Source organism: Homo sapiens, chromosome 18 (assembly GCF_000001405.40).
Source record: "Homo sapiens chromosome 18, GRCh38.p14 Primary Assembly".
Classification (NCBI taxonomy): Eukaryota; Metazoa; Chordata; class Mammalia; order Primates; family Hominidae; genus Homo; species Homo sapiens.
The window spans coordinates 75,913,758-75,985,846 of record NC_000018.10 but is presented as its reverse complement, the minus strand read 5'-3'; the positions used below and the strand labels follow the sequence as shown (position 1 = coordinate 75,985,846).

Here is a 72,089-nt window from a genome sequence, read left to right as displayed (position 1 = left end):
ATGTTACCACTAGTTATTCGAAACTTTTAAAATAAATATTACATTAGTCTAATACGTATTTTAAATGGTGAAAATTTTCTTTCTTTATTCAATATGAGAAATTTATTATGCTTTTTAGACTTTCTGCTGCATTTTCCGTTACTTTAAACTGTTTACAAGTCTTGTGTTTTTAAATAACATGTTTCTTATATGCAACATTTTTATCCTTGACATTTCCAAAATATGTGGCCATTTGCATATGTTTGTTTGATCATTTTCATGTTTGTTGCAAGTCCTAATCTACCATGAATTCCTTTGATTTTCTTATGGACCAGAGCAAGTCCCCGCAAGCTCTGCCCCATAGGCCATATCCAGGCACAACCTGACTGTGAGTGGTCTGTGAGCTAAGTATGTTTTTAACATTTTATAGTAACTGAAAAAAAAAAGATTAAAAAGTGAATGCTATTTCACAGCATGTGAAAGTTAAGTGAAATTCACATGTCAGTGTTGTAACAGTGTAGTGGGACACAGTCACGCTTACTCTCTTCCACATGGTCTGTGACTGCTTTCACACTACCATGGCAGAGTTCAGTAGTTGCAACATGAAGCTATATGGCCCACAAAGCATAAAATACTTACTATCTGTCCCTTTGCTGAAAATATTTGCCCACGCCTGATGTAGAGCAGTGAGGTGAGCCTTTCTTCTACAGACACACATTTTTGATGCCATGTGGAAGCCCAGTGCCCTCCTCCATGCCCTGAGTTTGCAGGAGAGGAAAGCACTGCAGTATTTATAACTGCCACAGATATCAGTGGTGTGGCAATTACTGTATTTATCACAGGCTGCATGTAGAGCAATGAGGCCACCCATGACAGCCAGTTCCTGAATTCTGACTATAACTCCAGCCTCTCCATTGTTCTCAGTGAAAGCAAGTCAGAATGCAGGAGAATGAAGTTGCTCTCACCCTGGAGAAAACCTGAAATCTTCCCTAGTTTATTATGCTTTTGAGGAGTCAATTGCAAACTCTGTTGCTTCACTGTGATGAAACATTTCTTGTGACACGTTTCTCACCTGGAATGTCATGGGTGATCATGGCTGAGAGGTTGATTCAGGTGCTGGCTTCCGGAGAGCTACTGGGTAGCATGTTTTCTGTAACAGGACGGATGTGAACCTGTCTTTCTGGCATTTGCCTGTTGCCTGGTACCCCTAAACCAGAGGTTCGTAGTCTTATTCTCCAATCTTATAAAGATGCATGATTGCCTCTTAGTCAATGCAATCATGAACAAAAATGTTTACACATCAACACGGTCCCTAAGAATATCTGGTTCATGGGATCCATCTCCATCCCTTTCTAATCCTACTAAAGAAAGCATAATGAGTTGGAACCCACAGCTTCCTGCCCTCATGGAGGTTACAGTGGGGTAGTAAGATAGTCATTAAACAAAATAATGGTTACATGATTTGGTGAGAGGGGAAGGGAACATGAGGCTCAAAGATGTGGGACTGAAGGTATAGGGCCAAGTTTTTGTTTTTTGTTTTGTTTTGTTTTTGGAAAATAATACGTCAGTGGAGCCTTAAAGGTTAATTTAGGGAGAATGGGAGAAGTATTTCCAACAGCAAAAAAATAGAATACATGAAGGCCCAGTGACAAAAGGGCATAGTAGATGAGAGGAACTCAACAGACTTCACTATTCAGGCTCACAGCCTGCCAGGAGGAGGATGACAGGCTTTGTAGACCCTGCTCAACCTGCCGGTCGAGATCTTCATGGCAGTGGGAAGTCACCACGGGCTATCAGAGCAGAGGATCAGATTAGGGTTCTTACAAGAAGGCTGACTGGGCTAAAGAGGGGTAAGCTGCAGGCTGGGATAGCAATTAGGAGTCCAATACGGTCATTCAGGTGAGCCCGAATGAGAGTTGTGCCAGAGAAGATAAAGGAAGCAGGCAGAGTGGAGAGGTCTGTGAGGGGGGTGAATGGACACAGTGGCCGATGGGGTGAGGGATGCCTCTTAGGCTTCCAGCTTTGGTGCCACATACCAAGACAGGGATCACTGAGAAGGGGGCCTAAGAGCTGGGGATGGTGGGTCCCAAATGCAGGAGGTGAGGTTGAGCGTCTTCACATCCATTGTGCAGCCAAGCGCAGCAGTCATCTGGGTATGGAAGCAGCCTTCCCTGACAACCGGAAACTGTTCCTCCTGCACTGTCCTCGTTACTCTCTCTCACCACACCTCGCTTGTCTGCTTCAAGGAATTGATCATTAATACTTGTAAAATTCTGTCTGTATTAGAGCTGCCGTAACAAATGACCTCACGCTTAGTGGCTTAAAAAAATAAAAGTTGGTTATCTTCCAGTTCTGGAAGCCAGAGGTTCTAAATCAGTGTCAATCCTCAAACTCAAGGGGGAGAATCTGTTCCTGTCTCTTCCAGCTTCTGGTGGACCCAGGTGTTCCTTGGCTCATGATCCCATCTCTCCAGTCTCTGCCTCTGGGGTCGCATTGCCTCCTCCTCCTCTTCTGTAGTTAAATATCCTCTGCCTCTTGTACAAGGGCACTTGTGACGACACTGAGCCCACCTGGATCATGTAGGATAAACCCCCATCTCAAGAGCCTTAACTTAATCACACCTGCAAAGTTCTTTTTTGCCATATAAGAAAAGATTCACAGGCTCCAGGAGTTAGGGCATGGATCTCATTTCCTGGGGGGCAGGGAACATCATTCGGTCTAACATGCTGCCTTTCTCTCAAGGATTTACCCTCCGCAAGGGCAGGTCCCCACCTGCCAGGTTCACCAGAGTTTCCTGTTACGAGCATGGTGCTGGACACATCGGCGGCATTAATGCAAATATATTCCTGGGGTGCAAAGGCATGATTTAAAAATGTTATTTTCTTTTGTTCTCTTCTTTAAAATACCTTAAACTAAGGCAACTAGTAACTCGCACAAGCAAAAATCTTGTGCTGAATTTCACTGTTGTTGACCACACCTTCTTCAGACTCCTGTATTTTTGACATCTCTTGAGGGCCACTGGCAGGTGGTCAGGTGCGGAGGACAGGAGTTTGTCATTTTGGTACACAGGGAGTTGCCTTGATTGGGAGTGAGTGGGCTGGAGTGCAGCCATGAGCCTCCCTGCCTCACGCTGCACCAGACAGGGAGCTGGTACTCTGAACCCACCCTGGCCACCTGTTCTCACTCCCCAGGGCTGACCACTGATGTTCGGCCCATCCCTTGGGGTGGTCAGGGGGAAGTGAGGAGCCAGGAGCCCCTCTCACTTCAATCTTTGTTGAAGCGTTGGTTTGCTTGTTGGCTGGTCACCTGGAGCTAGAACAAGGCTAATGTGAGCACAAGGCAGTATTTTCACTGATCTTCAAGCACAGTGGCAGAGAGTGGTTTTGAGATTCAAGTCAGGCATGAGGCTGATGCTACATCCTGGTCATCTGGAATCCCATGACTCCTGTAACACTGGTGTCAGGGAACAGAAGTGGCACGTGGATGTGCACTGGTGTGTATTCCATGTTCTCATGTGCCTGAGGAAGGCGGCTGGACCCGTGGTGTATTGAATCTGCATACTTGCATTTTGAAATCCTTCTGGTAAATGTCAAAATTGACAATGGCTACAAAATACGTGGATGCACAATCTGAGAAGCTTCCTTGCTGTAAATGGTGCAGCTATCCCAATCAAATTTTAAGACACAAATTAAGGATGATTTGAGCATATTTTGCGTTATTCTTTGTTATATTTTGAATTATAAGAGCACTTTGCTTGGCTTATTTTGGGCTTGGTAAGATATTTAGAATTTCATGTCTTCTTTATGAATTGAGAAGCAGACACTTAGCGTGGTTTCTTATTTTACAAGTGCAGTCTATACCAGAGTAATAGAGCTAAAATATTTACAAGGCAGAGACTTGCCTGTATGGAGTTTTCTGATTATAATTGCTAAACATTAAAGGACATGGAAATAAATATTTCTAGCTTTGCACTTCTTCAATGTTGTTTTCAATGCTGCGCAGGGCTGAGAAACCTCAGCTTTTGAAATACTAGAGTTGTGGTCTAGTCAAGTGTTTTAAGAGCAATGCTTCCATAATTTAAAAGAAAGATAATATGCTTGCCATTCTACCTCCAGAAAGTTTGCTTTGCAACATCATCATAACCATCATCATCAATATTAGAAGTAGCAGCATCAATATTACAACAGCTGCCAGTTATGGGCCACTTATCTGTGCCAAGCTCTGTGCTAAGCACTTTGCATGCTTTATCTTATTAAATCATGATAATAACCCAGTTGACACCCCGTTTTTATGTGAGTATGCTGAGACTCAGAAATTAAGTTATTTATCCAAAGAAACATAGCTAGGAAGCAAGGGAGTTGGGATTTGAATCTAAAATATTAGATTCTGAATTCTTGAACTGCACCTAGGGAGTCTGTGTGTTTAATTACAACAAACACGTTTCTTTCATGATATACCTCAAAACAAACTGGTACTGTTTATTTAAATAAACACAAAACAGAAACCCAAAAACTTGTTATAATTGTTTAAATTTGAAAAGAAATGCTTAAAGATGACGTCACCTTTAAGCAGCTTGTTCCTGAAGTGCAGGCTTCAGGTCTACCCTCCAACTATTTTCATTGTAAAATATCCACAGATGCTCAGCTGCTTTGTTAATAACTATCACATTTTCATCATTGTAAAGATAAGCTGAATCACACCGATCCAGTTATCTTTAATGACCACTAAGTGACTCCCTTGTAAGTGCCCAGCAAGTTATAAGCTCTGCATTCTTTGGTATCCAGAGAACCTGCCAGGAAGGCTTGAGGCTCCACTTTTGGCATAAAGAAAATGGCATGTCAGACAGGGAGGCATGGACCTCAGGTCACCGAGCTGCTAAGGAGCGTGGTCGGATTTGAACCCTGACATGTTTATTCCAATGTCGATGCTCTCCTCACTAGGAGGAGAAAATATTATCTTCAAATTGTAGGAAGTGGGAAAAAAAGGTAGATTATTCTTGATATGACACATGTATCCCTGTTGTTTGAAGGACTTTTTTCTAATTACATTCCTCTGAATTTTTAACTTGTCTTAATCCTTTTTGGTTAAACTTAAAATTTGAGCTAAATAATAAAATACAATTATGAACAATAAAAACTTTTTATTTCGGGAATGATGAAGTTTTTCCAACTGGGCCATATTTCCTTTATTAGAAATAGCAGATAAACTGAACTTAGTGTTGGCCAAATCCTGTGGCCCCTTGATTGTAGATACTGTGCTTTATTTTTCATTTTCAGAATTTTACATGGTCCTTGGCTTATCACATGTATTCAAATATTTTGTGAATTTGATAATAATGTCAATTTTAAGATATTTGGGATGAGACATTTGGTAATGATGTAAAATTACCTAAATACAAAATGATATTTTAACATGCTAATATGCAGGAGAAATTCAGGTCACCATGATCATTATATTAACAACACTGTTGGGTTTAGAGACTCTTTGCCATATTAAAAATGTGAACAGAAGCATTGAAGTCATTTTGTTTCCTAAATGGTGAGAGAAATAAAAACAGCAGTGAGAGCTTATTTAGTTTGAAAATTGTATTGATCTCTATCTGCTCTTATAATACATTAGTCTAGGTACCAAACTAACTTTCTCTTTGTCCAATTATAAAGAGAAAGAAAGAGAAAGTGTACATTTAGCCTTTCAGTATCGAAATTCTATTATGAGTTTCAAACCTACTACTTTACATTTACCATAAAAATTGCATTTCCATGGACAATTTGAAAGCATTTTACAAAAATTAATTACTTTAAAATGCATTGTGCTTAAAAATCTAATACCTTCTCTGACTACTTTAAAGTTCTTTGAAGACACTTTCTTTTGTCTTTACAGTTATCTTGTTTAAAACAATAGAGTCTTCTATTACACAGTTTTGAACCAGAAAACTTGCTGGAGAAATCACTGTTTATTTAACACTCACTCTATAATTTTCTTAATTTTTATCACAAAGATACACACTGGATCTTCAAATTTGTTTAATTTGAGTATTGAAGAAAACCCTCATTCACTACTATGAAAAATATATTCTATTTATCTTCTGATTTGCAAAAATAATTTTTGTTCCTGCCTCCACAGTGAGATATTTGCTCACCCAGTTTCTCTAGTTCTTTAGTTCTCTTCTTTTTTTATTAATATGTGTGCAAAAGTCTACATCAACTGTAATGTGAGAATTAATACACAATTCCTTGGAGGACCTGTGTCACGCACACAATTTTTACACACCATGGTAGGTTCAGTGGTCATCAATGAAGGCCAACTATAGCTTTACCGCTAAGGATACTGTACTCTTTTTCAAGAGATAGAACATAAACATATTCAGGATAAAAATCACAGTAGAGTCACATAACCATATGGGAGGAGACTCACAGAACACCAAGCCCTACTTCATCCACAATCGCTGAAAGAGGAGTTGATGTAAGAACCATGACCTCAGAAGAATGAGGATTGCCATGGGCTGGAGGGATATCTACTCCATTCCAGCCCTTTTGCTGTCTGGGGATAAACGATGAAGATAATTCGTATTTCTGTTCCGCTCTGGACCTCGCAAGAACCAGTGACCAAGATACTCTACCATTTTCTGAGTATTATCATATTAATGAATTTTAGAGGATATTGTGGGAAAAAGTGGTATCTGTAAGAAAAATATGTTTATCGTGATCTCAATTTGATTTGTGATTAAAACCAGGCTTATATAGAATGTCCTGTGTTTGATTGATTTGGTTGTGTTGGTGGTTGTTTTCTTTTGCAGCTTTTTGAAGTCTCTTCCGGATTTAGAGATCAGATATCAAGAGGATGGAAATGAATGATAACAATTCCTCCAAGAATGCAAAATCTCGCAATCATTGTTTCCAGGTTCATTAAGTATCTCTATTTCTTTTCCCACAGAACAACAAAAGAACATGTGCCCATTAAAAGAAAAAACTCACACACTTTTTCCAGCAATGTTTCTAATAAGGCAATCTCAACAGATCAGATGTCTGAAAGGAGTGAATGATATTACCTGGGGACCTTTTGCTGAAGTGGAGACATTCCTAGACTTCAACTTTTCTCCCAATGGTTAAACTTTTACTTAAAAGCATGAGCTGAGCCAAATGTGTAGATCTGGAATTCACTAAATTACTTCCTCTGACTTCCTTATTTCTCAGTTGGTAATAATTTGATTATAATTGAGCTTCATAATTGAGCAACATACAAACACATATTCTGCAGAGGCTTCCAACTACCAAAATATGCTTTCACCTGAAAAGCATGTCTAATTATACACACATATTTATTCTAACTTACTTGATTAAAAAAATAAAATAAATAAATCAAATAAGCCTTACTTGGTTCTAGTGGGAAACACATTTCCAGCTCTGGGGAGGGAGGAGAAAAGAACCCAATTGTGATTAATAATCCTCATTACTGAGTCACTCCTCTGACCAGCACACACTTCAGAAGGTCTTATTACTCCCCTTCTGTAAGAAATGAGACAAAATGAAGGGAGTGAAATATGGAAAAAGCAAATAGTTTGGTACATGTCTAAAGCTGGCTAAAACTTTATTATTTAGGTAACTTTCGGTGCTCTCTTTGGGGCTTACAGTACATACCTAGGAGCAGACATACAGTAACTGAATTGTTTCAACTTCTCTAAATAGCATTGAAATGGACTTAATTGTTGCACCAGAGGAAAAATCGTGTGTCTCCAGAGACTATTAGTGTCATTTAAAAGGCTAAATGTATCATAAAACCTGTCTTTAACAGAATAAAATTGTACAGACCAACACAATTTTCACTAATGTTTTCCACATTTCTTGAAAAGAAAGAAGAAAGAAAGAGAAAGAAAGAAAGAAAGAAAGGAAGAAAGAAAAGAGCTAGCCTACCTACTGGGCCACAGAATTATTAGGAATACTTTAATGCTATAAGCCACCGAATGCCTTTTTAAAAATTAAAAGGACTTTGTAGCAAGATACTTGCAAGGTAGATTTGAATAAAAATATTCCAATTCTAGAAGATAAATGTAGCTGATTATATTTCTTCCATAGTGTGGTTTTAAATACAAATGCAACGTAACTTACACAAGGAATAAGATTCAAGCCTCCTCCATTTTGTGTCTTCAAAGTGAAAGTGAACTTTGTAGCTGGTTTTATTGACTCTTTATTTTTCTTTTATTTTTTGTTCCAGGGAAATACTTCCCTATGGTATTTTTCTTATTGTTACATATGTTGTACCTGCTGAATTGTGTGCTCAGCTTCCTTTTGAGTAAAGTAAATAATGGTAGAGCTCTTCCAAAACAGAAAAAGGTAGAGAGAAGGGTTTAAGCATTGCTTTTATTCCGTCAAAGAGACAAAGGGATATTTCTTTCCTCTAAAGAAGTTCAGAGTATAATGGGGAAAAATCAAGAACAGAGAAATAGTGAATCAAACCTCAATTGAAAGAACAAATCTTTCTATTTATCTGTCTCATCTTTTTACTGGGGTTGTATATCAACTATCAGGAAAGCTATTTCAAATAACTTCTGCTAACATAATTGTTATTTTATATGTTTAGTTGCTATGGTGATGCATGACGTAATCACCTATTACCACCACAATCCGTTATTTTTTCATACCTAGCCAGCATGTTATTTCTCCCTTTCTTCCCTTAGTCCTCTATGATGCAGAAGGAGAAACAAAACAAAACACATATATTATTTCCTTTTTGGGCAAGCCTCTGCGTGGGGATGTAATTACTCATGTGTAGGAGCTTTTCCCGTAACGGAAAAGTTTCAGATTTTCACGCAACTGCCACCATTATCACCCGATCCTCATTAAACTGTGGGTGAATGGAAACAATTGTAATTTCTTCATTGTTTCAATGTGGATTGTGAACGTTTCCAGAAGATGGGGCAATGCAGCAGCACATTGTTGTGACTGAGGGATGCCCATGCTGATGGAGACTGGCTGTCTAGGGGCACAGTTTTGCCATCCTGTAGAGAGGAGCCTGGATTAATTAAAAGCAACAATGGCTTTGGCAGTGCTGCGGTCCTCAGTGACCAGCTGCCCAGAGCTGCAATTCTAGAAATATCATGAAATCGTGTGATACCAGCAGTGTGAGGAATGGATAGCACATGTTAAGGAGCTGACATGTTTTGATGAGATACTTATTATCTCAAGTGACTGGACCCATGGTAAAGTCAAACCCTTCACAATGTGAGTTTCCATATCACTCCCAGTGACCATGGCCTTTCAGGAACAGTCTCAGGATGTTGTGCACATGAAGCAAAAGCATGGTTCATCCCAGGTAGCACTAAGGATTCCTTAGTGCACTGGCATTTGCAGCTGGCTAGACCAGAGGACAACCATGCTCAGCCATCCACAGAGAGGGCTGATCGCAGCCAGCAAAATTAACCTTTGCTCCTCATCTAAATTACTCTGTACCTGTACTCAGCTGTCCTAACCCTAATAAATCTCTACTTCCAAATGGGACTCTCCTATCCCTCGAACTGTCTGGTGCTCCAGCCACACATATCTGAGCAGATCCTGGAGGCCCAGCACCTCTTGTCTTGACTTATGCTCTTTCTTTTTAATTTTTTTTTTTTTTTTTTACTTTAAGTTCTGGAATACATGTGCAGAACGTGCAGGTTTGTTACATAGGTATACATGTGCCATGGTGGTTTGCTGCACCCATCAACCCGTTATCTAGGTTTTAAGCCCCACATGCATTGGGTATTTGTCCTAATGCTCTCCCTCCCCTAGCCCCCAACCACCCTGCAGGCCCAGGTGTGTGATGTTCCCCTCCGTCTGTCCAAGTGTCCATGTGTTCTCATTGTTCAACTCCCACTTATGAAAAGCTGGCAAAAGTTTTGGCCTTTATTCCTCATCTAAGTTACTCTCTACCTGCACTCAGCTGTCCTAACCCTAATAAATCTCTGCTTCCAAATGGGACTCTCCTATCTCTCCAACGGTCTGGCACTCCAGCCACATATATCTGAGCAGATCTTGGAGGCCCAGCACCTCTTGTCTTGACTTATGCTGTTTCTTAAAACCAGAGTTTTCTTGTTTTTCTTTCCAACTCTTTTAAAATCCCAATTTAACTTCCCACATTCATCCTAGAGGCCACCTTTGCTATTAAGTGATTTTGATCATTTGTCAGGATTAATATTTCTGTCTTCTGAGGCTCCCCCTTTGCTCATTCTGCTCCATATTTCTTGTCCATCTATCCTTATTTAGCATGATCTCTCTCTCTCTCTCCCCCTCTGTCTCTTTTTCTCTCTGTCTCTTGACTATAAGCCTCTAGGACGTGGTCTCCACCTTCATCTCACTACTCATCCTTGTAGCCTTCAGAGCGTCTGGCACAGTGTTTGGGATGCCCTGCTAGACAGCTTTTCACTTATGAAAAATGGAACCCAATTCAAACTCCAATTCTACAATGTGCGTGCAAATTTAAACAGTCAGTGCCCTAAAAGTTATAGATAGTATGGGATATTATGTTCTTTTCAGCATATCTACTCCCATATCCCATACACCAACCGCTGAACCAATTTCTTGATTTTATTTCCTATTATCTAGGGAACAGATGTTTTTCAAATTGTGGGATTTAAATATGTACTGACCCTGAATTAAGTCACTTTCTTTGCCAGTTTAGGAAAAGCCCCAGATTCCACTATTCCCTGCACTCTTGTATATTTTCCTTGATATATATCATAGAAAGGATTTCTGAAAGCTTCTGAAAAACACGTAATAAATTTGGTGCTTCTCTTTTCTTATGGTTTTGTGTTATATTTAGAAATATGATAGTTCTGTTTCATTTCTATATTCCCATAAGCATGGCGTGTAAGGAGTGGATAAATATTTATTGAATGCAAGAAGAGAGAAAGAAAGAAAGAAAGAAAGAAAAGAAAGAAAGAAAAGAAAGAAAGAAAAGGAAGGAAGAAAAATGGAAGTTGGGGGAGGAAGGAGGGAAGGAAGGAGAGAGGGATGAAGGGAGAGAGTGAGGGAGGGAGGAGGAAATAATGCATAATTTCTTTTTATTTTAAATTGCAAATCCGCCACATTGCCCCTTCTCTTGGTTTCAAGACCTAGTGGATGGCTTTTGTATTCCAAGTTTCAGTGCAACTGTAAGGGTCGCAATGAAGTAAGAAGTCACTAAAAAGAAAACTCAAAGGACTCATTTTTTAAAATGAAACAATTATAATTATGGTCACACACTACTGCAGGCAAACATAATAACTTTCCTGTTCAACTCACTGATTTGCAGACATTTTAGTTCTAGTTATGCTCAGACATACATTTGCAACTCACAGATGCCGAACCTATGCTTCTTTAGTCATTCTCGTTGTGATACTTTCTTCACAAATGGTGTTTGGTGATGCCCTTCTTTCTAATTGCTTTAAATTAAAAAGCAATTAGATGCCTACTAATTTCAGATTGGATTCTCTGGGTCAGGACTGAGATGGCTGCAGCATCATTAGGAAGTGTGCATTATACAGTTCCTTCCAATATCAACTGGCCCTTCACAGAGCAGAAGGTCAGGGCCTGATCCTGCAGGTGGCAGCTGTCTTTATAGACGGCAAGATGGAGCAGAAAAAACTCATTGATATCGTACAGCTCCAGATGATGCAACTGGTCTTCTGACTCTATTCTGAAATAAATTGAGGCATGGCTGGTATTTTGAAGCTGCTTTATCATTTTGCATACCCAGTGCATGAGACGCCTGGTAGGTAACAAGCTCGGTGTTAAAGAATTCGTACAATATGGTTTTCTTTTGTTAAACAGCTTACTAAGGGCCGTTTTAGATTACTGAGTTTAAGTTTCAAAGTCTACATTTTGAGATGTTTATTGCTTTACCCATTTTACAGATGAGGAAAGGAAAGAGACTTGGTGACTTGTTCAGTCTTTTGGTTGATCACAGAGTTGGGACTACAAATTGGGTCATCAGACTCCAGGATTGTCTCTACCCCCCACCCCCACTATATCTCATAATTCAACACAAATGAAACTATCCGTCTTTAAGGATTTAGGTGATATACTTTCAAATGACTCAATCTCCTCACTAACCTTCATGAATATGTAATAATTTTGTCCCCGATGCCAGAACCATGACCTGAAAAAAGATGTCGTCAATATTTTAGTTGAGTAAGAAAATCACTGGGGCTGTGTTTTCTTTCTCCATCACTGAGATCTTAAAGAACATATGGATAATTTCAGCAGTAGCTGGATTTTGGGAGCCTGTGGGTGTCAACTGTCTGTCCATTCAATCACAAGCTTACAGGCTTTCTCCTCAAAGAATTTTGTCTGCATCACTTATCTCTCCAAATCTTTCTTCAGTTGGACTGAAAAGTGTTACTTTTACTTCCTTCCTGCTGGTTTATTTATATTCAGGAGCGTGATTTAATGAGTTGGTATCATAAGCAGTTATTTCATTCAAATGACTTCTTAAAGGAACTACCCACAACAAACTAGCATATTGGCATAGGTGAGCCACCCAAAACCACTCCCTCATTCCAGGAAAATTCGTAAGCTTGTCAAGTCAAATTTTCCCTCTTGTGACAAAATACGTAGTGAAACAACTTATGTTGATTAGTTTTTAACTACTTACCTCTGAATTGGCATATTAGTATTATACCTATTAAGGAATAATGACACCAAAAATGTGTTTAAAAAATTTCTCTTGCAAAAGTAGACGTGAATGGTCAAAAAGGGTGCTGATATTTGGGGTCTCCAGTTGTGTTAGATAAGTTTCAATGTTAAAATTATGTAAAAAATCTTTTTCAATATCAACTAATTTTTTTGACTTTAAAAAATAAAGTATAAGTACTTAGTTATAAAAGTGTATTTTGAGAAGATACTGGAAATACACAAAAATATGAAAATATATAATAAACAACTTTCATAATATGAACCTTTTAAAAGGTTCCTATGCTTCTTGAGTTATTCCTCCATTTCTTTTTTTTTTTTTACTTAATTGAGATTTTTCTTCTCAACTTTGTATTAACATCATATAAGAATGTTTCACTGTATCAGTGGTCAAAGTGATATAACTAATGCCTATTTATGAACATTTAGGTGACTTTTGAATTTTTGTTAGGATAGGTTTAACTGTAAAAATATACCCATCATTTATACGTTATGCCTGTTCATATTAATATATTCAACATAACTATATGTTTATAAAATATAAATACTTGTGTAATTATGTTAATGTGTTTATAAAACATGTTATATGCCTATAAAATAATTTTCCACATACTATTTGCCTAAGCAACATTAAAATTTTATTTATAACATTTAGGAATATAAAGAAGTTTTATATTTTTGTGCAATCAAATTTAGTAATATTTTTCTTTGTGGTTTCCTTCATTATTTTTAGGTATAGAAATATATTTTGGAATAGATAATATTTTCATTATTTGTTGGCAAATAATTAAAAATAATAAAAATAATAAAAAATGAAATACTTTTTAGATAGCAGAAATATGATTTTAAAGGTTACAGCAATATATTGTTATCTTGAATGGTTTCACCAATTCATATGCCCCCACAAAGAGTTCGAGGTTTCAAGTCTCACTACTCCCACTTTCACATTAAGTGTTATAAGTTCAAGTTAGTCATTATATCCATTCTAATTCTAAAATTAATGCATCTTTATCACAGGAAGTTTGGAAAATACCAATGAGTACAAAGAAAAAATAGAAATCATTGTTATCATTCAACCCAAGGATAAATACTGTTAACTGTTTCCTATATCACCTTCCTGTCCTCTTCTCTTAAATCTTACTTTACATATAATGTTTTATCCTGCTTGTGTTTCCTTAATATTATATGTGAGCATTTCCCCACATCTTTATGTACTATGCACTCACATCATTTTTAATGGCTGCTGTCGCCTTGTTGAACATGTAATTAGTTATTCTGCTACGTTGAGCCTGGAAAACCCTTCCAATTATTCATGATTTTTAAAAAGGATGTTGTAATGAATATCCTTGGGAACACACATTTAATAGCATCTTTTTAATTTCCCAAGAAACAGTTCTAGTACTGAAATGTTGGGATCAAAGGATATGAATTATATCACTTTATTTCTATTGTCAAATTACTTATGTGGTAGGTTAGAAAGAGTGTATCATTAATTTTGCTTTTCAACTTTCAAATTTTGATTTTTTACTACAATTAAGCATATTTGGCAAAATTATTAAATATTTATATGTCATCTTTCATGCAACAATATTTTCTGTTATTGAATGTTTATCCTGTGGAAACTCTTTCTTAAACCTATCCTTTGAACTCTCTATATCTTTTATCCTTGAACTCTCTATATATTATGGTTCATCAGTTTTTTCCTACCTGTTATTTTCCTGAAAAGGGAAAATTAAGATTTTATGTATGGAATCTATGGCTGTAGAGAAGTTTTACAATTTTGTGTGATCAAATTTAAAGTGTAATAGTATTTGTTATTTCTTTCATTAATTTTATGCAGGGAAATTTATTTTCTAAGCAGGGATTATGTAGATATTTTTGTGTCTACAGTATTTTCTTCTCTTTTTATAATATGGTTTTCTTTTATTTAGAGACAGAGTTTCACTCTTTTTGCCCAGGCTGGAGTGCAATGGTGCAATCTTGGCTCACTGTAAACTCCGCCTCCCAGGTTAAAGCGGTTCTCCCGCCTCAGCCTCCCAAGTAGCTGGAATTACAGGCGTGCACCACCATGCCCAACTAAGTTTTTTGTATTTAGTAGAGATGGGGTTTCACCATGTTGGTCAGGCTAGTCTCGAACTTCTGACCTCAGGTGATCCACCCGCCTTGGCCTCCCAAAGAGCTGGGATTACAGGTGTGAGCCACTGTGCCCAGCAGGTTTTCTTTTTTGTATTTGACGATTTTATCTATTCAGAATTTATTCTGGTGTATTTGTGAAGAGAAGCTATTTCTGTACTTTTTTCTCAACTTGCTAATCATTTATCAAATCGTCCATCCTTTGCTCATTGCTTGGCATTGTCATTTTTGTGAAATATAAAAGTTTAATAACATTTTTATATTCTCCAAAGTCACGAATGTTCTCCAAAGTCACTAATATGTGGTTCTGTTTCTGGCCTATCTCTTCTATTTCTCTGATCTGGCTGTTTGTTGTTAGTTTGTTTTTAATTTTATTAAGGTCCATAATATGTAAGGAGTAAAATGTTTTGTTAGAATTTAAGACACAAAAAAAGTCAACTGCTTAATTGAAAATAGAAGTAAATGCCACTCAGTGGGAGAGCTCCGTCTTAGTGGGGGCCCGGTGGCAGGACACCATGATCCACGGGTGGATTTGGAGAGGGCTCTGCTGGTGCGCAGGAGGGAACCGTACAGAGGGAGGGTGTGAGAGGAAAATCCTTCAGAGCCCACGGAGGCAAGATGCAGTGAAACACAGAGGAGGGCCAGGAAGCACAGCGCAAGCTGAGAGGTCGGGGGCCCAGCCGCTGGGGGCTACCTGCCCTGCCGGGCCTGTATACTTGGTTGTATTGATAGATTACAGCGCATGTTTTCACTAGAATTCAATGTCAGCTTAGCTTTTAGATACTTAGAAAATGGACTGGCATCTAGGAGGAAACGTACATGCATGAAAACCCTTATATTTCCTTCCTGGCCATCGTGAGACATCCCCTACCCCACTGACGGTGAGGGAGACGTTTCCATTTGCATTGATGAATCGATGGGAGCTGATACCACACTCCTTCTTATTTATTATTCTGCTACTTTCTGCTTTCCGGGAATCTTCCAGCCCGCTAAAAAATATCTGTGAATATGTTACCATGTGAAAATATTTTTAAAATTACAGCTACAGTCTTTCTCTGGAGAGCAGCACTACACACTGACAGTATCTGCCGGGCGCATGGACGCATTGCTGAATTCATCTTCAGTATTTGAAAAGTTGTTAAATAAACTCACTGCCTGGTAGTACTGTGCTGCCCCACCGATCTCTGTGCTGTGGGACCCGCTGCTGTTTGAGGGAACCACACGTGTGCTCCTGGCCCCTTCCTTCCAGGCATGTGGTCGGATGGGATGACAATTTCTGTCCCCTTGCCTTCGGCCTACGCTGCTTATGGGCAGAGGACGTGGTGGGGTAGGGTCTCTCTCCCTCTGCCACAATGCCCAGCAATTGTCCCCGACAATGTTCCCAGTGTTCCCAAATATGCTCTATACTTTTGCAATTGAGTTTGCATCTCTAACTCCTGCGTATCTGAGGAGTAATTACAAATCTAGATGATAAAACAAATGAGTTTCTGTAAGTTGGTATTTCTTGTGACTTTTGATTCTTAATTCCTAAAGATATTACATATTTTCCTGTTTAGTGCTTTTCTTAACCAATTTCTCATTGAATATGAGTCTCAGATTCATGAGGCTCATAGAATAAAGTCCCATAATCGTATAAATTTTGGTTGCATGCCTTTTGTCAGTTTCTAGTCCAAAACACTTCTAGACCCGCTCCCTTACACAAACAAATCTGTGGTTTAGCTAATCTGATTCACTAAAAGGAATACACTATCTTATGAGAAATAAAAATTAAAAAATTTATTCCATGACTTCTTTTCCTCTTGGCTTTGAAAAACATTGATTTAATCTCTGAAGTATTGTTTCCCCTTTCTGATTTGGCTATTGTTTCAGCCTCAACAATACAAAATATCAAAAAGAATGCATTCTCCTTTTTTATTATTTTATTTTATTTTAGCATTTCTTCTATCATTCTGTGGGCTGGTCCACAATTTGCTTTCTGTTCTGCTGGCATTTCATGTGTCATCTGTACAATGCCTTTTCAGCCCCTATCCACCCTCACCCCCGCTCGTGTGCATCTGCCTAAATCACGTTTTACTTCTGTCCCAGAAGGCCTTATGGTAATTAAATAATGGTGTTTCTTCTAATATTTCTAGGAATGGTTTATTATTTTATACTGGACAGATAGGATGCTGTGAATTGCAATGGACTTCACGCAGTTGCTTACTTTCACTATTGGTTTGTCTTTAGGTTATGTCCAGAGGACAAAATCAAGCACGTTCTGTTTTCCAATGTAGTAAATGTGATTGAAGTTAAGACTATTTGCTTGTCTATGAAGGCAATGTGACAAGTCATAAAAGAATATTTTTTTCTTTCCTGTTAGCAAAAAGGAGCTAGTACCAATCATGTAAGGATACACCAGAAGCTGAACCATGACTTTTGTTTGAAAGGCTAAAATCATAGACTGAGATTCACATTTGAGACAGTATTGATCTTTGGAGATAATGCCCTTTTTTTTTTTTTTTTGAGATGGAGTTTCACTCTTGTCACCCAGGTTGGAGTGCAATGGTGTGATCTCGGCACTGCAACCTCCGCCTCCCAGGTTCAAGTGATTCTCCTGCCTCAGCCTCCCAAGTAGCTGAGACTACAGGCACGTAACAAAAACAAAAGGAGCTACAGTGTGTGGGAGGCAGCATGGTCTGTTATAGGCAGTGCCTAAACTTGGCTTCCTCATTCATAAAACTGGGCGAAAATCTCTTCATCAGACTAGTGCTGGGAAGATTAAGTGGGATAATTTCTACAAAACATGAATTTCCTTTCTCCTGAACTTCTCAGTGCACACAAGATGAATAAAAATTGCTGTCTTATTTTCCTGTGGTTTTTAAATGTTTGTAATAGCTGCAATGCACTTTGACGTTCAGTGCCTAAATTTTAATGTTTCTAATTATAAAGTTCCCTATTTAATTGATTGCGGCACATATACATTCTGTTTAGTTAACTCTTAACGTTAGCATTCAACACAGTAAGAATGGTTTGAGGTGTGCTCTGAACTTGGTTTTGCATCACATTAGTTTATGTCCTTGAAGACATGTCAGTCCTGGATTAAGATCTAGAGATTGAAACTCTGAACACATAGAGATATGACGCAGTAAAACTCCATGTGAACACAATTTCTGTATATTTTAGAAAATACTAATCAAAGATGAAAACTAGATGTTCTCCAAAGTCATTAATGTAAGGTCCAATAACATTATTTCAGGAAATATTCCAACAAAATTTGTAAGCTTCATGTTTTTTAGGTACATGTAAACTTTTGCATCCTTTAAGTGTTGAGTGTTTTTTTAAAAAAAAAGTTTTAAGAGGACAAGCTCTGCCAAATGTTTTTGAAGTACAGTATGATTTATCAGCAAATGGGATATAAAATTTTAGAGTATTCAAGAGGTAATGAGAGCAACAGTTAACATATAGCAAGTCTGTAGTAAAAGGTTATTTTTTTAACCTAGAATTTGACCAATCCAAAGGAAATTATATGGTTTAGAATTGAGCTGTCCCCAGGGACTTGAAAAAGCCCTTAAAACATATTATTTTCTTTCTTTCTAGGGGCTTATATCAGCTGTTCCTCCCTTAAATAAAATGACAAGTTACTATTGTATCTATTTCACAATAGCATCAAAATTTCTATTACATATTTCCCTTTGTGATTTAAATGATATTAAAATAAAAGATTTATTCTGGAGTATTCACTGTGTTCCTAAATCAAAAATTATCTTTGCTAGCCCTAATTTTAAGTGAAGCTTTAATAATAATGCTACTTAGCATTTGCATAGCACCTTATACTTTTAAAGTGCTCAAGATTATTAATTAGATACTCTCCCCACGAGCCCTGTGAGGTAGGTCAGCCTTATCCTCTCTTTTCACAGACCCAGAGGTTAAGTGGCCCGCCCAAGGGCCCAGGCATTCCAATTGCACTTGAACTTGGAGTTTGATTTCTAATGTTTGGTGCAGACCACAGAACTCAACTACTCAATATTAACAGATTAAAATACAGCAGACAAGAGCAAATCAAAATAGACTTTTAACTGCTTAATGATAAAACAGTAAATATTTGAAGTTAGCTTTCCATTTTAGCCTGTCTTAGAGCTTTTATAAGGAAATCATAGCTCATTTTATAAAATTATAGTAATTTTAAAACAATTAGAAAATTAAACAAGGTTTCGGGTAGAGAGGTCAGTTTGAGGAAGAGGGCAACCCACCTCCTCCTCAATGACTGAGATAACTGAAAAATGAGTGTCTTTGCCACGGCCAATTCTGGTCACTTTCATGAGGCCTCTTTACAGTGCTTGCTTCCACCAAGAAGTAAGTTTAAGCAGAAGAGAGGTACGGTCATGGGCTCCTTGTGTCCTGTGAGTTATTATTAACTGTTTGGCGTCAGCTGCTTCCCTCCTGGCACACACATTTTGGATGTGATCATTGAACTGGTTGGATAATGACCTTCTCGGAGCTGGTATGTGTGTGCCAGAGACTGACCTCTGACTTGTGGAGTCAACTCAGACTCTGTTGTCTCATACTAGTACCTTGCCTTGTGCCAGTAAAACTGAAGACTCCATTTTTTATTTTCCATTTGTTTCAGAAAGAATGTTGATCCTATTAGCATTGGCAAATCCGTATGGGTCTACAGCAACCTCAATTCTTGTCTCCTCAGAAGAAAGAATTTGACCAAGGGGCATAAGGCAGAGGGAGAGAGAGAGGCAAGTTTCAGAGCAGGAGTGAAAGTTTATTAAAAAGTTTTGGCCAGGAGTGGTGGCTCATGCCTGTAATCCCAGCACTTTGGGAGGCTGAGGTGGGCGAATCACAAGGTCAAGAGATCGAGACCATCCTGGCCAATATGGTGAAACCCCGACTCTGCTAAAAACACACACAAAAAATTAGCTGGGTGTGGTGGCACGAGCCTGTAGTCCCAGCTACTCGGGAGGCGGAGGCAGGAGAATTGCTTGAACCCGTGAGGCAGAGGTTGCAGCGAGCCGAGATCGCCCCACTGCACTCCAGCCTGGTGACAGAGCGAGACTCCCGTCTAAAAAAAAAAAAGGAGAAAAAAAGTTTTAGAGTGGGAATGAAAAGAAGTAAAATACATTTGGAAGAGGGCCAAGCCGGCAACTTGAGAGATCAAGTGTGCCATTTGACATTTGAGTTGGGGTCTTATACATTGACCTGCTTCTGGGGGGGTTACATCCCTTCTCTCCTGATTCTTCCCTTGGGGTGGGCTGTCCATACGTGCCGTGGCCTGCCAGCATCTGGGAGGGACCACATGCACAGTGAATTTACTGGAGTTGTGCACATGCTCACTTGAGGCATTTTTCCCTTCCCAGTCGAGTTCCTAGAGGAAGGTCCTCTACCAGCTAAGTTCCACGGTTTTGCCTCTAGTGCTCATGCTTGAGTCCAGTTGTCTGACTCCTGAGATTTTATTGGGAAGCTTCTCATCACCAGCTTCAAGCTTCAGGTATTTCTGTCTGTTGGGAGACTCACTTTCCCTGGCACTGGCTGTGCCCAATTATTATTTTAGCTTAACGAGGGCTTGACCGTCACCTGATGGTCCCTGACATTCCTGGTGACCTGGGGCCCTCTTTCCTGCCCTGCTCATATCTGACTAACCATCTACTGTAATAATCCAAGTCATTTCTCAGAAAACAGCTTCTATGTCACTTCTTGAGGCTTTTGGGGAACTTGATGGATTCTTTTACTCGGCTAAATGCCTTTCCCTTATCAGCTTTTGAAAAATGAAAATTATAGTTTTATCTTTATCTCCTACAAAACCTGGTTCTCAGTTTTTATACATGGGATTTTGGCTAAACAAGAGGTGAAATAGCATTTGTCTTGGCCTAGTCAGAGGGTTTGGCACATACTCTTGTGACTAAATACTACCGTTGTTTTTAAAATAGTTATTTCTTATAAAAATTGTGAATGAGAAAGGGGAAAATGCATTCTTAAAGTTTCTGTCATGTCCCTAAAGTGATGAATCTGAGATGCAAACAGGAGAGGGAAGAAATAGAAAATCTGCAAGATCTGCAGTGTTAGGAGGTGAGAAAAGCAACCGTCTTGTGGGAAGAAGTGGACCCCTGGACCTGCATGTGAGCCTCCACCTGGGTGGGCCTCAACGCCTGTGCCAGCATCCCCGTGACTGCCAGGAGGTCCCGGGCTGCACTCTGGGAAGGGCCATCCTAATGAGGTATGGGCAGCCTCCCCTGCTCACTCTGGTTCAGGATGCTTGCAAGGGAGCAGACATTCAACTGGGCTATTTATTGATACAGGTTTTGAAGCTCACATTGCCTTCCTCTCCCGGCAGGTCACACTGCTGTCCGGGTCCTGGTCGTCTTTCATCCCAAGGGGGCTGCATGTCTCAAAATGAGACCCCAAGTCTTGAAAGAGGAAGGACTAAGATCTGGATGTCTCCGTAGGAGGTAGCAAGCTTTTGACTTAGTTTATGAATATTTCTTCAGTGTCTACTCTACACCAGACATTGCTTCAGGGATTAGCACAGATCGAAGAACAAATAAGGCAACATTTTTGAATGTTAAAACCTAGTTTTAATTGTAAACTGTATTTACATATCTGAAGAACACTTGTTGATTTTCTTCTTTTTGGAAGATGAGTGAAAGAGATTGTTTGATTCGACATCTGGAAAGAATGTTTTGATTTTTAGTCTCCATTATTATGATTTATTAGAAACATTAGAATAATAACTTAATACAAACACAAACTAAAAGCCTTATCTACCTTTTGTATTATAATCTCATTTCTCCCTTGAGAAAAGGTTGAACAGTTTTTAAAAAACAATGTTAATAAGATGGTAGCTAAATAAATAAGTTAGAGAAAGAAAATATCAGGGATGATAAGCTAGGAGAGATGGAGGTTCTAAGAAATGCAGGCTTTTCTAGGCCATCGGTGGGAGGAAGGGGATGTCCTCAGGCAGTCAAGTCCAGGAATTATGAATCTCATTATTAAACAAAACGCAATAATTTCCAAAATTTGGACTGTGAACACTTCTAGCAAGAATTTTTGAGAATTTGCTCTCTCTGCATATATCAATTATAAATCATGTACTATCATAAAACATATACATAAAGGAAATTTAAAAAATAAATTAAAAATAATAGTTTAATGTTAAAGTATATATGTTAAGAGTATAAAATTATTAAAAATACAATAGTGTAGTGAGAGCAACGCTTCATTAATTTTGAAGATTTTGGCTTAAGGTTTAAAGTACAGCAATTCAAATGTCTGTTTTTAAGTTCAGTTTACTTTACTATTTGGTTTGAAAGGCTATCATAACTAAATTAAAAAAAACCTGCACACAGATATTTAACTCCAAATAGGAGAAATGCATCATGAACTATGCTTAATTAAGTTATAATATTTGTTTTTCAGATCTAGCCTATGTTTTTCAAACTTTTATGCCAAGATTTTGTAGAACTTGCTACCACACCTCCACCTTCATTTATGTCAATCAGTTGTATCAGCAAAGTAAAAGGAAAATGTGTCTTCTCCTTTTTAAAAAAAATCCCTAGACATTTTTCTGGGGAGAGGAGGGGGAATTTTGAGTGAATCAGAGGATTCTAAGCTTCTGAAGTATGCAGCTAGAAGATTTAGTTAGAGATAATTTATTTACATCGTTTTTAACTACAAAGTTCACATAAAGGAAACACAATCATTTCTTTCTTTCAAAATATTTGCAAACATCTTTTTCCAAAAAGCAGCACATTCTATCAGTTTGTTAATTTAAAACTATATCAGCTAACATGCATTTGTCAGCAAATAGCAGGCAACTTGATGAAAAATGGCTTAGGTCATGATGGTATTGAAAAAAGAATGTAATAAAAAAGCCTTAAAGATGGAATAGAAGATCTGTGATGTCATCGAGGATGTAGTTTCTTTTTTTCTCTCTGCCATTCTCGGCATGCTTATTTTTCTCCTCATGTTCATACCTCATGTTTGCAAAATGACTGCTGTGGATCCAGTTGTCCTGTACTCACTCCCATGAGCATCCTGAACAGATAGGAATAAGGTAAGGGGAGAAACGTGTCTATCTTCTCTGTTATTTGCCCTTTATTATGGAAATTAATGGCTCCCTTTTAATTGGCTGAAACAGCTGTTAATGGGAGAAGGAGGCAGGCTTCTTCCCTGTTTAATATGCCTGCTTATTTGTATTAGTACAAACCTGAAGCTCTTTTTCTTGAAGCTTTCAAGCCACTTGTCCACTTTGTGAAGGTTAGCTGGCAAATGCTAGATAATGTCATGTGGATTCCTTTTGACAAGATTTGCAGCCTCTGCATGCAGAAGTCCCAGTGTGCCCTCAGGCTGGCTCTTGTGCTACTTGTGTCTTGGGACCATCTGATGGGAGCTCACTGGTGTCACTCCGGGCATCAAATACCAGGGAGGTTGACGTCTTTTCTTATCTATGGGAAGAGATATCTACTTCTCTTCCAAAAATTGTTTTTTGCAGCCCAGGGGAATAGACATCCCATTTTGGGGGCCCTTAGGCTAAACAACTTATTTCATAGTTCACACACAAAAAAACCTCAAAAATGTCTTTTTACTATTGACCTTTAGTGGGTTAACTCTTGGAGCCCCATAAACCCTTCCCATAACACACAGCCCGCATCTCTACTTGCTTGCTAATGTCATCAGCTAAACTCTTCCGCAAAATAACTAAAACAGGAATGAACTCATTTCTTTCCTCCAAAGCTTTCTGAGAGCTACCAGAAGAAATGACTCTTACGCAATATAAAATAATGTTGTCATCCAAAAGCATAATCTTCAGACAAGTATATAGAGACAATATATGTAAAACCATGCTCCTTATCTTGGCTAAAGTAAACTAATCCAGTAAGATAGAAGATCAAGGATTTTAGCTTAACTTTCTTTTTGGTTGAAGTACTTGTATTTAAATGCTAACTGACGTCTTTCCTTGTTGGGTCTCAGTCTGTTACTAAAGTAAAACTTTAGGAAGTAAGTATAATATATTGGACGGGGGAAGGCTAACGTGAGGCAGTTCCGGGGTATTTTCTCAGCCTCAAAGGACTTCCATTTTGAGCTTACAGAAAACCAGAAATGAGACCTTAGGCCTCAAGGTGAAAGTTGAATTTCTATTTCCTAGAGGTAAATGATAGTTGGTTTGCTCTTTCTTTTAGACCTTGAGGATATTATATTCCTTCTCCATGTGAACATTCTGGACCTTTCTTTATTTTTCTTTTTAAGCATTAGACTTAACACGACTTAAATCTTAGAAAATATGTCAATGCATTTCGGTGCCTGGGCACACAATTAATCTTCATCTATCTCTGGTAATATAAACACACCTGTGGGATGTTTTCCATTGAATACATGAAAAGAAAACTCATAATAAATCTCAGACTGATAGCTTTATCATGACTGACAGTGCTGCTGGAGGCTCCTTCTTTATGAGTATAATTTGGGAGTATATAAAAGCAGGAGATTGATTTCTACAGAAACTTGCCTTTTCTTTAGTATTTATTCCAAGCTGTGTGACTCTTCCTCTTTTTTAATAAAAAAGCCCCACAACATGCAGTTCCTATATTTAATTTATATAACGGAATGTACACATGCACACACTCACACTCACACACATGCATTATTATTTAATGCCTGGAAGACACAAAATGCTGAATGAGAAGTGTGTATGTGATTTCCTCCTGCACTTCTCAGGCAAGAGTGTCCTCTTTAGAACTTGCTGCTTTAGTGAGGCAAGAGAGAATAATTTGATCCCTTTACTAGAATGGGTGCTTCTAGGATATCCAAGTAGTAGATTTACTGTCACTATTAGAGTTAAATTATACTTACTGTTAGTAAAGTGTTAATCAAATCTCTCAAATCAGATACTCATATTTTGTAGTAGAAACTTTTAAATCCTTCTAGCATGTTCTGGAGCCATGCCTTGGAGGTCTGGGATGTGGGTGGAAAATCCCATGTGGGAAGGCTAAGTGGAAGAGGCTCAAGCCCTACACCCTCTCTTTCATTCCTACACCTTTGCTTTTATCTGTTTCATACTTCGGTGCTCTGTGCATGATGTCTAAAACCATGCTAGTCAAATTAGTTTATACTGGTCTATGGTATATAAGAGTAAATAAAATTTCCAGAGAACCAGAGAATACTTCTTTTTCACTTTAAAGATCTTTAAATAAAGATCATACATTGTTTTCAGAATTGACTAATTCTGTGTTGCTGAATTCAGTGCTCATATCTTTGGACACATAAGGGTAGACATATTATACAGTAAGCAGTTCTCTCGTTCCCCATTTTGAATTTGGTGAAATTTCCTCAGTATTAGAGAGAACAATGTTTTATTTAGGAGGACCTGGGAAGATAAAAATTTGAATGATAAAGATTAACTTTTAAAAAACTTTTCAGGCTGGGCGCAGTGGTTCATGCCTGTAGTCCCAGCACTTTGGGAGGCCAAGGAGGGCAGATCGCCTGAGGTCAGGAGTTTGAGACCAGCCTGGCCAACATGACTAAACCTCATCTCTACTAAAAATAGAAAAATCAGCCCGGTGTGTTGGCGGGACCTGTAATCCCAGCTACTCAGTAGGCTGAGGCAGGAGAATCACTTGAACCTGGCAGGCAGAGGTTGCAGTCAGCTGAGATTGCACCATTGCACTCCAGTCTGAGCAACAGAATGAGATTCTGTCTCAAATAAATAAATAAATAAATAAATAAATAAATAAATAAATACATACATACATACATACATACTTTTCAGTGTGATATAATTTCAGACGTAGACTTAAAGAAAAGTTGCAGAAAATAATATGCATGTTTCCCACATACCTTTCAACTAACTGCTCCTAATGAGGACAGCTTCCCCCACCACAGTACATTTATTGAAACTGAAGCAATTAGCAGTAATAACTGATTTGAAACGAATCTATGTACCCAATTCAAATTTTGCCAGTTTTTCACTAGTATCTTTTCTTCTTGTCCAAGATCCAATCCGCTATTCCACATTGTGTTAAGTTGTGATGTCTCCTTGGTTTCTTCTACCCCATAATAGTTCCTCAATCTCTGTTTTTTATATAAAGAATAGTTTTAATAGTTAAAGGTTTTCAGTTCATCAACTGTATAGAAATTCTCTATGTTACATGTGGTTGTGTGCTGAAGGATCAAGACTGCCTTTAACCAACTGGTTTGAAAATGGGATTGAATATTTGTCAGATGCTATTCAACAAACATTCTGAAATATGACAAAGCAATAGACAATGGAAGTTATTACCTACATCGATAGAACAGTTGTTAAAATCCTATATTTGACAACTTACAGTCTGTGTAGGTTGGTCAAATTTTAGGCCAGATTCTAATATTCCACCAGCTGAACATAAATCTGCAGAAATATGTAGCTCTAATACTTTGAATTTAACTGGGATTGGTCTTATGTTCAGTGGACAAACAAAACAATAAAGGAACCATTTTAATTTTATGTTAGGATATGTGTCTGTTAGTTTGCAAAAGTGTAGGGAATTACGGGGGAGTAGTTCGCTATGTGTAAATAACTTCTAACTGTATTGTTTTGTAGCCAAATAATGGTATCTGTATAATGTTTAGATTGAAAATTTTCTTCTAACAGAGTATGTGCTCAGTTTTTTGAAGTGTGTAAATTTCAAGTGCACTTGACAATAATTTGTATTCTTTGTTTGGTGGGTGTAGGGCTCCACAACTTTTATTAGGTAAATTGTGTGCAAAATGATATTCAAATATTTGATGTATCAGCATTTAAAATGGTATGCTGCAATCTCCAATATTCATGAGTTTTTCAACTTTAATTTCTCCTTGCAGTACTCTCAATAATTTCTTTATAGGTTTTATAGTTTCTTTGCTAGAATACAAATTTGGGACTCTTCTGTCTTCCTAGTGAATTACTCTTTTTATTATTGTGATAGTTAATTTTTATGTTTCAACTTGGCTGGACTACGGTGCCCAGATATTTGGTCCAACATTATGTTTATATGAAGGTAATTTTGGATGAAACTAACATTAAAGTCAGTGGACTTCAAGTAAAGCAGATTCTCCTGCATAATGTGGTGGGTGGGCCTCATCCAAGCAGTCAAAGGCCTTAAAGAACAAGGACTGATCTTCCCTGCGTGAGAAGGAATTCTGCCAACAGACTGCCTTTGGATTCTGTGATGGTTTATTTTGTGTGTTAACTTGACTGAGCCACAAGGTGGCCAGATACTTGGTCAAACATTATTTGGGGAGTTTCCATGAGGGTGTTTTTGGATGATAGTAACACTTCAATTAGTAGATTGAGTAAAGCATACTTTTACCTTCCACAGCATGGATGGGCCTCCTCTTATCAGTTGAAGGTCCAAATAGAACAAGAAGGCTGAATCTTCCCCAAGTAAGAGCAAATGCTTCTGACTGATGGGATCTTAGAACCGGGACTGCAACTCTTTCTAGTTCTACAGCAGTTTTCAGGCTTCAGACTCAAGCTGGGACATTGGCTGTACAGATTTTGGGTTTGCCAGCCTCCAGAATCATTTGAGCCAATTTCTTACAATAAATCTCTTCAACACACACACACGCACACACACACACACACACACACATGCACACACCCTGTTTCTTTGGAGAACCCTAATATAGACTTGAGCTGCAACTCTTCTCTGAATAATTTGAACTTCCCAAGCCTCCACAATCACATGAGCCTATTTCTCCAAACAAATCTTTTTCTCTTTCTATATATACACATACTGCTGGATCTATTTCCCTTGAGAACCCTGATTTAATATAGTTATGATGTTGTGCCCTATTTATTCCTAATAATGATTTTTGCCCTAATGTCAGTTTTGCCTGACATTAATGGTGCTGCACCAGCTTTGCCTTTGGTACTTTGTTTTCTCCATCCTTTTAGTCAATCTTTTTGGTTATATTGAATGATGTTTCTGTAAAGCTGTTAGAGCTGGATTGTGCTAATTATCCAGGCTGAAAAATCTGAGTCTTTTAACATGTGAATTTAATCTACTTACATTTATATATGTTAAACTTATATACATATATGTATTTACACACAGACACAGAAACACACTCTTATAGTTTAATACCTTCACAGCAACATTTACAGATGAGAAAACAGTGGTAGAGAAGGATTAAATAACTTGACTGAGGTTGTATAACTAATAAAGACCTTTCCAGAAGCTGTATTCTTAACCTCATCATACTAATTCTCAAGTTAAATATTATATTTCTAATTCTTTAATGATTAGCATTATATTTATACAAAGTTTCTTGATGTAATGAAGTCCAATCAGTATCTATGCATTCTTTCTGAAGAGTAGAAGGGTCTTTAAAAGACCTTTTTCACTAGTCTTTTCTTCTTTTTTCTCCCCAGATTATTGTTGTTTACTAATTTTATACCATTTTAACCACCACCTTACAAAGTCACTATTATTTTTTACAGAAGTACTTATTTAGATATGCTCGTTATTTTACTTATCATTTCTTTTTGCATTCTATTTTTTTTTTTTTGAGTTCAGTTTACTTGAGGTATGTACTTCAATCCTGGTAGTAAGTTCTAATTAGTGTCCGTAAATGGCAAAATCTTTTGTCGGTTGTTTGTCTGCAAATGACCTTATTTTTGCTTCAATTCTCACAATTATTTGAAAGGATATAGATCTTTGTATTATCACTACCCATCAGTAATTTAAATGTTTTGGCAGCTAATAGGCTGATAAGAAACTTCCTCTCAGCAATTGTATTGTTGTATAAGTAATCTTTCCAGAAGGCCTGTTTGATGGCTATCTATGTTGCTTAATCTTTTTTTTCCAGCTTTATTGAGGTGTAATTGACAAATAACAATCTACATATACTTAAAACATACAGCATGAGATTTTGATATACATATGCCTTGTGTAATGATTCCCATAATCAAGCTAATTAACATACCTAAGACTACATATTCCACATGTTGTATGTGGTGACAACAATTAATATCTACTCTCTTAGAAAATGTTCAATATACCATATACCATACATTATTATGAACCATAGCCACTATGATGTACATTAAATCCTTATGACTTATTTTCTTTATAAGAGAAAGTTTGTACATTTTTGCCAACATCTCTTAATTTTCCCAACCCTTCATCCCCTAGAAAGCACTATTCTAGCCTCTGTTTCTCTAAGTTCAACCTTTTTGAGATTCTACATATAAGTGTTATCACTGAATATTTTGTCTTTCTGTTCTGGTTTATTTCATTTAGTATAACGTCCTCCAGGTCCATCCATGTTGCTGCAGATGTCAAGATTTCTTTCTTTTTTAAGGATGAATAATATTTCATTATGTGGATATGTTTGTGTGTATGTGTCTTGCGTTCCGTTGTATGGGTATGTGTCTATGTATGTTTATGTGTATTCAGCCTTTTTAAAGGCTAAGTAATATTCCATTGTATGTGTACGTGTGTGTATGTGTATGTGTATATAAATTTCTTTTTTCACTCATCTTTTCACAGATGCTTACATTATTTTCATATCTTGGCTACTGTGAATAATACTGTAATAAATATGGGAGTGCAGATAACTCTTAGAGATAATAACTTTATTTCCTTCAAATATATAGCAGTAGTGACTTGACCGCTATATACTCTAGGCATGTAACAAAATTGCACATGTACCCCATATATTTGTACAAATAAAAAATAAAAATTATGAATTTAAAAAAGTAAAATTACTGGATCACAAGGTAGTTCTATTTTTTATTTTTTTGAGAAACCTCCATATTGTTTTCCATAATGACTGTACCAATTTACATTTGCATCATTCCCTTTTATTCCACATTCTTATCAACACTTGTTGTGTCTTGTTATTTGATATAGGTTTCTAACAAATGTGATGAGATAGTGTATTGTGGTTTTGATTTGCATTTCTCTCATGATTAGGAGTATTTAGTGCCTTTTTATATACATGTTGGTAATTTATATAACTTCTTTGGAGAAATGTCTAGTGAGTTGCCTTGCCTATTTTGTAATTAGGTTACTTTATTGTTATTGAGTTGTATGACTTTCTTGTATATTTTGAATATTAACCCTTATCAATATATGGCTTGCAGATATTTTCTCTCATTCTGTAGTTTGCCATTTCATTTTTTTGATTGTTTCTTTGCTGTATAGAAACATTATAGTTTGATGTAGTCTCACTTGCTTATTTTTGTCTGATATTATACCAAAAATCATACCAAGGTGAATGTCTAGGAGCTTATATTCGTCTATATTTGCTTCTAAAGTTTTACAGCTTCAGGTCTTTCATTTTGAGTTTTTTTTAATATCATGTAAGCTAAGGATCCAGTTTTATTCTTTTACATGTGTATGCCCAATTGTCCCAATATCATTTATTTAAGAGATTATCCATTCCTCATGGTGTATTATTGGCCCTATTCTTGCCACTTTTGTCAAAGATTAGTTGACTGTATATATGTGGGTTTATTTCTGAACTGTCTTTATTCTGTTCCATCCATCTATGGGTACATTTTTACATCAAGAACCATAACCATACTGTTTTGATTGCTATACCTTCTTAATGTTTGAAATTAGGAACTGTAATGCCTCCAGCTTTGTTCTTTCTTAAGAGTGCTCTGATCTCCAGGTTCTTCTGCGGTTTGATGCAGAGTTTTAGATTGATTTTTCCATTTCAGTGAAAAATCCCATTGAAATTTTGGTAGGAATTTTGTTAAATCTACAGATTGTTTTAGGTATTATAGATATTTTAACAATATTAACCTTTCCAGTCCATGAATATGGTATATCTTTTCATTTTTTTGTGTCCTTTTCAATTTCCTTCCTCTGTGTCCTATAGTTTTCAGTGTCTGTACAATCAAAACTTTGAGTTTCACCTCGTTGGTTAAATTTATTCCCAAGTGTTTTATTATTCTTGATGCTATTGTAAGTGGGATTGTTTTCATAATTTCATTTTCATATAGTTTGTTGTAACTACATGGAAAATGCACCTGAGTTTTGTATGCTAATTTTGTATCTTGCAACTGTACTGAATTTGTTTATTAGTTCTAACAGTTTTTTTGATGATGTCTTTAGGATTTCCTTACCTATGTCTTCTGCAAACTGAAAAAATTTTAGTTTTTTCTGGTGGGGATTTCTTCTTCTTTTTTTAAATGCGTAATTGCTTTGGCTGACTTCCAGCACTATGTTGAACAGAAGTGGGAAGAAGCAACATCCTTGTCTTGTTCCTGATCTTAGAGGAAAAACTTTTAGCTTTTTCACTGTTGACTGTGATGTTAGCACTGAGTTTGTCATATGTGGCTTTTGTTATTTTGAGGGGTATTTCCTCTATACCTAATTTGTTGAGATTACTTATTATGACATGATGTTGGACTTTGTTAAATGCCTTCTCTGCATCTGTTGAGATGATCATCTAATTTTTATTCTTCATACTTTTAATGTGATGTATCAAGTTTATTGACTTGTATATGTTGAATGATCCTTACCTCCCTGAGATAAATACTATTTGATAACAGTAAACAATCTTTTTAATGTGCTGTTGAATTCAGTATTCTGATATTTTGTGGAAGATTTTGCATCTATGTTCATCAGGCATATCAACCTGTAATATTCTTTTCCTGTAGTGTCCTTGACTGACATTGATACCAGTGTAATGCTGGCTTCATCATATAAATTTGGAAGTGATTCTTCCACTTCAATTTTTGGGAAGAGTTTGAGGAGCATTAGTGTTACTTATTTATCAATTTTGGTAGAATTCACCACTGAAGCCATCTGGTTCTGGGCTTTTATTTGTTAAGAGGTTTTTGATAATTGATTCAATCTCCTTACTCACAGTTGGTTTGTTCACATTTTTTCTTTCTTCCTATTCGATTTGGTAAGTTGTATGTTTTTAGGAACATATCTATTTCTTCTACATTATCCAATTTGCTGGCATATAATTGTTTATAGTAGTCTCTTATGATCTTTTGTATTTCTGTGGTTTAAGTTGTAATGTCTCCTCTTTCATTTATACATTTATTTATTTGAATCAATTTTCTTAAATTTGTTAAGACTTCTTTTGTGATCCAACATATAATCTATCCTGGTGGTATGGTCTGAATGTTTGTGTCCTCTCCTCCAAGATTTATATGTTAAAGCTAAACTCCCAAAGTGATGTTGTTAAGAAGTAGAGCCTTTGGGAAGTTATAAGGTCATGAGAACTCTGCCCTTATGAAAAAGGATTAGTGCTCTAACAAAAGAGGCTTGAGGGAGCTTGTTTATCCCTCTTCATGTGAGGCCATATAGAAGGCCCCGTCTATGAGGAACAGCCCCTCACTGGAAAATAAATCTACTGGTGCCTTGATCTTGGACTTCTCAGCCTCTAGAACTGTGAGAAAAAAATTCAAAATAATGAGGGCTATTTATGACAAACGCTCAGCCAATATCATACTGAATGGGCAAAAGCTGGAAGCATTCCCTTTGAAAACTGGCACAAAACAAGGATGCCCTCTCTCACCACTCCCATTCAACATAGTATTGGAAGTTCTGGCCAGGACAATTAGGCAAGAGAAAGAAATACATGGTATTCAAATAGGAGCAGAGGAAGTCAAATTGTCTCTGTTTGTGGATGACATGATTTTATATTTAGAAAACCCCATCATCTCAGCCCCAAATCTCCTTAAGCTGATAAGCAACTTCAGCAAAGTCTCAGGATAAAAAAATCAATGTGCAAAAATCACAAGCATTCTTATACACCAATAATAGAAAAAAAAAAAAGAGCCAAATCATGAGCGAACTCCCATTCACAATTGCTACTAAGAGAATAAAATACCTACAAATACAACTTACAAGGGATGTGAAAGAGAACTACACACTACTGTTCAAGGAAATAAGAGAAGACACAAACAAATGGAAAAACATTCCATGCTTAAGGATAGGAATAATCAATATCATAAAAATTGCCATCCTACCCAAAGTAGTTTATAGATTCAATGCTATCCCTATCAAGCTACCATTGACTTTCTTCACAGAATTAGAAAAAACTACTTTAAATTTCATATGTAAACAAAAAAGAGCCTGTATAGGCAAGACAATCCTAAGCAAAAAGAACGAAGCTGGAGGCATCACACTACCTGGCTTCAAACTATACTACAAGGCCACAGTAACCAAAATAGCAAGGTACTGGTACCAAAACAGACATATAGACCAATGGAACAGAACAGAGGCCTCAGAAATAACATCACACATGTATAACCATCTAATCTTTGACAAACATGACAAAAACAAGCAATGGGGAAAGGATTCCCTATTTAATAAATGGTGTTGGGAAAACTGGCTATCCATATGCAGAAAACTGAAACTGGACCCCTTTCTTACACCTTATACAAAAATTAACTCAAGATGGATTAAAGACTTAAATATAAGACCTGAAACCATAAAAATTCTAGAAGAAAACCTAGGCAATACAATGCAAGACAAAGGCATGGGCAAGGATTTCATGACTAAAACACCAAAAGCAATGGCAACAAAAGCCAAAATTGACAAATGGGATCTAATTAAACTAAAGAGCTTCTGCACAGCAACAGAAACTATCATCAAAGTGAATAGGCAACCTACAGAATGGGAGAAAATTTTTGCAATCTATCTGTCTGACAAAGGGCTAATATCCAGACTCTACAAAGAACTTAAACAAATTTACAAGAAAAAACAAACAACCCCATCAAAAAGTGGGCAAAGGGTATGAACAGACACTTCTTAAAAGAAGACATTTATGTGGCCAACAAACATGAAAAAAGGCTCATCATCCCTGGTCATTAGAGAAATGCAAGTCAAAACCACAATGAGATACCAACTCATGCCAGTTAGAATGGTGATCATTAAAAAGTCAGGAGACAACAGATGCTGGAGAGAATGTGGAGAAATAGGAAAGCTTTTACACTGTTGGTGGGAGTGTAAATTAGTTCAACCATTGTGGAAGATAGTGTGGCAATTCCTCAAGGATCTAAAACCAGAAATACCATTTGATCCAGCAATCCCATTACTGGGTATATACCCAAAGGATTATAAATCATTCTACTTTAAAGACACATGCACATGTATGCTTATTGCAGCACTGTTCACAATAGCAAAGACTCGGAACCAACCCAAATGCCCATCAAAGATAGACTGGATAAAGAAAATATGGCACATATACACCATGGAATACTATGCAACCATAAAAAAGGATAAAGTTTGTGTCCTTTGCAGGGACAGGGATGAAGCTAGACACCATCATTCTCAGCAAACTAACACAGGAACAGAAAACCAAACACCACATGTTCTCACTCGTAAGTGGGAGTCGAACAATGAGAACACATGGACACAGGGAGGGGAACATCACACAATGGGGACTGTCAGGGGTTGGAAGGCTAAGGGAGGTACAGCATTAGGAAAAATACCTAATGTAGATGATGGGTTGATGGGTGCAGCAAACCACCTTGGCAAGCGTATATCTATGTAACAAACCTGCATGTTCTGCACGTGTATCCCAGAACTTAAATTATAAAAAATAAATAAAATAAAATAAAATAAAATAAAGGATCTCTTTTGGGTATCAAATATGATGGTTATCAACTAATCCTTAGTATATAGTTTGCACTTAACAAATATTTGTTGACTGAATGGAAAAAAATCTGTTATTTATAAAGTACTCAGGCTAAGATATTTTGTATAGCAGCCTGAATGAAGTAAGACATCTGCATAATTTTCTGTGTGCATTTGAGAATAATATGTATTCTGCTACTGTTGGATAGAAAGTTTCACACATGTATATAAGATCCATTTGACATAAAGAGTAGTTCATGTCCACTGTTTCTATATTGATTTTTTTGTCTGGATATTCCATTCATTTTGAAAGTGGGGTATTGAAGTCTCTTACTATTAATGTATTGCTATCTATTCATTCTCTTAATTCTGCTTATATTTGGTTTATATATTCATGTGTTCTGATATTGAGTACATATTTATTTACAATTGTTATGTCTTCTTAATGAATTGAGTCCTTTATAATAATTATATAATAACCTTCTTTGTCTTTTGTTACAGTTCTGGACGTAAAGTCTATTTCTTCTGATGTATGTATAGCAACTCCTTTTCTATTTTGGTTTACATTTGCATAAAATATATTTCTCATCCCTTCACTTTCCTATTAGTGTTCTTGAAGTTTAAGTTAGTCTCTTGTAGGCAGCATGGAGTCTTTGGGTTTTGTTTTTTGTTTATTTTTCAATTCATTCAGCCACTCTATGTCTTCTAACAGAAGACTTTAATCCATTTATATTTAATGTAATTGTTGCTATGTAGGACTTACTATTGGCATCTTGCTAATTGTTTTCTGATTGTTTTAGTTCTTTGTTCCTTTATTTCTCTTCTGCCGTCTTCCTTTGTTAATTGATTTTTTGTGGTAGTACACTTTGATTATTTTCTCTATGTTTTGTGTATCCACTATAGGTTTTTGGTTTTTCATTACCATGAAACTTACATAAAGCATATTATAAAGTGGATTTTAAGCAGAGAGCAACTTAACATTTTACATTTTGAAATATTGTGTCTACAGTTACAAATTATTGTAGTTATAGGTGTTTTTAATACTTGCAACCTTTGGAGTACAGTTAAAAGTAAATTACACAACACCATTGCAGCATTAGAATATACTGAATTTTACTAAATATTTACCTTTACTTACCTTTCACTATTACCTTTACAAGTGAAATTTACATATATATAATATCATGTATTATTCATGGAATACATATATGTATATTAATGCTATTAATTACCATCCTCTTATTTCAGCATGGAGAACTCCTTTTAGCATTTCTTCCAAGGCAGGTCTAGTAGTAATGAACAACCTCATCTTTCATTTTTCTGGGCAAGTCTTTCATCTCTTCTTTATTTCCAAAGGACTACTTTGCTGAATAAAGTATTCTTGACTGGCAGTTTTATTCTTGCAGCACTTTAAGTATATCATCTCACTTTCTCCTGGCCTGTAAGGTGTTTCCTGAGAAATTTGTTGATTGCCTTATAGATGTTCCTTCGTATGTGACAAGTTGCTTTTCTCTTGCTGCTTTAAAATTATCTCTTTGTCTTTGTTGCCAGTTTAATTACAATATATCCCAATAAAATCCTCTTTGGATTGAATCTGTTTTGGCACTTTTGAGATTTATGATTCTAGGTATCCATATTGCTCCTAAAACTTGTGAGGTTTTCAGCTCTTATTACTTTAAATACACTTTTTGATATTTTTTCTTTTATTTCTGGAACCCCCATATGTATATTTATTCACTTAATGGTGACCTGTAAGTCTGGTAGGCTTTCTTCACTATTTTTGATCCTTTTTATTATCCTCTGTCTTAATAATTTCAAAAGATCAGTCTTCAAGTTTGCAGATTCTTTCTTTTTCCTAATCAAGTATGCTGTTTTATTTTGTTCATTGCATTCTTCAGCTACAGAATTTCTGTTTGGATTTGTTTGAAGATTTCTTTCTCTTTGTTGAACTTTTTAATTTGTTTCATTTAATCCTTTCCTGTGTTATTGAGCTGTATATCTGTCTAGGGTAAAGTGCTATGATGCTCTGATCCTTGAGGGCAATGCTCAGCAGAGACATGGGAACCTGAGGGCAGGGCACAGTGCCGCAGTAGCTCCTGCCCCTGAGAAGGGGACACAGTGGTGACTCCTTATCTAGGGAGAGCACTGCATCATGGATTCCAGGCAACTCTGTCTGCTGAGATCAGCATGATGAAGACACTGGGGTGTCCTCGTTTTCTAGAGCTCCAGTTGTCCATGGCAGAGAGGAGAATTCCTGAGGTCCCTTTCCTCTCCTATTCCCTGCAGGGAGAAATCCCTCTGTGGGGGATCCCTCTTGGTTTTGAGCTGCTCTGGAATGGGTGATGGGGTGACAGAGGTAAAATGTTTCCCAACTTTTCTGTGTGTCCATCCTCATTTCCTGTGCTCCACAGGGTTTCTGTTGCTCCTCATTAAAGTCCAGAAATTCCCCAGATCTATTTTCATTGATATGTGGTTGTTTATTTATTGTTTTTGTGAGGGAACAAGCATTGGGGTCTTCTATTCCATCATCTTGCTGATTTCGCACCTCTATTTTTTGCTAATCAATTTTTAAGAGTAGATACAGAAAAGTTGCCAAGATAATACAGAGTTTCTCTTCCCTTGATTGTTAACATCTTAAATTAACTATGACACATTATTGAAACTAGAAACCAATGTTGGTACATTCATATTTAAAAAAAACCACGCTTCCACTAGTTTTTTTTTCCCCCAATTTCTTTTTTTTTTTTTTTTCCTGTTCAGGATTCCATCCAGAATACCATGTTACATTTAATCACTGTGTCTCTTTAGGCTCCTCTTAGCTGTGACAGTTTCTTGTACTTTCTTTGTTTTTGCAACCTTGATAGTTTTGAGTACTGGTGAGGTATTTTGTAGCCTGTCCCTCAATTGTAATTTGTTTTATGTTTTTCTCATGATAAGACTGGGATTATGGAAGGTGTAATGGCATTTCCACCCCATAATATCAAGAGAACATGCTATCAACATCAGTTGTTATTAACGATGTTAACCTTGATCCCTTAGCCAAGGCAGTGCTTGTCAAGATTTTCTCTACTGTAAAGTTGACTTTCTCCTTTGTCATACTATTCTTGGGCAGCAAATCACTAACTTCAGCCCACACTCAAAGGTCAGGTTGTGGAGGGCGGGGGTGGGAATAAAGCTCCTGCCGATTTTTAAAATATCATTGTATTTTTTATTATGTTGTCCATTTTTGTAAAATTTTCTGCAACCATCTTAAACCTAAACATTTTCTTATATTCATTCATAAGGCTGTATTATTTCTGTTTCTTGAGGGGTCCTAATGTTCCTGTGAATTAAATCTGCTGGCTCTCCCTCATGCTGCTTCATTTCCTCAAGTGGTTTGTCATTAGTTTATGTCCAAAGGAGTTGTTTGTTTTGTGATCATCCTGTATTCTTCCACGTTTTTGTTTTGGTTTAGTTTGGCTTTTTGCTCATGCCGGACCCCTAAGTGTTTCAGTCGTCCGGACCCAATATTTATATTAATTTCTTGGTTCTGATTTCCCTCTATGGATTCTCAAAGCCAAACACCACATCTGAGAGCTTTGATTTCTCCCAGACGGCTTTTCCTGTCCATTCTAGAATCTGGCTAGCTGGCAAGCTTCCTTGCTGCTTCCCAGTGCCAACAGGTGAACCCATCTTACTCATACCCATCTCACCCACCCGACGCCCTCTGAGGTCCTGTGCTCTGCACTGAAGAATGCAGCCCCAGTCCTGCCCAGCTGAGGCTGAGGCAGCATCTTCTATGTAACCAGAGGCCAGGTGTTGTGTGGAGTCTTCTCTGCTTTCCACAGAGCCTTTGGCTCTTCTCTTAGTTTCTGAAACCTGTGGATTTTCCTATCTTTCAAATGCAGCAGAGTTTTAAATGATGCTTTCTATTTTACCTAGTATTTTTATGTGTTTGGAGTTAACCACTCTATGCCATTTGTATCTACCATTTTACCAAAGTCTCCTTTAATTCTTCTAGTAACACAACATTTCTTATATTGATACCACATATTCATTAAAGGAAAGGGAAATTTTGATCAAGGAATGTTATTCACACTCAGAGTTGCTGTCAGTCTTCTGAATAGCAATGTTTATAATTAAAAAATATTTCTAGTAGTTCTTCAGGATAAACGCAACCTTAACTTTTGAAATTAATTGTCGAATATTTATTGAGGATCTACTATGCATAAGGAATTTTGTGATGAGTCAATGATTAAGACATAGTCCTTGCTTAAGGAGTTAAACTGTAAAAATGGAGAACTATTTTAAAAAGTGGAATGTTACAAGTGATATAAAATAGTTACAAACGTGCTGCAAGAGGCCATAGAAGGATGAGCCAATTTCCAGCCAGAAAGACCTCAAAAGTACCATGCGGGAAGACAATGAGCTGGGCTTAGCAAATAGGTGTCATTTGGAGATGCAACAATTGCTTGTTGGCAGGTGTCAGATTATACCTGGATTCAAATAGCAGGGAATGAGAACATTAAACTACCTGGATTTGTGGTGCACACACAGGGTACCAAATAAAAGCTACTCAAAGCATGGTGCAAGGATGGGTCGTCAGTTTGTTCAAAGAGCAAAGTGTTTAAAGTGATTTCTAGAAAATGGAATGAGAAGGTCTTGGAGAAAAGCAATTGTTAAGAACAAGGTAGATTTAATTAGAAAAAACTTTTTGACAAAACAATAAATCAAAAATAAATACACAAACCAAGTTGTCAGCAGTCTCACCCAGCCCAGGTCCTCACCCTTGGCAAAGAGTCCCCATAAATAGGGTGCGAGCACCCAGTGGAGGGGCTACTCCTGCTGAGAGGAAGCTGAGCTGCACACCAGAAGTTTCTGTCCACAGACAGTGGAAGAGAAAGAAGACCAGGAAGCAAGAGCCCGAGTGCTTGTCATTCCACTTCCCCTGCATAGTCGCTAGGGAGAAAGCACTGCAGTGCTCTAAACCAAACATTTAAAAACATATTAACTTATTAATAACAATAACTAATATTAATAAGCATGTATATAGCCCTCTTTGTCTTCAAAGCACTTTATGAACATTAGCTAATCAATTAACAATGGCCTCTTTCTGATACTAATCTTCAGTCTGAACACAGAGACCCCTGGGGACATCAGGGGGGATGCTGGCCTAGTCCTGAGGTGGCTGCGGTCATCAGAGGCAGGGCCTGGGCCTCCTGGCCTCCAGGTGGCACACTGTCCAATTGCAATAGTTCTGCTTCCTACAGCAAATCTCAGAAAAACGCCTGTGTATTTCTTTCCTCTCTTCTTTTTTTTTTTTTTTTTTTTAATGTTCCCTTATGACTTTTGGGTAGAGAAAACCAGACTCATTTTCCCTCTGGGGTTCTATTTGTTCTTTCTGTGTTATTGTTTCTGATATAAGCAAATAAACCAACAAGACTCCAACGTATTTCTTTGTTACTCCTTTTATTTACTGTTGACGGAGAGACTTAATTAGATTGCTGTCTTTCCTCTAGGACTCCGTGTCCATGGGGCGTGGACCAGAAGCTGTGCAGACTGCCGTGTCTAGGGAGGGACTCGATCCACTAGAGGGACGTCAAATTTACCAGGGGTAGCGAGAGCCCTTTGGATGTGTCTGCTTAAGGATGTAGAATTTACACGGATCCCCTGACCCCAAGTGCATCTGCAGTGCATGGGGACATGAGCCTCCCCTGCTGGGGTGTATGCCTGGTCCCTTTGGGATTCCCTGGGTTTCACAGTGCCTGGTGCAGAGTGCTGCTCAGGAACATTTGGATTTCCCTGGGTGCTTGAGAATGTTTGCATTTATTTTGCAATGATCTTAGAGCAGAGTGCTGAAATAAGATCCTCAAGAAATCTCACCACTCTGCTCAGTCCCTTCAAGGCTTTTGAAGCTGCCTTCCGGCGAGTCACAGTGGAGCTGCTGTGGGGGTTCCTGCCCTGCTTCACGATGGGCTTCTAGTTCTGGTGGGCATTGCTGGTCTGTCATGCAGGGAAGGGAATGGAGCCCTGGGCTGTGCAGCCACATCTGGCCTGATGCTTAAGGCTGATCACACACTGAACATTGCCATGACAAAGCTGTGTCCCCACCCTTTCCCTGTTGATCTCCCATCAGTCATTAGTAAGTGGTCATGTTAGACAAGGCCTTTGGGCATTTTTCCAATACAAAGTCGCTTAGCATTAGAATTGCAGGATATTTTTTGGCTTCTCTACAAGCCTTTATCCAACCCATTTGAAAACTTACCTTGAATCATGGCAGATTCTGTAGATAGCTATAGCTTTGACCTTTTATCTCCATCTCTACAAGGTATCAGGAACAATTGTGCCATTTAACATAAGCATTTTCTGTTTTAGTAGGTCTCATGGAAATTTACTAAATGAGTAAAATGAGGTAGTATTTTTTGTTGTTTGTTTTTTACAATTTAAGAGTAAAAATGCATTTTTTTTGAGATGGGGTCTCACTCTGTTGCCCAGGCTGAAGTGCAGTGGTGTGATCATGGCTCATGGCTCACTGTACCCCTGACCTCCTACCTCCTAGGCCTTGGGTAATCCTTCCACCTCAGCCTCCCGAGTAGCTGGGACTACAGGTGCATGCCACCACGCCCTGCTAATTGCTATATCTTTTGTAGAGATAGGGCTTCACTATGTTGCCCAGGCTAGTCTTGAACTCCTAAACTCAAGCAGTCTGCCCACCTTGGCCTCCCAAAGTGCTAGGATTACAGGCATGAGCCACCATGCCCAGCCTGCATTTTTATTATTGTTCCAACATTGATGTTTTTACAGTCTAATATAAACAATGTTATCTTCTAGTCTTAATTTACATTTCAGAGGAAAATGTGCCTGAAGAATTAAGTATATGCAATCCTCAAATTTAAGAGATAAGCATTTTGGAAATTTGAAACATGTGAATTGGTGATTTTAATCTAATTCCCAGTTTTTTTTTTCCCAAGAGGAATGAGGACATCCACTAACAACCCTCTGCCCATTAGAGGCAGCAGGCCAGAGAGGAGGAACTCGGGTAGGTGTTTCCTTCCCCAGCCCACCCAGACACTCTGTGCGTATGTGTTTTTAACTATCTTTTCTGATCTGTGTCTCATAAATACATTAGTTGCTGAGATAGTGATCATTTCTTTGGAAAAAAATGCACATCTCATAATGGAAACAGTCTAGTATAAAACCAAAGGTCAGAATCATTGTGACCGATTGTTTCAGAATAAAGTGCAAGTCCCTTAAAGAGAAATGGAAGTTGACAGGAAGAATAAGAGAACACAAGGCATCTTGGGGCTCATTTGCTTGTCTTCTGCACTGACACAGACTTGCAGTTATTCCTGCCACGTTGGAAGGTGCACTCACTGCTCATCACCAGAGAAAGCCACTACGGAAGACAAGCATTTGCAAGTCCATGTTCCATTTGGAATAAGCCCCACATAGAGGCAGATTGCAGGGTCTGGGTCTATTACACCTGGACCACCCAGGGAGACTGAAGGTGTGGAGTTGTATGCAAATGTTTCACTTCGTTCTGCTTTGACTTACATTGCCTTAAATATAGAAAGAAGAGTCTTGAAATCCAACTGAAACTTGCATGATGTTTCAAGAAGAAAAATTATCGTTTCTAGGAACACAGAATAAGTCCGCATTTGGCTTCTTATGTTTTTCTTAATAAAATGATGTAAAAATTTTCCAGAACAGAGTGAAAAAATATAGATTAAATATAAAAGCCTTCAACAGTTAAGGAACACAAAAATTTGTACCCTCTGAATGAATATTTTAATTACATTACATTTCCTTTTAATATCTTTCCATGGGAAACTCCACATGTATTCAGAAATATACTTTAGTTTAATCATGCAGAATATGAGCCAAAATTCTATTGTCTAGTTTTCCAATTGGTTTGCCATTTACCTCAACCCTATAACATTAGTAACTTACACACATACACACACGCACACACTAAATATGTAAATATATGTCTAGATGTCATATATATGCACCTACACACAAATATATGTAAACATTTATAATATGTATCTGCAGATTCATATATATGTATATGTTTGTAATATTTCCGTGACAATTTCAACTTTTATATAACATTATATGTTTGTCTTAGCTCCTAATTCTATTTTAGGTATTTTGAATATAGAGAAAGACACTTCAAATACTTGTAATTTTTCATGATGCCTAAAATAATGACCTACTAATTTTGCAGTTACCAATTTGAGACTCACTCCATAACTCTAAAACGGTAGTTGGCTAATAGGTTTATGAGACACTTAAAATGGCAGTTGGTTAATAGATTAATGAGATTTTTTAAAAAAAATACAAGGATGAAAATGAGTAAGACTGTATCAAAATGTTAGATGTACTAATTTGATTTTATCTGAAAAAGAATCTCTGAAGGATGGAAGAGAAGTGAAGCCCCACAGTGCTCTGAGCAAGTTATATCCCACAGACTAAGTAGTTTTTGGACATTAATGACACCCACCCTTATCCATTAGCCACAGAGTAGGAATAGTGAATCAGATAAAACTTTCTACTTCACCAAGACCAGTCAAATGTACAAAGGAATCAGACTCCCAGGAACATGTTTTGGAGATTTATGTACAAAAGAAAAAATATCCAATTTTCAATTAAGACCAATGAGACTCACACATTTTCTATTTTTTGAGAGCCATATAAAAATGAAAATGCCCAACTTAAATTTGGAAAGTGGACATTTTTGCCCAAGCAACGTTGGGTGTAATGAGAAAATTGTTCCATAATGAACATGTTCAATTCTTAATATGGATAAATGTTCACATTTATTTTAACATTAAGAAATTATATTAGTTTAGTTTAGGGACTTCAGGATTTAAAATCATGTTTTCTTGGCAGTCCCCTGGCACTCACATCCATGAAACACTTATGGAATTCCTGTCTTGGTGGAGTATAGCTCTAGAGAATGTGAGGTGAGAGAATAGAAGTGATGGCCACTGGGTAGAAGTCTTGAAGTGGAGAGTTCAGAAATGGCTCAATTATCAATGACGATGACTCCAGGGTATGACCATGGGGGTTTGCAGCAGAGAAAAGGGGAAGCAAGGGTAATTGGGGATGAGGAAGTTTAAAAAACTGAGAAAACCCGATATTAGGAAGACCATCTATCTACATGGATATTGAGATCACTCAGAATAGTGACAAAAGTAGGGGTGTAGGAGACAGACCCAAAATTATCAATGATGGCAGAAACAAAGCCATTGGTGACTGAGTGGTAGAGAGGTGTTTTGGGTGGTAAACAACCAAAATTTTCAATTTATCAAAGAATAAATATATATGGCCAATAAATGGCCAATAAACATAAATGGCCAAGAAATAAATATAAATATAAATGGCCCTTTTGGTAATGATACATAAGACATTTAAAAATTGATAATATATAGTGTTGGCAATTGCTATGATTTGAATGTGTCTCCCAAAAATCATGTGTTGGAACTTAATCTCGAATGTGATAGTTTCAGAAGGTGGGACCTAGTGGGAGGTGTTTAGATTATGAAGGCTCCACCTTCATAGATGGATTACTGCTGATTTTAAGTGGATTTGAGGCTGTGAGCTCTACTGCTCTCACAAGTGCATGCTGTCTTGCCCTGTCACCTTCTGCCATGGGATGACACAGCAAGAAGGCTCTCACCACATGCAGCCACTTGGTCTTGGACTTCCCAACCTCCAGAACCATGAGCCAAATAAGTTTATTTCCTTTATAAATTACTCAGTCTAAAATATTCAGTTACAGCAGCAGTAACTGGACTAAGTGTAAGAAAATTCAGCATCCCCAAACCCTTCTGGTGAGATTGTAAATTGACACAATTTTTACTAGAACACAGTTTGGAAAAATATTTTAAAAATTGAATTTTAGTTATGATTTGACATAACTATTCTACCTGTATGGATAATATTATTGAAAAAATCATATTTGTGATTATATAAGAAAAGAGTAAATATTCACAGTGTATTGTTAAGTGTGAGGGAAACATTATCACATAACATACATTTTGTGAGAAAATACGTTTTCGTGAAGAAAAAATGAAATATAATGTTAGATAAATGTGAAATCTTTGGTCATAAGATTTTGAGTGATTTTTATTTTCTTTCTTTAACTTGTATTTACTTAAAAATCTATTTGTGTTACGTATTATTATTCCCATTTTATAGACAACTTAGTCCAAGAGATAATAACTAATGTTCCAAGAAAAAACAGCTAATAACTTGTGAAGAGGTAGTTTAAACTCACAAAATTTAGTTTTTCCCAAAAAGAAACAAGGTTTATGTTCACATATCATATATTATGTCAAGTGACAAGAACCAATTATCATAAATATCCCTCCAAAAAAGACAAAAGATATGACAGTTGAAAGATTAGACCATCATTAATTATAGTCATTAGTTTCAAGAAAAGAGGTCTAGGTGCCTCTTTCAAGGAAGCACTGTAAATAAATAAGGTGTTTCTTAGTTTGGTGATATGGGAAGTTGTAGAAGAGCTGACAAATGGGATAATTGTTATGCAAATTTAGCAAACTGAGTAGAACATCTGTAAGCAGAGTGATGTTTAAAATTGTCCATAGCTTATTCTCAAGATAGTCATCATAAGTTATGATGCTGAAGTCATAGACCTGGGTTAGGAGAAGAAAGGTTCCACTTGGGTTGTTGTCTTTCCTGTGTGTTCACCACCACACTTTGTTAAGTTTCTTTCTGGCTCCCACATGTCTTTTGCAAATCACATTGTGTTGCTGACTTCTTATTACCTTAAAGTAAGGGAATCTCTAATTTAAACTGTTTATGAATGACTGCTATCAGCGCTTCCACCATATAAACTTAGATACCTAGAGCTAGCAACTCTCAAGGCTAGGCCAGGGCACCCCATACAGCAGGACTTGATCACCGGTTTTCATACGAAGTCTCTGTCTTCTCTTCTCATTTTGCCCTTTAGTTGCATTGCTATGTTGTTGTCTCTGAGAATTTGAAAACCATCTAGTTTATGTGATAAAACTAATGATTTCTAATGTATAACTGGGAAGGTTTGGAGGCAGAAATTAGCAAACCATGGTCAATAGGCCAAATATAGCCCACTTATTTTCAATTGCTTGTTTTGTATTTTAAATACGGCAAAATTGAATAGTTGGCCCACAAAGCTAAATATACATATTATCTGATGCTCTGCAGAAAACATTTGCCAATGCCAGTTCTAGAGGACTATTCTAAAGCACCATTAGAGAATTTTAAAAATATAATTTCTTTCTCTTTCCCAAACTCAGGTATACTCTGCATGATGATGATGATGATGATGATGATGATTATTATTATTATTATTTTTGAAAAGGAGTCTCACTCTGTCACCCAGGCTGGAGTACAGTGGTGCGATCTCTGCTCACTGCAACCTGTGCCTCCAGGTTTCAAGCGATTCTCCTGCCTCAGCCTCCCAAGTAGCTGGGACTACAGATGTGCACTGCCGCGCCCGGCTAATTTTTGTATTTTTACTAGAGATGGGGTTTCGCCATGTTGGCCAGGCTGGTCTTGAACTCCTGACCTCAGGTGATCCGCCTGCCTCTGCCTCCCAAAGTACTGCAATTACAGGAGTGAGCCACAACACCCAGCCTATTATTTTTATAATTATTATAAGAATGTCCAGTCATCTAATCCATTCCAAGTGAAATCATCTGATTACTTTTATTATATAATTATCTTAATTATATTATTTATCTGCTTAAAAATCTTCAGTGGAAATGTATTAACTTTCTTGTAAAATCATATTACACCTGGAATTCAAGGTTTACTCCATCTGCCTGTTACTTAAAATTTCAGCCGTGACTTCCACTATTCAAGCCAACTTCTGCTATACACAGTTGCCTTAAGATGACTTCTTTGCCTTGCTTATGTTTGGTCCCTGTTGTATTTTAAATCTGCAAACTTTTCAGCATTTCTCTTTTCAAAAGGTGCAGCTTAATTCGCCTCTGGACTTGGAAAATCACTTCTACTGAGTAGAATGTGGTATAAATGATGCTATGTGACTTTCCAGACTCTGCCATAAAAGGAACATTCCAGGCTATGCCATAAAAGGAACATTTCCAATCACTCACTCTGCAGAAGCCAGCTGCCATGTCAGGAGGACATTCAAGCAGCCCTGTGATGGATCTGACAGCTCCTGGTAGCACCACCCTGGCTGCTGTGTAGTGAGCAGGCTTGGAAGCTGATCCTCACCCTTAGTCAAAATTTCTGGTGCACATCCCCGGCTAAAATCTCGACTGGACCTCATGAAAGACCCTGGGCCGGAGAACCACCCAGATCCCAAATTCCTGACCTACAGAAATTGTGGGAAATAATTTTAGACTACTAAGTGTGGGGGTAATTTATTATGCACCAATAGATACACCCACTTCACACCACCACCACCTTCATCTCTTCTACCATTTCCACCCTAACTGGCCTTCCGTGGAGTTGAACAGTTTGAAAAAGTTACTTGATCTCTTTTATCTTAGATTTCTCAAATAAGCATAATAAACTTATCTCTAGGATTGATGAAAGTATTGCATAAAAAAAATACAGGGAGAATCACAGTCCCTGAAACGTGGTAATGAAACACAGGACTAGCTGGATTTCCTAGGCTGACTAAGAATCCCTAAGCCTGCTGGGAAGGTGACTGTATCCACCTTTAAACACAGGGCTTGCAACTTAGCTCACACCCAACCAATCAGTTAGTAAAGAGAGCTCACTAAAATGCTAATTAGGCAAAAACAGGAGGTAAAGAAATAGCCAATCATCTATCGCCTAAGAGCACAGTGGGAGGGACAATGATGGAGATATAAACCCAGGCATTGGAGCCAGCAATGGCAACCCCTTTTGGGTCCCGTCTCATTTTATGGGAGTTCTGTTTTCACTCTATTAAATCTTGCAAATGCACACTCTTCTGGTCTGTGTTTGTTACGGCTCGAGCTGAGCTTTCGCTTGCCGTCCACCATTGCTGTTTGCCGCCGTCGCAGACCTGCTGCTGTCTTCTGTCCCTCCAGATCCAACAGGGTGTCCACTGTGCTGATCCAGTGAGGCAACCATTGCCACTCCTGATCGGGCTAAAGGCTTGCCATTGTTCCTACACAGCTAAGTGCCCAGGTTCGTCCTAATCGAGCTGAACACTAGTCACTGGGTTCCACAGTTCTCTTTTGTGACCTACGGCTTCTAAAAGAGCTATAACACTCACCTCATGGCCCAAGATTCCATTCCTTGGAATCTGTGAGGCCAAGAACCCCAGGTCAGAGAACACAAGCCTTGCCACCATCTTGGAAGCAGCCCACCACCATCTTGGAAGCGGCCCACCACCATCTTGGGAGCTCTGGGAGCAAGGACCCCCCAGTAACAGTAATGCTTATTAAGTGTGGCTATCTTGAGATTTTAGGACTGACATGTCATTACAGCTGTGAGTGCTTTCTCCTCTGGGAAGATGCTAGTGGCTTTCTTGTGGTCCTTCTCATTCCGTGACTTATGTTTTGCTGACTGCTCACCTGTTTCTCCCTCTTGCTGGACTATAAACTTCTATCAGATGGGGACACTGTCTTATGCATCTTTCATCCCCAATAGGTCTTACTTCAGATTGGCACACTCCACTAACACTTGAAGTAAGCAATATGAAATGTTTAAGTAATTTTGTATTGATGTGAAGATCTTTGAGGACAAAGGAGATGCCCTGAATGACAACACATCCATAGCCCACTCCCCGTGTCCTAGGCAAGCCCAGCTGTTAAGATCCCCTAAAAGTCTGCTCCAGTGATTGACGCTTAGTGTGGATTATGGACACTGTCTCCCACTTGCAGATAGGTATGATAAAATATAAATTTCAAAATTCTTTTATTTCTGCATGTTTCTTACTGTTTCTCAATTTCTGGACAAAAAAATCAGCATGTCTTCATCATTCCTCAGAACTGGTTGGGAGCTGATAGAGGATATTGCTTCTCCTTGGGAATGTGGGTCTGTGTGCTTAGCTGCCTTACATTTACATTCTCAAACACAGATTTTACAAGGTGCTAATCTTAGGCAGGCAGAATCAACATTCGAATGGTAGTTATTTAGCAAGAAAATGGATCCATTTGTCCTATACTCCATGAAGATGAGCCAAGGTCAATTCACTTTGCCTATTAAGATTTTGAAGATACCCGGTTGGATTACTTTTCACAGTAAAAGGTTATTTTCCACTGGGGTTTAGAAAAGATTTAAAAAATAAAAATAAAAACAAAAACCGTGAAGACTAATGTTAAGCCTTAGGGAAAACAAACTTTTAATGAAACTGCAATTTGCCAAGACTCAGCAAATTGCCTTTGTGAATAACTCACATACTATTAGCATTTAGAAAAGTGGTCCCATTGATGAAGGAAAATTACTGTTAGCTAAACCCATAGTGGGTGATTCCACATGGCATTCCAACCTTTCCAAACAAGTCACACCAGAGTTTTTGAGGGGACCTCTCAGAAGCTTTTGAACCAGAGCAACTCCATTTTGAATAGGAGCTGGGTAAAATGAGGCTGAAACCTGCTGGGCTGCATTCCCAGATGTTAAGGCATTCTAAGTCACAGGATGAAATAGGAAGTTGGCACAAGATACAGGTCTTAAAGACCTTGCTGATAAAGCAAGTTGAAGAAGCCGCCTAAAACCCACCCAAAACCAAGATGGCGATGAGAGTATCCTCTGGTTGTCCTCACTGCTACACTCATACCAGCGCCATGGCAGTTTACAAATGCCATGGCAATGTCAGAAAGTTGTCTAAAAAGGGGAGGCATGAATAGTCCACCCCTTGTTTAGCATATCATCAAGAACCATAAAAATGGGCAACCAGTAACCCTTGGGGTGCTCTGTCTGTGGTGTAGCCATTCTTTTATTCCTTTACTTTCTTAATAAATTTGCTTTCACTTTTCTCTTTGGACTTGCCCTGAATTCTTTTTTGCCCGAGATCCAAGGACCCTCTCTTGGGGTCTTGGTCTGGACCTCTTTCCAGTAACAGACCCACTTGACATTTTTTATGAGAATCAGTGTGGTCCACCATAGATTAATCACAATGCTTTCATGAACCTGTGCTGAGATTTTCTAATAGAGACCTTCAATCTGTGTATTCCTCTATAAGGAGTTTGTAAAGAGGCTTACTGATGGGTACAATCCAACAAGGCAGGGGAGATCATAACTTTTTTTCCATCAAATAATCCCTGGCCCAAGGCTAAGAATATGGGGACACTAGGAATATACTGCTCACGCTAAACTATGGTATTGAGAAAGCACATTGCCATCCAAGCACACGTAGCAGTTCGGCTTGTGCTGTGTGTAGCCCGGATGTTCATCTCATTCCAGAATTATGCAGGATATTTAGTGGCAGATTTCATCACGCTATGGTCCTTTCATCATATTTTCAAGGTGCATTTACTTGGGTAGCAATTATGGGATAGAAGCGAAGGAAAAATAGATAGTCATCAAGTTTTCAGATAGGTTGGTTTCAATCAATGCACTGAAGCTGAGGGTTATGAACTTAATCATGTATGGATAAATTGGGAGTCATTTTAAGTGCAATAGCAGAGTAGACATAAGGCTTTCATAGCTGACACCCAGAGCTGGCCTTGCTGCTCTAGTCTGAGTTGAGTGCTACCCTCTGTGTTCCATAAAAGTAAAGAATCTAAAAGGGAGAATGTTATAATACAGTGAGAAACTGTTTGAATATGAGAAGACATGATTCATTGAAGGTAAAATAACAGGATTTGGCAACATCCTGGAGAAAACAAAAACAATCATTGGGATATTTTTGGAAATTTAGTCACTCCAAACTATGTGGAAGATATTACATGAGAGAAATTAGTAAAAATAGCAACATGCTTAACAAGATTTGCTCCTTTGAAAGGTGGGCTGTCCTCACGTTGTTGGAAATGGACATGGAGGAAAGGTCCAGGGAGCGGGGTTTCATGTGGTTGCATGTTATGGAAATCCTGACCACAGTGACTCCTGGGTAACTATCTTCCATCTCACCTATCAGGAAGTCTGGGATAGACACGTCAGGGCTAGGGCAGCAGTGCCATCCTGGAGAAGGCGCTCCTGTGACTTCCCATTCAGGACCTGGTACAAGTTGGCATTTGTCATCCCTATCACTGTGACAAGGTCATACAGTGACTGCTTCCCCTCCTGATCTCACTTCTCCATTCGAGGGACAATAGAGAAAAAGGAGAAAGGCATCTTTATCAAGAAAGCCAAAGCCTTTCAGAAAACGGTGGGGTTTGGCTGATCTATCGCCTCTGGCTGGGCTGTGTCACATGGCAGTTGCTGTCTACAAAAGAGAAAAATCTGGAAAATGTGAATGCTTTTTGTACACACATTACCATTTAAAACGCACTTGCAGCTCTGGTAATCAGAAGAAGGTAGAATGTGTGTAAAGAAACTGCGGTATCTGCCACACTCATGTGTAGGAATTTCTCATCAGAAGCCCATAAGGTCTCAGTTTGGACCACAGAGAGGTGAACTGAAGACCTCTGCAGGCCTTCTGACCCTGAGCCCCTGTGGTTCCTCAAGTCCCTGCGCCAATATCACCATGGATTGGTACCACCTTTGGACTCGAGGTAAGCGGTGCACCCGACTTCTGTGTTCATACAACACAATATCACGAGTGGGCATTGTAAAGATTGTGTTACGTGCATCAACAACTAAATACACCCTAATTTTAACATTTTATTTTGCCTTTTATTTTGAAAAGTTATGTATTAAATATTATAAATAAAAATATCAATCTCTACTCCTCCCTCAGGAAGGTGGAGTATAACTTCCCACTGTTATGGGCCATACATAGTGAGTTCCTTCCAAAATACGGAAGGAAGTATGGAAAAGGGGAATTCTCCAGTACAGAAACCTGACAGGCACCATCTTAGTCGGGTGACAAGGACAATATCATCCGTGGTAAGTCATGTGGACCATAGGTACCCCTCCTGGGATGTGATAAAAATGGCACTTTATCTCTGTGGCCTTCTCAAAAATCCATCACCCTTGTCTGACCAAGAGAAAAAAATCATACAAACCAAAACTGAGGGACATTCTCTAAAATACCTGACTAATGCTCCTCAGATACGTCAAACTCATCCAAAACAATGGAAATTTGAGAGCTGTCATAGCCAGGAAGGGTCTAAGGAGACTTGGCAGTGACATGTAACGTGGTGTCCTGAATGGGATCCTGGACTAGAAAGCAGACATTAGGGGAACACTAAAGGCAACTGAACAAACTCCCGAGTTTGTGATAATGTGATAACGACAGGTCAGCATTGGCTCATGGACCGTGACAAATATCTGGTGCTAACATGAGATGTTACCAATGGAGGAGGCTGGGTTTGGTGCATATGGGAACTCTCTGTACTAGCTTCACTGTCTTACTGTAAATCTAAAACTGTTGTAAAATGAAAAGTTGATTTAAAAAAAATCAACCTTTGTGCACATCTCTACTGAAATACATGAATTCAACTTTTTCATTAAGCCTGAAGTTGGCTGAGGAAGGCCACTGCTTCCTATCCTAATACCTTCTCCGCTGGGCTAGAGGAGCCGGCCTCCTTGCAGAGACCTGGCTTTGTTCCAGTAGAGGCTGGCGTGTGGGCAAAGTGTCCAGAGCCTCTCCCCTCAATGGTTGGTCGCTGGGGAATATGTATGTGGATGCTGGTACTCTTCATTTCTGATTAAAACACACACACACACACACACACACACACACACTTGATGAAAAAGAAGATTAAAAGAAAAAACACCCCAGGGCACCCATAGTTATCTCAATTATTTATGGTATTTTGGAGTTCACCGAAGATCTAGCATTAACAAAAGCAGACTTATGGGTCTGTGTTTCATTTTCCTGGTGCTAATGGGGTAAGCACCACAAGCTACATAAGCATACGATATAAGGAAGTTTTTCTTTCAAATTGTAATCAATACCCATGTGGAAAACAACTGAGGTCCCAGGATTTATATCCAGTTACTTGTTTTTTTTTTTGTTTGTTTTGTTTGTTTGTTTTTAATTCAGTGCTTTCCTTTCTTTTATTCAAAAACTAAGATTACCTATGGGAAGGGCATGGCTGCAGCCTCCTGTAAATACCTGAGACCCTCTGTGGCCTTGAGCAAATCACTCAATCTCTCTGGGCCCTGGTTCTCAATCTGCATCCCCACCAGGAAAATTTACCATCCCCACCGCAGGTTTCTAAAAGCTGAAAATGTATGGACTGATAACTGTGAAATCAGAAGTCCTCTGAGATTGGTACAATGAGAAAATAACTTAGGTTTTACTATTATGAAGAGATTTCACAACACAATACATGCAAACTGAAGGTATAAATATCTGTGTACACATATACTCTTGCGTTTATGAGAGTTTATAAAACCAAAGAAGCATTCATTGATTTTTGTCTTATTGTAAAGTAAAAAGTAAGCAATAAAATGAGCCTTGTTCATAAAACACTAAAAATACTCCCCTTACCAGTAAAAACATACTTAACTAGTTACAGCCATTGCTATTTTGCTGGAAATTTGCATATCAACACAGTTCCTGAAGTTTGTCTATGATGATCATCACATTATATGGAGCTTTCTGTGGGAATATTCATTCTGATGGACACAATCTTGGTTTTCTGCTTTTACTTGGCTTCCTAGTGTTTTTTGACTGATGGCAGTGTGGCATATAGAAAAGAATAGGTAATGTGACGGCCAAAGTCACCTAACTTCTCTGAGCCTCAGTTTCCTTCTCTGTGAAATGTGCAACTGCTTGAATGTCTGAAATCGTGTCAGCAAAAAATCTCTTCCTATGACATTCCACAGGCCCTGAGAAATATCAGCTCTCTTCGCTCTTCAGTGGTGATTTTAAAATTTCAAAATTTATTGTCTGATGCATTTTACTTAATGCATGAGTGTATAAATTAAACTTTGTGTTAATACGTGTTGTACAAGAAAGACATTATAGGTGGCTTTAAGAGCAATTTCCTCACTCTCAGAAGAGTGAGTTGAAGATATAGACCCTAAATGTATTTATGTAATCTCCTCCCATGTACGCTTGTAGCCACACATTGTGTAACTCTCAGGATTCTTTCCGTTCTCGAATCCTACAGTAGGTCAGAAAACCAGCAGTATCAGTCACTATTCTAAGGTACAGCTAGGGTATGGCATGCACAGAGAAGAGAGAGCTCATATCTCCTAGCTCAGCACCACGACTCTATGCTTCTTTTTGTAAAATGGTCAAAGCTAAGTTATAATGATTCTCCAGAACTACAGACTATTTTCCTGTTGGAAAGACAGGATTGTGTGAAATTTCTTGTGGAAAGAATTCACTTACTTTCAAAAGATTTTCTTGATCTTTTATAATCATGTGTCATATTATAAAATAAAAGGATTTTTTTCACAAATACACATAATTTATATCTTTTTATTATGTTTGTATTTTATTTTATTTATGTATTTATTTATCTTGAGACAGGGTCTTGCTCTGTCCCCTAGACTGAGTGCAGTGATGCAGTCGTGGTTCACTGCAGCCTCCACCTCCCAGTCTCAAGAGATCCTCCCACTTCAGCCTCCCAAGTAACTGGGATTACAGCACATTCCACCACACCCAGCTAATTTTTGTGCTTTTTTTAGAGATGGGGTTTTTCCATGCTGCCCAGGCTGATCTCGAACTCCTGGGCTCAAGATGTCTTCCCATCTCAGCCTCCCAAAGTGTTAGGATTATAGTCATGAGCTACTGCACCCACTCGGACTTATGTGTGTATTTTAATGTTAATATAATTCAGAAAAATGAGAAAGGCCATTCTTTTTATAGCTTTTCCCAAATCAACATACATATGAAAATAAAAACTGGTCTGCTCAATGAACTTAGAGGTATTTTAAAAGCAAACGTACACTTGGGCTTGCTATGATCGTATCATTGTTAATTCCTGTTGATCCGATTTTATAGTGATTTATTTAGATTTTCTGCAAGAGACTCAAATATCAAATGTCCAGCAAATTGCACTTAGATGGAACTAGAAAATTCTAATGTATTTTAAACAGTTGTTAAATTACCTGCATTGGCTTATCTCATCTTTGAAATTTGCTGATCCTGCTTCTGAATACTGATCATGGTTCTAGCTTTTTATTTATACTGTTTAATCTTAGATCTGCACATTAATTATAGTTATGCAGAGCAACATAACTTCTTGTAAGCTTAATTGTGTTTTGAACCAATGGGAAAAGGTACTGACTTCCTACGTAGCTGATACACAGCCTATAGCCTCCAAGCACTGAGAAAATGTATTTGGCAGAACTGCAGATACAGCAGATACTTATCAAATTGTGTAAGAAGTGCTCTTTCTAAATGGAAGACAGCTGTATTCAAAATGCATAAATGTGAGTAAAAATGTACACTTGCTATCAACACACGTACTTATTGAGCAAGCAAGATAAAATACTACATATTAAGTGTGAAATCCCTACCTCACATCCTTCTAACTTGAACATACAGAATCTACAGGCATATTTATTACCTATTATAATAAAGAGCTTATTTAGATAGAGTTAAGAGAAGTAATGAATAAAAGTGAACATATTCTGCAGAATAAAATATCAACTTGATTGTCCAGAGTTTGTTAAGAGAAGACTTCCATAGCTTAATATAGTTGCTAGGGTATTTTGTCTTTTCTGAACAATCTTGTAGGTGTCTGAAAGAAGGTGCTTTTCCTTTCTATATTATAAAGATATGTTTACTGTAAACAGAAGTATAGAATTAACCTTGTGGAAATTATAACAGGTGGGGCAATAAGAATGTGTCAGCCTCCCAATACAACAGCAACTGCACAATGTAAGAGCCTTCTGCCTTCTAATGCATGTGAAAGGTCATAATGATAGAAGACGCTTATTCAGAAAACTTTAGGAACACTAGTTTAATAAATGCATAGCAATAGTTTTTATTTTCTCTTAAACCAAAAAAAATCATTTTTATTGGTCTAAGGACATACTAGTTTTCATCTAGATCTATATATTATTTATATTTGGATGGCATAACATTCAAGATGTGGTAAGTGAGCCTAACTTGAAGCTAACATTTGACACAAATGTTTTCTATTTTTCTTTGTGTCTGTGTGTGTGTGCACGTGTATGTATACATATAACATAAATTATTGTTTTCTCTATTTATCATCCTTCTCAACCACCCGAAATGAATATTTTAAAATATTTAAACTATAGTCATAACATCTCCCATCCACCCCACACGAATACCACCAACAAATTAATGAAGGAAGAAAGACAATCAGTGTGGATATTGAGCACTTCATTTAAAAAAGTTCCTGTTCCATTTGGATTCACTAAGGTCGTGACTGATTTAAAAAATACCTCACCATCTTTTATAATATAAATATAGAAATTTTAGCTGACAATTTTGTTCAGATAATTAGTTACAACCATAAAATAGTGATTCCTGGTAAAAGGAAAGAAAAAAGCCCTCATCATTACCTTAACCAAAATAAATAGTTTATGAATAGCTTCTATGAATCATTTTACTAAACTTCAGCATTTTAGGATCCTAAGAGCACTTGCTGTGGGTGATGGTTTTCATTTATATGGAAGTCAAATTTTCTTAATTTTACCTTAAAAAAAAAAAAAACTATGTTCAAATATCTAAGCAACCTGGGATACAAAACAATGATCAAAAATGACCTTTAGAGGTGGCTTCAAAGTTTAGAATTTTATAAATTTATTTATTTGAATGTTTAAGCTGTATTGTGATACATTCCAAGATAATTATTTTTACTGTATTCAAATGGCCATAGCTAAGTTTTTGAAGACATATAAAACCAAGGGATTTAATATCACTATTCATGATAAAGCCCAATAGGATAGAAATTATTTATTCTGAATACCACACAATTCTTGGTTTGCTGGGATTTTTAAATTTAAATTATTTTCCTTCTTCTAAAGGCATTGACCGTCAAATAGTCATTTGAACAGAGGATAATGAGGGTATTCTTTGCAAATCATAAATCAAATACTTCGCTAGTTGATTCTCATCACCACTGTGATAGCTTCGACATCAGTTTATTTGAAAGTATCTAACAGAGTAAATTATATAGTCGCTGTTCTATTTCTTCATTATTGCTTTCCTCTTGGCTACATCTAGTAATTTTTAATTCATATCACTAGAAACTAGGTGCATTCTACATTTTGAAAAATGCTGAAATGCATATATGGCTGCATCTATGCAACAGTCTCATTCTTAATGGTGCTCCAGTCTGGATAGAATGAATGTAAGGCAGTGTCAAAATGGTATTTGTTCCCATTTTGTTGCACACAGTAAAGTTTATTCATTTTATCTTTAATATCTAAGATATCCCTTCGTGTTTGTCACAAATGCACACATACATAACCATTCCCATCCATAAATGGGCTAAAGTCCATGATCAGGAAATTGCAAGATTTCTAAGTTAATTACATATAATGGTATATTTATTTAGTGTATTGCAGCTGTCCTCATTAGGAGCTATTGGTTCATGGTGCAATGTTTGTTGAACTTGGCCAAAATGAGAAATTGGGATTCTTTCTACTCTCATGTCTCCAAAGCTATTTGTTTTTCCTTTAAAAGCTCATTATAATGTTTCCTTAATGTGGATGGTAAAATAAATAAACCTTTAAGTTCAAATGTAAGTGTCAACGTGGAACCCAATAATTTGCTGATTGTTGATGAAAATTAAGCAGTCTATAAACTTTTGGCAAAATGAATGTATAAACTAGCTCTACTAGAATGCTGGGCATACTGTAGGAACTCCACACAAGTGCTCCGAATGGATAAATGCATACAATAAATTATCTTCAGTGGTGAGACTGATTTTTATAATGAAGATGCCACATCCGCAAATGACGCAGTGGACAGCCTTCCATTTAGGAGCATCAACTGGAGAAGCTATAGATGGACTCAGTTTTGGGAATTCCTTCAGCACCTTTATCATTTTCTTGACTCTTCTCAGTAATGGGACATCTTAGCCCTCTAAACATAGGTTTGAGTTTTTGTTTGACACCTGTGTTATCCGCTTATCAAAGCAACACAGCTCAAAAAGGACTTCATGGAAAGTACATGCTCAAGTGAGCTGTAGGCATCTCATAAAAGTGCTAGGTTGTATCAATCTTCAGGACTTTCCATTTATTGCCTGGTCTTGTGATGGAAAGTGATGACTCTTATAATGTCTTACTTTCTTTCATCATATTATAAACAGCTACAGGGAAGAAACCATGTCCTTTTCATGTTTATAATTCCCACAATGCTAAACATAATTCTGTACACCTAGTATGTGCTCAGTAAATGAGTACTGATTAAATAAAAATGCTTTAATAAAGGTGTGTGGAGGGGGTACTGAGAATACTGATGTTTCCATCCATCTCTTGAATTGAAGTTCTCTTGCTCCGCAGTTCATTCCTGGTTACTTGTTTCTTCACAAAGCACTGTTTTATCTGGCTTCCTCTGAAAGACCAGAACAAATGTCAAGACTTTTCTGTTTCTGTTCATCACTCAAAGCACTTGGCACGATCTTCACGGAAACTTCCCTCGTGCTCAAGTTTTCTTTCAGAATGTGAGCATCTGTCTCTTGGTCTACACTGAACTCTTCAGCCATCATTCTCACAGTTAATCATGTATTCGAGTCAGCCAAATCTCTGACCTTTTCAACATTTTCCTTGGTCCCTACATGATAGGCTGACTGTACCTCACCCAGGATAGCTTCTTACCTGCTCTGAAATCTCCCCGTAAGCCAAAACTTTCTGCTCTTGACATTGTGCCTCTTATCATGTCACCTCTCTCACTTGTGGGCCTCTTTACCTTCCTGAAAATTATGTTTTTTGTCTTAAATAATGAGAGGGATTAATACACTGACTTGAAACTCCATACACTGCTATTCTCCCCAGGCGCTAGCACAAAACTGACTTTCTATTAATTAGAGTACTGATGCTTCAAGTCAAAGTTTCCGTAACATACTCTAAAGCCACATCTTTACAAGCTAAACAGTGAAAGCCATTTCATTGTTGATAGTGTCATGTTGCAAATATACACAAATAAAAAGAAGTGTTCTCCTTGGATCTCTCAACAAGAAGAAATGGCCTTTCCTGATGGCCTCCTGATGAATGTTCTATTTTATGTTACCTTTGTTTTGAAACTGTAATGTTTTAGGTTTTCTCTCTCCAGAACGAGAACCCACAGTGTTTTCTGCATTTTAGTGGCACTTTAACATTTCAGGTTTATCTGACCAAAATAGGCTAAAAGTTCTATTTGATAAATCATTGGCCCCTAAACATCTCAAACGTTTTTCACCACTAGATAGTGAATCCTCTTCATTGGTTAGGTAAAATGATTACCGAAGTAAGTACTAGACTAGTAGGAAGTTGACATATTCACAGATTACAACTGGGGAGTGTAAAACACAGGATTTTAAAAAACCGTATCACTTTATGGATGGGTAACAATTGTGAAATGGTTTAAAAGGAAACGTCTTGTTTGGTAAGTTATATATTGTTCCGTGACTCACAGAATGACTAAGCTGCAGGAGTCTCTGTGGACAAACTAGTCCAATTCTCTCACTTTATGGGTGATGGGAACAGTCTTTGATTAAGTGATCTGCCCAAGGTATACGCCAGGTAGGACAGACACCGACTAAAGTGAAGATAGCATGGCACTTTGCACAAGTGTTTCCTAACCAAGTGATATTGGTCACTGAACTGCATCTTAATTGAGAGTGGCCTCTGCCTTTTAGGAATTTGCAACTTTATACATCAACATAATTATAATAAAAAACCCATACACATTCATTACTTACCTAATCCTTTTAAGTACGTGCTATATGCCATACTCGACAAGATATCTGGCATTTAAAGAAAAAGGTATGTCAATATTTTTCTTCAAGGAACTTGAAGTCCAGTTGGTGAGACCAGCATGTCGCAGGTAACCAGAAGCTATTTCAGCAAATGGCTGTAGAGTGGTAGGTGTGGGAGCTGCAGTAAGTAGCAGAGGTGTGCATTTTAGATCACCCACTCAGATGATGGTGGGAGATGCTCATTAAACCAGCTGACCCATGAAGACAGTGTGGATTAGTCAAGCAAAAGCACACAGGTACAAGCTGTCTGTGTGGGTGTTCTGTGTGTCTCTGTCAATTTGTGGGTAGACAAACTATAAGTGGGCGAGATCTAAAGGCAAGTAGCAGCCCTTTTTGAGGCTCTCCAAGTAGACGTATCCTTTTATTTGAGTATCAAGAATCAGACAAGGATTGAAACATGTCAGCCCCTTAGAACAAATACACCTTCTTGTGACCACAGGAAAGCACTTGTGTTTGATTCTGTGTTGCAGAGGTTAAAGGGTGAATAAAAACTAACAAAATAAAAGCTCAGAAGAGTAAGAAAGTGAATATCAATCTGATTATACAGATTAGGAAAAACCCAATGAGATAAATAACATTTGGGAGATAAGTGAGGACATTCCCAGTAGAAAAACAGAGTGAAGACAAAGACAGAGAGAGAGGCATAAAGTAAGATTGAGGAAGGAGGTCTTGCAGGATGGAGGCATAGAGTGCGGAGTGCAACCATTGTCCAGATTCACTACTCTAGTCCTCAGAGACATGAGGCTGAATAAAGAAGCAACAGCCATCGAAGCAGGAAGATAGTCATTAGTAAACTGACCACTTATAATTTAGTTGCCACTGTTTAAACTTAATGCTTTATTCATGTCCATTGAGTCAATAGTCAACTCACTCAGTGATTGATAGAGACTCAGACAATACAATATAAAGGAAATATGACTGAATTGTAAAGAGAAATTGCAAAAATTGTAAGATAGAGGTAACTTCCACAAATCCATAAAAGTGATATTGGAGAATGGCTTAAATCTTACTCAAAGACATTTACAAACAGGATCTCACAGCTAACAGTTAATTGTAAATTTAACCCCAGAGAAACTCCATAGCAGTGATGATATGATAGGCTCTTATAAAAATATACAAAATTCATATAAGTAATTAAGACAAATCTTTGGGAAAATTATAGAAGGCCTAACATATTTATTTGTAAATATGACCATTGTTTTGATAATACAGCAAAAGTAAACATGAAGAACAGGGATGCTATAGCAACCTATCATAAACATTGGTCTGAACATTTGTACCTTGAAAAAATCATTTTTAATAAAAATTTTTATCTTAAGATTTATTTTTTATTTTTTTAATTGACAAAAAATTTTATGTATTCATTATGTATGAAATGATGTTTTGAAGTATATACACATTGTGGAATAGTTAAATCTAGCTAATAAATGCGTTACCTCACATAGTTATTCGCTGTGCAGTGAGAACAGTTAACATCAACTCTTAGCATTTTCAAGAGCACAATGTTAAATAACATAAGCCAGGCACAGAAAGACAAACAGGAATTCTTTAAGTTTTAATTCTAACTGAATTTGTGTTACATAGAAGAAGAAAAACCCTTATTTTCACATTTTCTTTTATTTTCCAACTTCTAAGTACATCTCGTTTTCAAAAACTATTTCACATGAAATGTTCTTCTTTGTTTAAGAGGATTCAACTGAAGTGAATGATGGTACTAGTTATTCAGGCATCACATGCTTCTCCAGGCTATTTGGGAGAATTTTAATTTTATTTTAAAAATAAAAGTCATCGTCCCTGCTCTCATGGGAATGCCACACCAGGGGCTTAGACCAAAGTGTAACAAATAGCAAAGAAATAGAAAAATAATCACAAAGCGTGATAAAGGCAATAAAACGAAACAACAGCTTTCTATGAGCAAGAATGGGCGTTCAAGTGCTAGGAAGACAACCCCTCTCTTGGTTCAAGTTCATGGATGGCTACACATTTGCCACACATGAATGAAAGTCCAGATCCCACAGATCGTGCTAGAGGTCCTCCTAGCCCTGACCCCAGCCGGCTTTCAGTCAAATTTTCCTGTCCTCCCGTCTCAAAGGCCAAAGTTCATTCATAAAAGACCGTTGGTCAACGTCTCTGTGATTTTCCACTCTAATTGTTCCTCGTGCCATTGCTCACATTCATCATTTATTCATTTATTCCACAAAGATATCCAACAAATTATTATGAAATACATATGGAGTGACCACCTGTTACAGGCACCGAGTTAGGCACTAGGGATAGAATTAAGAAAATAAAAGTCATCATCCCTGCTCTCATGGGAATGCCATACCTGGGGCTGAGACCAAAGTTTAACAAACAGCAAAGAAAGAAAAATAATCACAAAACACAGCAAAGGCAATAAAAAGAAGCAACAGCTTTCTATGAGTGAGAATGAGAGTGTTACTGAGGGCTCTTCAGGTAAAGGGCTGGGAAACCTCTTCAGGTAAAGGGAACGTTTGGCCTGTCTAAGGCTCTGAAGGAAGTTCAGTGTAGGAATCACCCCCAGACCAAGGTGGGGAGAGAGGAGGGCTCGGCCTTGCCTGCCATCTCTGCCCTTTGAAATCTGACTTATCCTTTTCATCTAACTCAAGTACTCCTTTCTGGAATTACATCTTCTTTGTCTCTTGGATCCTATTGTACTTCCTTTTAAACCTTTAAATTCAAGTGATGACATGGATTTCCAAAGTGTGTTCTGGGAAACACTGCTTCCGTGGGGGTAGAGACATTGGTGCACTTCCTGAACGGCAAGCTCTCTGGGAAGAGAAATTGCTGTTTCCTGCATTAACACTAAGTTACAGAAGCCTCTTCCCCCCTCTGAAGTAGCTGCAGAAAATTATTCCCCAGCTCCAATTTCTAGGTCAGAATATACTAACTGTTCCGCCAAACCTGCTCCATCTCATACATTCCTTGTCTTGGTCAATAACTTCTACCCAATTCTCCAGCCAAGACATCTCAATATTCTCCTGGACTCCTTTCTTGTAACTAACAACATCACTTCCAGCTCCCTGTTCACCCCCAACCAACAAGAGGTTCTACCATTATTACCCTCCTTGACCTCTCTCATGTCCAACCCCTCTTGTGCCATTATCACTTTTCCTATGATGTATTGCAACAGGCTCCTATTAGCTTCTCTGCCTCTAGACTTCTCCCGCTGAAATCCGTTCTCTAAGCTTCCAAAGGAATGTGACAATGGTGCCAAGTTGGCCTAACACCACACTGCTGAGTCACCTGTCAAGACTGCCCGCCAGCTATAGCAGCAGCTATCAATGGGGAACATTCCCCCACCCCAGGGGACATTTGGCAATGGGGAGAGGTGTTGCTACTGGCATCTGGTGAGAAGATTCCAGGGACTCTGCCAAACGTCCTACAATGCACAGGACAGCCTCCCACAACAAAGAATGATCTGGCCCAAAGCATCTACAGTCCCTAGGTGGAGAATCCTTGGGCCACAGGGTAAAGTCCCAGCCCCTCTCCCAATGCATAAGACCCTCCATAACCCCACCCTCACCCCCCAGCAGGATTTCCACTCTCCCTTCCCCCTTCCCCCTTAGAATATCAGCCTTGGAGCTCATCCTCTGTGTGGCATCCTATCCTGTATTTCCTACCTGGTATTCCCATTCAGCCCCTCCCCACTGGGACAACACCTACTTAGCCTCCAAGATGAACTTACCTGTCATCTCATCCAGGAAGCCCACCTGCCACCCGGGCTCAGTGAGATGGCCCTTTCTGTGCATATCTGGTGAATGTACAGAGGTGTCTGCCTCACCACATCACCGATGTCTTCTTGCCTGTCTTTTCCGTGACTCCCTCAACTATACTGCCAATGTCTCATATCCAAAGGCCACATTTTGTAGTCATGTCTATGTCCCTGCTGTCTATAATAGTGTCTGCCACTGTGTTGGAATTAAAATGATACTATTAATCTGATTCAAACTGAGAGGTAGTTTGTAATTTTAGAGGAAATTCCCTCATACCCAGATGTGGTCAACAGAGAGGCTCCCATAGACGTTAATGCAGTGAGGCCTTGAGCTCTCTGAGCAGTGCCATATGCATAAGGCAAGGTCTATGAAGGGTCTTGGATAACTTGAAGGCTCTGGACACATGGACCTCTGGGCCTCAGTTTCCCCATCTGTAAAATGGGGGTGATGATAATAGTCCACACTTTCTATGGTTGTGATTTTTCACTAAGATGGTTGTGTAAATGCTAGCATATGAAAATGGATAAATGCTAGCTATGACCCTTTATTATTTTCAGCATCGCTGTTAAACAAAGAGTAACTGTGAATGAATGATTCAGGCATTACCAAACATAAATACAAATTTTACGCTTCCTTTTATTATTTTCCTGTGAGAAGGAAGTGATCCTTTTAAACACATAAATAATTTACATTGAGGGTTAGAGAAAGTGCCTGTGGCACATAATGAAAACCAAACCACCGTGAGCAGGTATGTTTGAAGTCCCCAGTGATGATCGCGTTCACGCTCCTAATAAGTGCCTACAGAGGATGGCAGCCCGGAGTGGAAGGAGCCGTTGAAGGCTGAGTTTTTGCCTTCCCAGGCTCTGTCAGAGCAGCACAGATTTCAGAGTCATTTCTTTTGGTGAGAAAAACAGTGTAGTAAGGAATGATTCCCGTAGGTGACTTTTGAATAATACAGACATCATTCTCCCATTCTCCATGCTAACACTTTGAAACTTTTAGCATTTTCCCAAAAATATCACTACCTTTTCCTCCTCTTAAAACAAAGATTAGGGAACCAATTTTAACCCTTTGCACGACTTTGGATCCTTGTGAGGGATGTTAACTCTTAGATCACATGTGCTTTACTCCTTCTGAGACCACTGAGGGATTCACGTTGTTTTCCCAGGTGGTTTTGGAATGCTGGTTGCTTCTTTTTACATTTTCTGCCTCGTCTTCTGTTTTCAGGCTCCCTTCTTGCTGATAGTTGCATGTTTGTTAATGAAAATGACTCCTCCTTCCTTTTAATGTGTTGTTTTTCAGATAATGGGGATGAGACAAAATTTGTTATAACTGTGCATAAAACAAAAGTAAATAAGCTCTACGTGACTGCCATTGGAGCTGATGAATGCAGTGCACGAAACTGATGTGGAGCTCTCAGGATATCTATATCAGTAGCTCAGATGAGTTTTGTTTATCTATTAATTCAACAAGTATCCAGTGTAGGCATCATATGCTGAATGTGTTAATTACCGAGTGAGACCGTATGCTAGTTGTGGCTTCTCCAGGAGCTCCCAGGACAAGAGACCACGTTTCTTGGACAGCTGATTCTGGATAGGAGACTCCTCAGGACACTGTGTGGGCTGCTCTAGAATGAATTCTGGAATTCTGGGTTATGTTAAAGTTTGCAATTGTTCCTGAATGCAGGAGAGAAGAGAAGGGTGATACCCTTCAAAGGACCTTAAAAAGATGGGAAGAGAATTTCATTTATGAGGAGAAAAGGAAAGCAGACAGACATGTACACAAGACACAAGTCCATGTGCTCCTTGAGGCTGTGAACATGGTGTTACAGAAGCAAAGAATATGCCCCGCTTTGGCTAGCACAGGAGACCTCTCCTGGATGAATTATTCATTAAACTCATGACAAAGGTATCAAGAACAATTTCTGGGAACACCTTTCTGCATATTTCCAGGACTCAGCATGGTATGCGATCCACTAGCAATCCCACTCTTACATACAAACACCTATAGGTAAGAAATGTAGATGAAGACTAGCACAGCAATGTTAAATTGGGTGGAAACAAATGGAATTCTCTGCACTTTCATAGTTAAGCCAGCCAGGTCTCCAAAGTCTGTCAGGGCAGGTATTGATGTAGTGGGATTGCCTAGTTTGCCTCCTTCATTGACAAGATGGGGTGGCATGGGGGGAAGAGGATGCACGGCCTTTAGAGTCAGACCAGCTTGGATTTGACTCAAGGTCCACTTTTTTTGTTTGTTTGTTTGAGACGGAGTCTCACTCTGTCGCCCAGGCTGGAGTGCAGTGGTGTGATCTTGGCTCACTGCAACCCCTGCCTCCCGGGTTCAAGCAATTCTCCTGCCTCAGCCCCCTAAGTAGCTGGGATTACAGGTGCGTGCCACCATGCCCAGTTAATTTTTGTATTTTTAGTAGAGACAGGGTTTCACCATGTTGGCCAGGCTGGTCTCGAACTCCTGACCTCATGATCTGCCCATCTCAGCCTCCCAAAGTCCTGGGATTACAGACGTGAGCCACCACATCCATCCAGGTCCACCATTTTTTAACTGAATAACTTAGAGCAAATTCTCGGCCTCTCTGAGTATAAATGCGCATAAAATGCAAATGCTCAAATCAATCTTGTAGTTTTATTGATAGATTAAGTACAGGGCAGAGGTAAAGTGCCTGACAAGAGTAGGTGTTCAATAAATATTAGTAATTGGTATTATAATATCCTCTCTGGTTTACTATAAAGAAAAACAAAATAGTCAGTAGAGATTTAATACCCATGAGAACAACGGAGAAGAGAGATGTGTAGTCTACTTAATGATGTACTATTTTAATTTCTATCTATCTTCCCAGGACAGCAATTGAAAGAAACATTTATAGGATGTGACATCTATATGTTTGCTCAGTTTGTGCAAAGTAATTAATGTTTTGATCAGGTTCAAAAAATCTTAATTAGGCCTGTGAGCTCTTAGGGAATATACACATTTTTTAACTGGTCTATTTGGAAGACTAAGGATCAGTTTTCTCTCTGCTGGGTTGCATCCTGTGTTACATACCCCCGGAGTATACTCTGATCCTCAATCCATGTCAGCCAGCCCAAGGTGTCTTGTCTTTGTTTCCCGGAGGAAGAACATGGGAGCACACTTGTGATTCAATGGTAGTGTTTTTTCCTCTTCTGTCTTCATACAAGGGGATTCCTCTGTATCTTAGCTTCATATATGTGGTGTTTCATGGCTGGGTTCTCTATTTTGTGCACACGAGTGTGGCTTAAAACAAAGCAAAATAAGCTTTTGAGTTAGAACTAGAAATTGTTTCTATGTGAGCACATACAGCTGTACAGATGAATTCACTGTTCTTCATTTCTCTTTTTTTGCATGTTTGCTTTGCAACTTGTCAAAGGCATTTGTTCCCAATGAGCCACTAATTTCTATACATGTAGGCCATGGAGTGTAGTGGATAGATCTGGTGTCTTTGACAAGTGACTTAACATCCCAGATATTCTGTTGTTTTATCAACACTATATAAATAATAACACTCGTCTACCCCATGGGATAGATGATAATGACTAGTATACTAAATAAATTGTATACTATATTAAAGAATTTTGCCAGTTGTAAACTCACTTCAATTTGGGGTGATCTGTTTGTATTTAATAAAGTCTACAGTAATGTCTCTTTAATAAACTCTATAGTAATACCTAGATTATTACCCCTTGGTTGATAGAAGTTGGCCTTCAAAACTTAGTGGAATATTAAAACTTGGGTTCTGCAAAGAGGAGAGCGATTTTAAAATTTGTGACTTGTCCATTTGCTTACTCTGAAATTAATGAAAGTGAGTAGCGGTTAGTTTACCTAAGTGCATGTTCGTTGACTTGAGTTCTTAGCATATGAAAAATATTATCAGCATAAAGAAAGCTGAGCTTCCTGATGTGAAGTGTAAGGCATATGAAAGTCAAATGCCACTCTATTTTACGAGAAGCCTGAATAGCCTATAAGACCATCTCAAAGACACTTATAAAGCAAACTCATGGAAGCCAACTAAGCCTGAGTAATTCAGTGTCCCTGGATAACAAGGGGTCTTGAATGACTTTCTAAATTCAATTGTGTCAGGTCATTTCAAATGGCCCCAAAGTAAGTCTCAGATAATGTGGTTGCTCTGGCTGTGCTAGCAGACATGCAACCTAGAAGCTTGTTATTCATACATGCCACAAATTCATGTTATTTTGTTTTACATTTTATCATATTATAATCCAAATCCTTAATATTATCTAGCATTTATAAGTAATGATTTTTGTCTCCAGATCTTTTTATAAATACTAACTGATTAATCCTCATTGCACCTCTGTGAAAGGGATGTGTAGGTGGTGTCAGAGTTATATTAGGTGCAGGCTAATTCTCATTATTTTGACTTTACTAAATCAGAGGGTTTGGCTCAGAAGGCACGTTCAAATTTCTTCCAACATCTTCAACGGCTACACAAAGAAAAGGTGTACAAATTCCACCTCGCTTCGTTAGTGTCCCAAAGTGTGTATTTCTTATCTTTCACTTCTTTTGCCACCTCTGACATGAATCCTAGAGTTCGCATTTTGAGCTGTATTCCAGGCAGGGGAGAGCCACTGCAGCAGAGGTGAGACCAGCCCAGCTGATGGCCTTCGCAGAATGGCGGTGGGGGCAGAGGACTCCACTCTCCCCACCAGACCCTGGCCAGGAGATTTTGTGGCACATGGGGATCTGGTCTCAGAGAGAGCCAAAGGCTTATGTCACTTGTACCTTGAGAGCCCCTGGTCCACAGGTTGCTCCGTGGGTAATGAGGTGAAAGCCCTGGGTAACCTGCCCAACACTATGAAGGTGTTTCCCACAGGAAACAGCCTCCAGCCAGAGAGCAGCTTCCAGAGCCACCTCTAATGATGAGCCCAAAGGCAGAAGGCTCTTCCTCCTGGGGAGATGGCGGGGACCCAGAGGCTGTTGTGGATAAGGAAGTCTCCCCGCTACGCAGTGAAAGGGGGAAGGTGGAGGAGGGAACAGAAATCTATGAGTATTTGAATTTCACCGATAGTGTCCATCCAATGTGCTCTAGAAACAATGCGCTATAGAAGCACGCCCTTTCGATTGAGACAGGCTGGGAAACTGGGGCATCGGAAAGAAAATGATGGCTCTTTGGCCAAGAGAAGAGTCCAGTGGTCTGTGCTTCTGTGTTTCTAGGCCATGCAGTTTTGTTTTGTGTTTTCGTTTTTTTAATAACACAAAACAAATTGGCAAAGCTTGAAAATAGTAAAATGGTCCCCAAACCTTCAAGTACTGGCTCCCTGTTTCCTTCAGCATTTACGTTAGGGGGAAACTGAGGCTGCCTGAGGGGAAAGTCCTGGAAGTATTGTGCAGGGCGGTAGGGGAGGGGGGGCGCGGAGAGAGAAAGAGAGAGAGTGAAAGAGAGAGACCGAGAGAGAAGAGAGGGGAGGGAGAGAGGAAAGAGAAAAGAGAAGAGAGAGAGAGAGAAGTGAGAGAGGAGAGACGGGAGGGAGGGAGAGAGAAGAGAGACAGAGGAGAGAGAGGGAGCCAGCTAGCAACAGAGAACACATCAGAGATTGAGAGGCAAAAAGGATGCAAGAGAAGCTGTGAACTGGGGAAGGTTTATCTAAGTTCATCTGAAGTTCATCTTCTTACCTCGACACTCCAGATTGCATGCTGCCTCACTGGGGAAAGGGCTTTCTGAGATTTTTATTTTTAAATTTGAGACGGGGGTTCTTATTATGTCATCCAGGCTGGTCTCCAACTCCTGGGCTCAAGGGATCCTCCCGCCTCGGCCTCCCAAAGTGCTGGGATTCCAGGCGGGAGCCACCGCGCCCGGCGATTTCTGGGATTTTATAATCCCCATTTCATGCAGACCTTTCGGAGTCAGCTTTATGATGGCTGTAGTCCTGGGATCTCAGGACCTACCCTTACACTAAACACCCTTTGAAAGAATGACTTCTTTGGTACTAGGCGTCAGGTTGGCTCTGGGAGCTGGGAGCTGGGCCATAGGGCAGGCCTGACTGGGTGCTCCCGCTGCGCCTGGGCCTCCGCGCAGGTGCAGGTGGGGCAGGTGGGGCATGAGGCAGGTGGGACGTCCCTGTCGTCCTGCCGGTGGGGCAGGTGGGGTCGGTGGGGCAGGTTGGATAGGTGGGGCAGGTGGGGTAGATGGGGCAGGTGGGACAGCTGAGGCAGGTGGGACCTCCTCGCCTTCGCGCAGGTGGGGGAGGCGCTCCCGCTGCAAGAGGTCGCCATCCCCTTCTGAGGCCTCGCGGTAGGGGGCTTCGGGACCCCGCGCTGCTCCGTAGAGCCCGGCATCCCCGCAGGCCGCGCCCACCGCGCGCCGGCCCTCTTGGCCCTCAGGCTCCTCCGGGACGCGGCCCCGCAGGTAACCAGGGAAACGCGTCGCCATGGTAACGTGCGCGCCACGTCGGGAGCCCCTCCCAACCCGCGGCCTCCTTTGCCGGAGCCCCTGGCAGTCCCGGTCGCCACTACCCGCGCCACCCTCGCGCCCCGCTCCTGCCGAAATGGAGTGGGACCCCGAACCCCAGCTCCGGGCGAGGGTTCGCAGTGACTTAGCCCCCCACGCCGCGCCGCGCTGCGGGCTCTGTGCGCCGCGGGCTCCCGGGCGGTGCTGCAGGCGCTGGACGCGGGCCCGGCGGGCGTGCCAGCCGCGCGGAGCCAAAACGGCCAGATTTGCAAAGGGACCGTCCCACCCTCCCGTCTGTCGGAATCTCTAATTTCCTACGTGCATGCATGGCACGGCTGGTGAGCTTCGAGTAATAGATATAGAATCTGAACGTTTCCAACCGCACATTTGGCAAAGCTTCGCGGCCTAACTGGCCTTTCCAGGCTCCTACGGACAGCCCTGGATCTCCTGGGGTCTCCAGGCCTCCCCTCCTGACGGCCGCGGGGGCCAGCGCTGCGCAGAGGAGCGGGCCTGGGCCGGGGTCCTCTGGGGGCTTGCTTCTGGAACTCGAATTCCTTAGGCATCAGCCGGGAGTTTGCAGGATAATTTAGTGCTTTCAATAACTGATATGGGAAATACAAAAGAAGAGTAAACTGATCTCTAATGCAGAGGAGTTTTCTAATTTTACGACAAAAAAACATGTGATGAATCTGAGAAAAAATATAAAAGAAAGTGTACATAACATGTTGATCTTTGTTTCAACTAGCTACAACAGAGGACCATGCATTTGTATCAACTAAATAAGAATTTTGAACTAAAATCTCAGATATTTTCCAACCCTGACATTATATTATAGGTATGGTTTCTGACATTCCACAAAGCACTTGGATTAACAGCATCAGCTGTCATAGATTAAAAAAAAAGGTTTTTTTTTTTCTTCTAGAAATGTTTGTCCTAGAAAAGTGATGGTTTTATCTACAGCAGTATCTGAGGGGTGCAGGTGAGTGAAGAGAAGAAAAAGTCAAGCCCTAAGGCCTTACCCATTCCAGAAGCAACTCTGCTCTGCTTCCAATTCTGAGGCCTTGGGTGGTTGTTGGCCTTCAGGTGGGCTTTACTGCTTTACTGCAGGATGATAGGGCCGGCCATGGAGCATGGGCAGTGATATCAGAAAATCCTGGATTTGAACCTTAGGTCTGCTGTGCACTGGGCAACTTCCATGGCTTCTCTGTTTCCCAATCTACCCTTTCATTCATTTATTTGTCCAGTGATTTATTAATCCTCTCCTGGGTGACAGGATACAGCAGTGAGCCAAACAGACAAAATAACTGGTCTCATGGAGCTTCTATTCTGCTATCAGGAGAAGAACCACAAACAATTAAACTCAAATATACAACATGTCTGGTGTAATTAACGCTATTAAGGAGAATAAAGGCCGGGTGCAGTGGCTTATGCCTGTGATACCAGCACTTTGGGAGGCCAAGGTGGGTTGATCACAAGGTCAGGAGTTTGAGACCAGTCTGGCCAACATGGTGAAAGCCCGACTCTACTAAAAATACAAAAATTAGCCTGGCGTGGTGGCATGCATCTGTAATCCCAGCTACTGAGGAGGCTGAGGCAGGAGAATTGCTTGAACCCGGGAGGCAGAGGTTGCAGTGAGCCAAGATCATGCCATTGCACTCCAGCCTGGGTGACAGAGCGAGATTCCATCTCAAAAAAAAAAAAAAAAGAATAAAAAAGTGTGAGAGAGGGTCGTAAGCAAGGGGGTGATATTTTATTTATCACAAAAGGCTTCTGTAGTAAGGTGACCTAAATAGAGTGAGACCCATCCATTTATCATCCCTATAAAATAAAGATCACTATCGTAACTTACAAGAGGAAGTGAGGAAGAGACACAAGTATAGTGACACCAAGGAAAGACAGTCATGTGACAACGGAGCTGGAGACTGGGGTTACGCATCTACAAACCAGGGAATGCGGTGGATTGCTGGACACCACAGAATGAGGAGAGAGGCACAGGACAGATACAGCCTCAGACCCACAGAAGAAAACAACCCTGCTGACTCGTTGAGCTCAGCTTTCCAGCCTCCAAGCAGTGAGAGAAGACACTTCTGTTGCTTGAGACACCCGGTTTGTGGTACTTTGTTATGACAGTCCTGGGAAACTAACAGTTCCTTATTTACAGATGAAGAAGCTATGGCTTGGACTTTGTGTAACTTATCCAAGTTTACAGGACTGATGCGGGATAAATAAGGACTAGAATTTCAAGCCATTCTGCCCTGGCACACACATGTCCTCTTCACCTGCTTGTAAGTTGAAAACTACCTAAACTACCATAAACAAAGCACAGATGCCAAAAAGTCTCATCCTATAATTTCCTTTTCATCTTTTCTTAAGCTGTCAGGACTGACGTATAAGTCAAGATTCTCAAGAGAAACAGAAACAATAGAACACGCCTGCATGCACGCACGGAGAGATTTATTAGAAGGAATTTTCTCATGCTATTATGGATACTAAGAAGTCACTGAGTCTGCCACTTACAAGCTGGAGACTTAGGAGAATGGATGGTGTAAGTTCCAGTCTGTGTGCAGGACAAGACCAATGTCCCAGCTTAAAATAGGCAAGCAAAGAGAGCAAATCCTCTCTTCCTCGGCCTTTCATTCTATTCGGGCCTCCATTGGTTTGAATGGTGCCCATGCACATCGGGGAGAGAAATCTGCTTTACTAAGTCAGCTGATTCATTAGTC

The 72,089-nt window shown here is 38.8% G+C and overlaps 2 annotated features.

The window, feature by feature from the left end:
* Nucleotides 46,974–47,473: an enhancer, noted in NCBI's record as "H3K27ac hESC enhancer chr18:73650329-73650828 (GRCh37/hg19 assembly coordinates)". NCBI's record gives its function as "activates a minimal SCP1, AML or CMV promoter by ChIP-STARR-seq in primed H9 embryonic stem cells {active_cell/tissue: H9 hESC(primed)}" and the evidence as "EXISTENCE:reporter gene assay evidence [ECO:0000049][PMID:30033119]".
* Nucleotides 48,132–48,674: an enhancer, noted in NCBI's record as "OCT4-NANOG hESC enhancer chr18:73649128-73649670 (GRCh37/hg19 assembly coordinates)". NCBI's record gives its function as "activates a minimal SCP1, AML or CMV promoter by ChIP-STARR-seq in primed H9 embryonic stem cells {active_cell/tissue: H9 hESC(primed)}" and the evidence as "EXISTENCE:reporter gene assay evidence [ECO:0000049][PMID:30033119]".